This window comes from Numida meleagris, chromosome Z, assembly GCF_002078875.1.
Source record: "Numida meleagris isolate 19003 breed g44 Domestic line chromosome Z, NumMel1.0, whole genome shotgun sequence".
Taxonomy (NCBI): Eukaryota; Metazoa; Chordata; class Aves; order Galliformes; family Numididae; genus Numida; species Numida meleagris.
Genome location: NC_034438.1, coordinates 43671481 through 43743569, shown reverse-complemented (window position 1 = coordinate 43743569; position 72089 = coordinate 43671481). Strand labels below are relative to the sequence as shown.

General features: G+C 38.5%; 2 long non-coding RNA genes across 2 annotated transcripts; one reads left to right on the top strand and one right to left on the bottom strand.

The window, feature by feature from the left end:
• LOC110390300 lies at positions 26968–54605 on the bottom strand. Its single transcript, XR_002433675.1, has 3 exons — positions 54078–54605; positions 44553–44620; positions 26968–27052 (listed from the first exon to the last, which is right to left on the bottom strand). It is a non-coding gene; the product is annotated as an uncharacterized LOC110390300 (long non-coding RNA).
• Positions 42867–47153, top strand: LOC110390301. The gene is made up of 3 exons (XR_002433676.1): positions 42867–42965; positions 43133–43320; positions 46828–47153. It is a non-coding gene; the product is annotated as an uncharacterized LOC110390301 (long non-coding RNA).

The window sequence follows — 72089 nt, the reverse complement described above, 5'->3', positions numbered from 1 at the left end:
CCTGGCTTTGAATGCCTCTAGGGAGGTAGCATTCACAGCCTCACTGGGCAACATGATCCAATGTCTCACCACCCTCACAGTAAAGAATTTCTTCTTAACATATAGTCTAAATCTACCGTCTTCCAGTTTAAAACCATTTCTGCTCGTCCTGTCACTACATGCCCTGAGCTGTTCCTCCCCAGCTTTACTGTAGACCCCCTTCAGGTAATGGAAGGCTGCTAGAAGGTCTCCTTGGAGCCTTCTCTTCTCCAGGATGAAGAGCTGCAAGTGCTCTCAGCCTATCCTCATAGGGGAGGAGCACTAGCCATCTGACCATCTTTGTGGACCTCCTTTGAACCTGCTCCAACAGCTTGATGTCCTGCCTGAATGCAGTGGCAGAAACACCTCCCTCAACATGCTGGTCACGTTTTTCTTGATGTAACCCAGGATACAGGTGGCCTTCTGGGCTGCAAACACAGATTGCCAGCTCATGCTGAGTCTTTCATCAAGCGACACCCCCAAATCCTTCTCCTCAGGGCTGCTCTCAAGCCATTCCCCACCCAACCAGTATCTGTGCTTGGGACTGCCACTACCAGGTGCAGGATCTTGCACGTGCATAAACCTGTAAGGTACAGGCAAGGGCTTTTGGGAAATCTGTTGCATTTTCTAAATCAATCTTTGTCTGATCATTAGTAAAATGACTAATATCCATGTGTCCAAATGTCTTAGGTCCAAAAATGGAATAACAACATTTTTAATTCTAGAAGACATGTGAAACTTAGGGAACATATGAAATGAAAATCTCATTTATCTATTTACTTTTAATGCTCTCTTATAATATAGCTGTCATTTTTTCAAAATCTATCATCTTTTTTGCATTCACAGCACAGAGTGAAAATCTGTGGGTTTTTTGAACACTTCAGAATTCATTCCCTTGCGTCTAACACTTTCATTTCACAATACTCCAGGGTCAAACAAAACAGCTTTCTCTCTTCAGCTTCAATTGCTAAGCTCCTCTGCAGTTGATGATGACTGCTGCTCCACCATGGTAATATCACCATGGAAAAAACATAGGTAATGAAGGAGGAGTGTGGAAGTAGTGTACTCACAGGCTTCTGTGTTTGCTTGAGAAGAAAACCAGCATACCTCCTCTGTTCCTTTGAATTTGGTTGCCACGATTTCCAGGCTCCAGTAGAGACCTCTACACAAGCACAGGCAGTTTGCTGGCAGGTATGCCAGGCACTGCTGTGTGCACAGAGCTGCCATGAAAAACATTGCCACTCCAGCTAGCAGATGACTGTGGATGTTGTCTTCACTTTGTCACACACCACACTCTATTGTCCCACTGCTGTTTTGGAGACTGTGGACAACTTTCCTTTCACTGGTCTAAGGTAATGGGATTTATCACCTTTTCTCCCACTGTGTAGACACAGACCTAGAGGTCAGAAATAATAATTTTTTGTTTTGGTTTGGTTTGTGTTTTTTTTTAACAGAAGATCTAATGTAAAATATGACATAATATATGTATTCTTCACAGGATACTTTCTTTTTTAAAGCAAATCTCTCTGATGGTTGGTTTTACTTTTGAAATATAAAGAGGAAAGACCATGTTAGATGAAAACATCCTTCTGCAGAGAAAAAAGCATCCTTCTGCATTTATTTTAAGACAGCTTTACTGTGAAATAAATTTGGAATCTCCATCTGTTTCCAAAGAAACAATAATTCGGTACATAAAACCATTGACTTTTGCTTTGGTTGGCAAGACAGCTTTGCTTGCTATCTAAGACTGAAAAAACAAAAAGTATTAATCGATTTGTGGTGTGAGAAATGGAGCATCCTATTTACGAGTAAAAGTTACCTGCAGGGGAGGGTGGTGGTTCCACTGATTTTTATTTTAACCCCCATGCAGTGTGAAGAGAGACAATATTCCATTAGCATATTTGAAAGCTCAATCCTGAGATTTTTTTCTGGGAAAAAGAGAAGCAAATTAAGTTCAGTAGGCTTTGGCTTAGATTTGTTCTTTGACTTGATATGTACACTGGCTGACAAGTATCTTATCTGAACTTTGATGAAGGCTGACTATTTTTCAATAAATTTGTGGATGAATTTTGTGCCTGTAACTGGCTCTGTTTAGAAACAGAAATTGTTAAATTTACTGAGGACAGATCAACTTCTCTGATTCTTGGAATAGCCTATCTATGGTCAGCAAAAGCGGAATTTCCCAGATCTACAGTGAAAGTTTTCAGTGTTTTTTGAGATATCTTGACAGCTTTCAAGGGGAAAATGAATTAATCTGATATATATGTTTCTTTTCTTTGAGAATAACACTGGCCTTCCATGGAAGTTATATTTCAGACTTTTTCCTCCTATTTTCTACTTTTTGAGTCCTGAAATCTTTATCTATAAGCTATTTCTGTTTATAATTGATAAAATTGAAGGAGATATGGATAGCATAATACATAATACATTTTACATCGATAGAACAACAAGAAAATTTGTACTATTTATCTGTCCTGGTTTCAGCTGGGATAGAGTGAATTTTACTCATAGTAGCCACTATGGTGCTGTGTTCTGGAATGAAGATGGTAATAATGTTGATAACACACTGATGTTTTTGCTGCTGAGTAGTGTCTACACTAAAGCAAAGACATTTCAGCCTCTCATATTTCCTCTCTGTCAGCAGGAGGATGTACAAGGAGCTAGGAGGGGACAGAACCAGGACAACTGACCCAAACTGGCCAAAGCAATATTCGGTACAACATGGATGCCAAAATGGGGAGTTTCTCAGGCTGGACAGCCACATTTAGGGGACTGACGGTGCATCAACTGGAGGGTGGTGAGAAATTACCCTGTGCATCTCTTACTTTGATTACTCTTTTGGTTGTCATTTTTTGTGCTCTTTATTTTTTCTTTTATTTTTTTTCTTTCATGTCTTATTAAAATGTTCTTATTTCAGTCCACAAGTTGTTGAACATTTCTTTTATATTTTGTCCCCCATCCCACTGATGGTGGAGTGAGCAAACTGCAGTGTGGTACTTAGTGTCCTGCTGAGTTAAACCACACATTAACACAAGGCAAAATCTCACACAAATACTTGGTTAGTCGTTAGAAACCAGTAAACAATTGGAATCATAATTCAAGTCTGGTGTGTCAGTATAGTTCTTTCTCTGCAGTGGAGTCAGACATGCTTGAAGATCACGTCAATATGTAGTAAATTCCTTGTTAAAATAAATAAAAAATTGTACTTGCAAACCTGCAGGGATTGCTGATATATATTATTTGATCCTTATTTAGACTGCTCAGATTTCTAAACATCATTGTTTTTTGTCAGTGATCATTTTGTAATAATTTCTTCTTCTTCCTTTCTTCTCCATTCATCCTGACTTTGAATGTCTCCAGGGATAGGGCTTCCACCACATCTCTAGGCAACCTATTCCACTGCCTCACCACTCATCACAAAAAGCATTTCCTTATCTCCTGTTGAAATATCCCCTCTTGAAGTTTAAAACTATTTCCTCTTGTCCAGTCACCACGGATCCTGCTAAAGAGTTTGTCCCCATTTAGACACTGAAAGGTAACTCTCAGGCCTCCAAGGGAGCCTTCTCCAGGCTGAACTACCCCTGCTCTTTCAGTTTGTCCTCATAGGAGAGGTGATCCATACCTTGGATAATTTCTGTGGCCCTCCTCTGGATGCACTCCAATAGGTCCATGTCTTTCCTGTACTGAGGATTTCACATCTGGATGCAGTAGTCCAGGTGAGGCCCCACCAGCACAGTGCTAAGGGGCAGGATCACCTCCCTTGACGTGATGAAATACTAGGATATATATTTCAAATTTCAGTTCAGAATGATTGGGAACTTTTCTGGCCATTGGACATAGTTACTGTGATGTAGGACAAAAATTCCCACCTGTCAAGAGAGTTTGTGACAGCAGAGTAGGTGAAGAGATCCTTGTTTAATTGCATTTTTTATGTTTCTTTTCATTGGTTCATGGTTTTGTTTGTTTGTTTTCTTTTTTATTTCCAAGTATGTCAAAAAATAGGCTGACTTTGGTAGTATTGGTGTTTGTCACCAAAAATGAAGGGAGATTTTCTGTATGAGAAAACAACAGCATTGTTGAATAAGAATCTTAGTACTCTATACGTTACTTTAATGTTATATGGGGAATATGATTACTATAGCAGGCAACCTCAGAGTTAGATTATTCATGACAGATTCACAGGGAAAAAAAAAAAGCCAACAACAACCAACCCAGAGGAAATGCCAGAAATGGTCATTCAAGAGGATTGACTCAGAAAGGTTTATCTCATAGGTAGCTTAAATTTTTCTGAAATAAGTCTTTATTTAAAATTTTCTTCATTGCCATCTTAAAACATTCTGGGATGGGGAAGTATGTTTACAGGGAAAATCTCAATGGAATTTGAAGACATTAATACAATTTTTTTTTAAACTCTTCAGGCAAATTAAATATTTTATGCAACTGACTAGATTTGTAGTCATTTCTTTTTCTTTCATTTAAAGAAATATTCTTGGTGAACTTTGGAAGTGCAAATCTTAACAGTGTTGGGGTTAGTTCAGCACTGTCCATGTCTCCTATGTTTGTATAACACATTTAATATCATACTTTAAGATGAATGCTACCTTGCTGGAGACTACTTTAATATAGCATATAATGTTGAAAATTAAAGACCATTAATTTTATTAACAATTTTCTTCTTCTTTTTTTTTTTTTTTTGTCCTACACAGTTATAATGCTATAGTGCAAAAATTAATTACCCATTCATGTTAAAATTCATTTTCTGTGGCTTATTTAATTAGTAAGCTATTAAATACAATTATCTAGCATCTTTAAACGTAAGTTTACCATTAAAAAGTAGTATTTCTATTACAATAATGATTGTCTATGTACAGATTTAAAGGCACTGTCTAAGACTTCAGAAGAAAGCAAGAGCATCATTCCCTTGACATAAACGGAACACATGTAACTTCCTGCATATTTTATATTGGATATGATTAGTACTGAGACAGAGGAAGAAGAATATTTATGTTTAATTTAATTTCTGTATATAAAGATGAAGATTTCTGTTCAGAAGTGTTACAGTTGTTTTGTAATATACATTGTGGTAGTTTCCTGCTTATCTAAAGGATAGACAGTCAGATCATGTTTCAAATTTATATGTAACCCCAAAGCTGAAAAGATTTGCAGAACTCAAGGTGAAGAAGATGAATATACAGAATCTTTCTTAAAATTTCAAAGTCGCTGTTTTCTTACTGCTACTTGGGTGTTTGAGAGAAGAAGAATTACTTACTCGTACTTTGGTAAAACCTGATTTTGTTAAAATAGCTACTTCTTGAGATGTTACCTTCAAGTATAAATCAAACCTACCATCAAATTCAGATTTTCTGGTCAACGATTCAAACTGCAGAGTAATAAGACATCCAGAGACAACTCTTCAAGATAAAGTTGTTCTTTTTTTTTTAACATAAAATGCCTGTAACATATTTTAAAATTGAATACTTTTTCCATTAGTATTTTTATAATGCTCATTAACTAAAAAAACAAGAACAATATTGAAAACTTAGGTGTAAATATTCTGCCTAATTTTATGAATTTAATGTTTTGGCTATGACGCAGCACAGTAGTATTGCCAGAATTGCCATACTCAAGATAAGATGCTAAAAAGTCTTTCATAAATTTGGAAGAAATGAAAAACAAAAAAGAACAAAGAACAGCAAGAAAAAATATCTTACAATACTTTTTTTTGCACTAATTATTAAGGAGAGAATTATAGATGGGGCAGTTGTATTTGGCTAGAAACCCTGGAGGTATTTCTGCGGATGTAGCAATTAGGTAAATGTTTCAGTGGTGAGCTTGGTAGTGTTAGGTGACGGGTGAACACAGTGATCTTGAGGATCTTTTCCAGCCTAACCAAATGTATGATTTTGTCCCTCTCCTCTTTCGTAAAGGGCTGCAGCTCTTCAAAATAGAGCAAAACAACACCAAATCTATGAGTGAATTGCCTTCCAGATGTCCTCAGTCGGTGGTCTTGAGGACTGAGCCAAAGGAAGGTGAGGAGTTGAGGGTTATCTGTAGTAATTGCCAGGACAGTGAGTTCTTGCTAGGGCAGGGGAGAAAACATGTCTTTGCTACAGAATGTTTTATGAGATTCTCAGCTGGGACATCATGACATAGTCTGATCACCTGAGGATGATAATGTCTTCAGGAAAACAGGGAATGTAACTAAAGAGAAGTAGCTGCCTTAGAAACCAGTCTTAAGGAATTAACATTATTTGAAAGCTTAATATCTAGTTATTTTCTAAGAACCTGATTACTGACAAATGACTAAATGCACGTATAAATACTTTGGTTGAAAAATACTACCACTTCAAGTCATGTCCTATTCAATTACATGCTATCGAATCAACCAGAGACTTGATAATATCTGACATTTGCAGAAAGTTGTGGTCAGCAAAACAAGATGCTTACACTCAGGAAGAAGAGATAAATCTGTGTGGAATATATTTATTAATAATACCTTTCCTTTAATCTAAATCCATGTTTCCTATGACCTAGGCCAGAAAATGTTTTGTGCTGTTCCAAAAGACAGCAGCAGCCAGTGCTGTATAGCAAAGCAGGCAGTCAGTTTATTTTTTTTTTTCCACAAAGAGCACAGTAAATCTGGTGTAGGTGGTAGAAGATAACACAAAACATAATGATCTCTATGCAAAATGTAATTTTTACTTTTACCTTTACCTTAGTATTTTATTAAGGGTGCAATTCTTACTCTTCAGTCAATGGACTTACACATCCAGGTTTTCAGGGATATAGAGTTTTGTATACTTAGGTATACTTAATATGTATACTTATACTTACTTATCCTTATTTGTATTTATCCGGGATAATTTAAATGAATATAGGGATCCTAGAGATTAACTGCTGTAGTAAAGTCAGATGTGTCTGAGTTTAATAATCTAAAAATGAGCCAACATAATAAATATTCATGTAGGGTTAACAGTGATTCTGCTATGCTTAAAGTACCTGACTCTAAATTATCAATCCTTAAATGCAAACTATTTAAAAAAAAAAAGTTTAATTTCCTTTCTCACAATGACATTAACCAATTTATGTGTGTTTTTTTTTAATAGCATTATTGGACATGAGACGTAGGAACCTGATAGAAAAAATTAATTTCCATGCCTGTTTTGCCTGTAGGATAATCCAACATAGGTATAATCTCAGATTACAATGATTGCAAACTGCAAAGTTTTATCTGAAGTGCAGGGAGAGAAAAACAAACAGGAGAAAAAAATTTTGTTAACATTCAGTAATGCTGATGAATAGGCTAGCAAGTGATTATGACAGGCAAGTTTAGAAGATTCTAATTTTACAGTCTTTGCTTTTACCACTGTTTTGTGGTCAGCCAAATAAACCCTTCTTACACATGAAATGGGTGATTTGCTGCATTACTCCTGAGTTGCTTTTACAAAAACTTTGTAAACACCATGGTGAAAAATCACATAATAATCAACTTTGGCTAGACTTATCAAATTTCAAAATAACTTATTTCTACATGTTTAATACTGATAATAAGGCTCCATTTTTGAAACTGATTTTGAAATCCTTAATAAAAATCACTTTTTGTAGATTTCAGATTCATTTTTTCCTTTTATATGGATTTGAGACAAAAAATTGTCAGTGTATATGACAGTGCAACTTGTAGATCCTGTTGACTGTCGAGAGAGAAACTTAACAATAGAATAAAGCAGGTAAGGATTTTGACATAGAATTTGGAAGTGTGTAATAAATATTGCCAGTAGACTTTTAGTATTTAAATCACTGGGAGACCATAAGCTTTGTGCTAGTTAACAACTCAAGACAAAAGCAAGCAATCTAATAAATTTAAAAAAATAAGTGTTTTGAAATAAAGGGCTTGTCAGTTTGAAACTACTGCTTTATGGATCTGTGCTTGGTGGTGGTGGTATTGTTAAATCTTCTTCCTATATTTCTGTCCATTCTTTTCATACTATGTGTCATAATTTTAAATGTCTAGAAAAGAGATCAGAGAATTAATCTGTAGTGAATAAAAATAGACATTTGATTCCATTTTGAGAAGAGAAAATGAGGACTTTAATGGCAGAGGCTTTGCAGGAAAGGCTAAAATAGAACACAGCACAGTTGTAGAAACCACTATCTAGTAAATATCTCTTAGGAAGAAAACAATTGCATATATACCAGACGTATTATGCATGCCACTATAATATTTGTCTCATAATGCTGGACACGTTTTTCTTTACTGCCAACAAAAGAAAGAAGTGCTTTTTCTCTTTCTCACAGATAGTAATGAAGGATAGAGGACCAGATGGCACAGGAAATATATAACAGAGGAGGGGCTTAATTAATGTAACTACTGTGGTAGTGATTTGAACTTAGTGAGGAACTCTGTCCTACCATAAGGATTGTTAAAGACATTGAACTCTTTTGGTTTCTGGATCAACCCCCAAAGAGTTCCAGTAGTAACTGCCCATCACGTGTCTTCCAGCTGCTGAGTCTGACAATCAAGGCAGTTTTTAACACACTTTGTAGAACACTCATCCACCCTATATCTCCCCAACTTGGCTACAAGGATGTTACAAGAAACCACTCTGAAAGTTCAGTGAAAGTCAAGGCAAACAAGATCTGCCACTCTCCATTTGCTAGTGGAGCCAACTAACTGATCAGAGAAAGACCAGTCACCTTGGTGAGGCACAATCTGCCCTTGGTAAACCCAGGCTGGCTCTTTCCAGATTTGTTCTTTCTAAATATTGACTCTTATGCATCGCTTTGCTTATGTTTCTTGGGGGCATGCTGTGGAGAATAATTTAATGTCCAGGAAGCTCAGCATTTTCTTCTCACATTCCAACTAGGCTGTGCGCTTTTAAAGTGCCTCAATAGCTTGGTGCACCAAGCTGCCAGGAAAAACAGTGCTCTCAAAGGCTTCTGTGGGGATACAGTAACACAGCAGTGAAGGTTCTATCACTGAGCTAGGATGGACAACTGTGGTGAATGAAATTAAATCCAGTTGGAAACTGGTTGCAAGTTGTGTCCCCCAGAGCTCAGTGTTGAGACCAGTTCTCTTTAATGTATTTATCAGTGATCTGGATGAGGCAATTGAGTGCACTGTCAGTAAGTTCACAGACAACACCAAGTTAGGTGGAAGTGCTGATCTGCTTGAAGCTTGGAAGGCTCTACAGAAAGATCTCAGTGTCAGTGTGATCCATTTTAATCTGGGGTCTGAGAACTCTGTTCCTTTTTCATGACATTTGCCAACCTCCTTGGTTTCCTCAGAGAAAAAAATTTATCTCCACACACCTTGGTACTCTGTTACCCCTCCTCCCATGAGTACTTTTTGTGTGTTTTTCTTGTTTGCTTTTTTTTTTTTTCCTTTCTTTCTTTGCGTGCTGGTTCTAGTTTCTGTAACTTTTAAGATGTTTCAAGGGGAAGTGGTCTTGGTAATGGCAGACCAACAACCTGTTCCTGTTATTCAGCCTGCAATATTTTTTTCTTACTTAAGACTTTTTTCACTTAAGCCTTTTAAGTGAATTTCTAAGGATAAAATGAGGAGGGAAAACACCTAGAATGAGGCCACAAATGAGGAGAGAAATTGCTCGAAACTATTTATACTAGTAGAAATCTCTAAAATTAAAACATGGGGGATAAAACTGTGAATTACTTAAGTAGCTTATTTTGGGTGGGCTGAGGCCCAAAATCTATTTTGGTGGAACCAAGGCTGAGAGTTTAAGCAATTGTGAAATTGAAGAAACCCTGGAATAACATGGGTGTTACAAGATGTTAAATTCAATGAAGTTTGTCAAGATTGCCTTGAAACTTAAATTTGATGGCACTAGCGTCCACGTTAATTGAATAAGGTATGTTATTTATAACTTGTCACGATTGTGAAGGCAGGAAAAGGTATTGCTGTGCTATGTTTGTGCATTTCTACTTTCGAGTATCAGAAATAAGACGTAAGTATTAAAAACTGTTTCGATGTATGGTTTGGTACTTACCTGTGTGAGGTACCTCTATGTTGACAAATGCCATTTAAGTATTGTGCATGTGACATAGGATCCTCTGTGTCTTTTTTTTTTAACTACTGGTCTATGTGTGGTTTAATAATCTTAAATTATTCAGAGAAATGGGTGGCACAATGTTCATGCAATTATTCAGGGAACATCTCCAGACTGGAGTGGAGCAGACATTGGGGCTTTTTGTTAACTGGATTTACTAGTGATCAGGTGCACTGCAGCTGTACAAATGTGTTTCTTGATGCAAGACAGGAGTCAGCACATTGCCAGGGGCAGTCCAGGAAGGTGAGAGCTGTCTCCTTCAGCAGCAGGAGTGGTGTGTTCTAAACTGCACTGAAACTTACATTTTGCATAATTCCCTCAACAATATGCTCTAACTTCTGCTTAGCCCTGAAGTGGTCTGGTGGTTGGACTTGATGATCTTTGTAGGTTTCTTCCAACTGAAATTTCTGCTCTATTCTATCTGGAAAAGAGAAGGCTCCAGGAAGACCTCACTGCAGCCTTTCAGTACTTCAGAGGCACCTACAAACAGGAGGGAGACCTACTTTTCATGTGGTCTAATACTGATAGGACAAGGAGAAATTATTTTAAACTAAAAGAGGGGAGATTTAGGTTAGATGTTATGAAGAAATGTTTTATTCAGAAGGTGGCGAGGCACTGAGACAGGTTGCCCAGAGAAGCTGTGGATGTCTCATCCCTGTTGTACTCAAGGCCAGGATTCTGGCCCAGAACAGGATCCTGGGCAGCCTGTTCTGGTGAGTCGCAACCATGACCATGGCAGGTGGGTTGGAACTGGGTAGGCTTTAAGGTCCCTTCCAAGTGAAGCCATTCTATGATTCGACGATATTTTCTCTGTAAAGGGTGTCTTGCTCTAATGTTCTATAATTTTAAACCTGAACCGTCTTTGTCGTCAGTTTAATTACAAAATTGTTTACATGGGTCAATTTTGTGCAATTGGCAAATTTTGTGCAATTTTGTGCTGTTGGCATATATATTTTACAATTGGGTTAGAGTATTTTGCAGTTAATGGCTAGCACATTTAAACAGAGCATTACTTTCCCTATCTCACTAGAAAAAATAGAAGTTTAAATTTCAGCTAATAGTAGAATAGCCCATCCTTAAAAACAGTCTTCCTAAATAACAGAATTGGATTATATGTGGGGTTTCTTGTTTGCAACTGATTTATTACAGCATTTTGCAATCTCATAATTTGATACAAAAGTCTTTACATTCCTTGTCATGCATCCAACAAACACATACCCTTCCAGCACTGCAAATATGAGCGGTTTATTTAGATATATATGTTCTGAACAACGTGGGCCCCATGGACACCCATAGAGGAAAAACAATGATGAGCATGATGAGCATAGAAGAGGACCTTTGAGTTCCATGCTGGGATGACATCAAGCAACCTAAATCATACCATCCTTACCATAAGTTGCAGATGCCTCAGCAGTAGCTTAAGAACTGGCCCTGTAAGTCTTCCAGAACCTCTGGGTTCTGACTGTTTGAAATCATCTCCCAGTTTCTAACCCAAATATTATTTATCTTTCTAAGCTATTCAGTCATTCTATTGTTTTAAATTTGTCTTTCTAAAATATAGGTTATCAGAACAGTACATCAGACCATAAAGAGTCTCACTGGCAACAGTTTTAATTCCTTTTTATCTACTAAAAAACAATAATTTACACATACTAGATCTATATTTTTTCACCACTGTCTCATAATATCCTCTGATTGTAATAGCCAGAATTTTTTTTACTCTATTATTACCAACAGATAAACTTGTACCTAACAGAAATCGTTACTATTATTCTTTAATATATGGCACTTCAAGTAATTCAGTAATAAAATCCAAAACCAGATGTATCCAAATCTCACGTATTGAGGCCACCAACAGTATGAAAAGCAAAACAAGTTCTTTTTTTCCCAACCCTATGGTTTTAGTCATGTATACATCTTAGTAGATACTGGGAATGTACTCTTATGGCACCTGAGCATGCAATTTTAGAAATTCTTCAAGTGTTTTTGAAAATAATAAAATCATAAAATACTGACTCCAGAAAAAAAGTTAAACCTCGGGCTCATGAAGATATATTCTCTCGTAAATAGCAGAATCTAAAAATTTAGGCTTAGTGTTAAGTTCCTTTTAAAGAGCTCTGGAAATTATGTATAAAAATTCATGTTAACATACTGTACCATACACTTACCAATAAAGTTTTTATTGGAGACCAGAGTCCAGAAAGACAAAATTGATTTTTATTAGGCAGCAGTGTTAGGGGAAAAAAAAACAACTGAAATTCTTGTAATAAGCTTTGGCATATGCACTGTGAGTTTCACAAATAAATGGTACCAACCAATAAAATCTACAGTAGGAACAGGCTAAAAAAAAAGAGAAAAGGTGTAGACAAATATGAGGCAATCTTCTGCCAAATTTCTACTGAAGTCCTCTGCCAATAAGTAAAGAAATACTGTTTCTAAGAATTTCATTTCTTTCATGAGATTATGTAGAGAAATGGAGAGAGAGAGACAGAGACCATGAGAGAGAGGGACAGAGAGAGAGACAGAGAGACATCCATTCAGTGAGGGAAAGCAGTTTCTATAATGACGTGTGGGACTATAATTTTCCAGTTCAGTACACCAAAGAAGTAATGAATAGGTAAAAGTAAGATTGGTTGCAGGACATCGGCATGATACAATATTTGTTCTGAAAAGAAGCTTCCCCTGTCATTTTTCTAGCTCTTAGTATTTGTTTTTATAGAAATGAAAAGTTTTCAGAAGAAAAGGAAAAAAAATAAGAAATGAAGAGCACAGTATTGACTGGATTTTGACCAACACATTAGAAATAACAGAAGCTTATCTAGAAGAAGCAGAAGGGAATCGTATATTTACTTCTATTAGTCTAATCCAAATCAAGGATTAAAAAAAAAAAAAAAACAGGCTGTTGGTCATGCAAATCAACCCCTCATCTGATCTATCTTCAAACTAAGAAAACATTTTTTGCAGCCAAAATCTTACATGTTTTAAACCAATTCTGTCCCTTCAAATAAAGAAATAAATAAAAGAGACAACTTCTCAGGGCTATTACCTGTCTAGGTAATACTTCTGTTGTATTAACAACTCTAAGTTACATTTGCAGTGTGAACATCAGTTTGTAGCTGATGTGAACTTGTTACCATGCAGTGATGTTTATGCAAATACAAGACAAGAAATAGAAGAACTATTCTGACCGTAGTGTGAACATTGCCTAGGCATTCTTACCCAGATATACTTAATGAACTTAAGGGGAATTAAGATTTATGACCACAAAGTTTGTGAATAGCAGCAATACACAGAACCATTTTGACACACGTTGTGTCAGAACATTTGCTTTCTATAGCATGGCCTCAGCTGCTGAGTGCTTTCTTTTTTTGACATGATTGAGAAAATGTCCTGTTGTTTTCCTCCTGTGGTTGCTCATTCTGTCATGCTTTTCTAAAATGCCACTGGACATATTACTCCTGAGGCAGAGAGCACAAAAAAAACAACCTGTATATTTGACAACAGAGCAGAACTGTTGAGGTAATCCTACAATGAGTCATTAGGAAGGCATCCACTAAAAGCATGAAAAAGCAGCTAGCTCCAGCTAAGCTTATGTGATAACATATTTCTGCTTCAATATCTATCATCACTACTCTTATCAAGAAATAAATCCCACTTAGTGCACTTGCTGTGCTGATCCTGTGTGGAGCACTGAACATCCTGCTGCCATAAAAAGAAACAAGTCCCTAAATTGAAACATATTTAGTAAATTTCTGAGTAGAATGTTAAACATATTCTATTAATGAAGGAGTTAAATTGCATACAAATAAACCTAGCAAAATCAAATACTGTGCATTCTTTTATCCCATACGAAATACTTTAGTTTCAGGTTTCTTTCTGTTTGCTGAAGATTTAAATTCCTTTTCCAAGGCATATTTTGCCTTCAGGTTTGGTAAGAATTAGGACACATTCATGTCACGTACATTGCAAATCTGTCTGAGGGCTCCATTTTATCTGGAACAAACAGCATCCTGTTCTCATGCACTGGGTTGTACTTCCTCATCAAAAACTCATTCTGATATGGTGGACGGGAAATAATTGGTGAAACTGAACATAAGACTTTCCTTCTTTTATTAAGTACTGCTCTAGAATACTCTGTTATATGACGCTAAGGCTGGGAAATCTTTTATGTGGTAGCTACTCTGCATTTCTACAATTCTGCTTTATACTGGGTTTCCCATCAAAGGAGTTACGTTTAAAGCAGTCCAAGTGGTGAAGCAGCTGAAACCTTTAACTTGTGTGTCTGAGAGATGTTGTAACCATATTGTTATAACATCCCCAGCTAATAAACTTTGTCCTTTAATATAAACCAAATAACTATTTTTATTAATTCTTAGTTTGAATAAATAATTGTCAGAAATATCCATTTTCTTGTATTCTGGATGTCTACTGAAGTCACTGCTAGTCTGCGACGTTTACTGTTTCCACTGCTTCAATTCATTATCAGAATTAGGCTGGTGATTGCCATTTTCTGAAAGAGTCACTTCTAGATTCAGAAGTGTTGTGAGGATATATATGAAGGGAACACTGGGTTCAATGTTTTGACATAGTTTCTATTTGCAAAAATACATTTTTTCTCCTTCATTTAATCAGGTCAGGCAGCTGAGCGTTTGGGGTTTTTTGTTGTTTTTTTTTTTTTTGCAGCGTAGCAACTATTTAATAAAAATGTTTCTACATAGAGACTTCTTACAAAGAAGACTGAAAGTAGGAAAAATTTGTATTTCTGAAGGTAATGTATAGTGCTGAAATCAAAGGCAGTGCATTCTGGAGGGTACGCCTACTCATGTTGCAAGTCTCTCCCAGACTCCGAGGCACTGCCCTGGCTGGTGACACCTGTAAGTTCTCATGGCACAAGAAGAAATTTCTGGGTGGTTTCTCCTGCAAGGCTTGTTCCTAAACCCAGCTGCTGACCCCTTCTGCCTCTACTTGTCTTTCATAATCTTTCCCTTGCACTTTTATTGAGGAACAGTTACAGCAGCATGTGCCCAGACATGAAATTTAAAAAATGTCCCTGTGCTTCCTTGAACTGCTTAAGGCCTTGGTACTCTGTACTTCAGAAACAAGAAAAGGATGTTTCTCAGAGTGCTATATTTTAATTATATTCGGAAAAAAAGTATTCAGCTACTTCTTTGGTTGCAAAAATAAAAGGAAAAATGTACAAAGTGGAAGAGACACTAGAAATATGGACAAATAGCGAGGATTTCTCTGCTCATGCTTCTCTCTACTTCCAAACTCAACAGTCCTTTCTTTCAGTGTCAACCATCACAACTAATTACCTGTTACAAACATGAGTAAAATATGAATACTGGCAATTCTAGATGTTATCCTATATATGAACTATTAAAAACTGCAGCTTTGAGTTACAAGGCTAGGAAAATTCATTAAAAATAAACAACAACTCTACAGCACATTCAAAAGCTTTTAGAGTAGAATTATGAAAGCTAATCATCCAAACTAATTAACTTTAGCCTTTTGTGTATGTGTGTGTTTTTAAGGAGTTTCACAAGCAAATAGATCATATCACTGGAAGCTGTGATCACTCTTCATTTTTTATGCTACAAGCTTAAAACACTATATGAATCAATTATTTCTTTTTTCCTCTGGAAAGAACAGTGAATACAGACATACAGTATCCTCGCAGAAATGCTAACTTTGAAGTAGAGTCCTAGTACTTCTTTTCATTTCAATTTGAGTAGCATTGATGCTTTATGACTCTAAGAAAACACTATAAACATGGTTAGAACAGGATTCGGTGAATACTGTTAGGAATTTTGCCTGGTCTGGAGACAACGAGGACAAGTACAATTTTGCTATGTAACTGAATTTCTGACATTGTATTTAGTTACAAAATATTTTATAAATAGTCATGTTTGTGTCCAGAATCAATTTGTTTAGATATAGAACTACCCTAAAAAAGAAAAGAAATATTAGGAATAAAGCAATATTTACTTATGAGTCACAGATACTCTTAATTAATAATTGTATACAGTTTAATAGCATATTTTTATACTGTCATAATATTGAAAGTGCGTTTTATTTCATTTTCCTTTCATCTTTAAGAAAATGAGCTTAAAACAATTTACAGCAGCCCTGTAATACTCATTCTATTTACATTTGCAGCTGGGCTAAGCTGTAACTGTTTTGCCTCAAAGAGTAAAAAGGAATACCGAAAAAAAAACATATTGTGTAGCATATTTTCAGTTGAAGATTAAATTATTTGGTTACAAACTGCTACAGTTAAGCATACTTTCTTCAACTCCATCCATTTGACAAAGTAGAGTAAGCTCTGAAAAGACATCTGCATGTATCAAGATTTGTGGATATTTCTTAATTACCTTTATTTGAGTTGGAAATCCCATAGAAGTTGCGGTTCACATCAACACTATTTCTTGACCTATTTTGTTTACAGGCAACTGAAATAAAGACTTCAGAGTATTCTGAAGATTTTTTTTCTTAGCATACTGATTAAATGGTTCTGAATTATTCAGATGAGTGCTTGGGAAACAATTCCAAGTATTGACATGAAATACAAACTGCAGTTTTATCTGCATGTTATGTCCCTCATTATCTGGACCTCTTCCTTCTATCAAAGGAATAAGCTTATGTCTGTCTGAATGTTTAGGAAAGGGATTCTTTCCATATAAGCAGGTCTACCTGCATGAAGAATACATATATTCTCAGAGAAGTTTGTTGTACCACAAGGAACTAGAAGGTCCAGCCCAACTGGAGTAGAGAGGCTGGATCAGGGCTAAAGCCCACAGAAAACGCAGCAAGGCATAGTGAAGTATGGAAGAAGGCAAAAAATCACCTGTATGACGAAAAAATAGCCACTTTCACACAATACACCTCTGCCAGTCCATTCTAAAAACCATAATGGTTATGAGTTGTTGGACTCATAATCCACAAGCACACAATGGGATATATTTGATTACAGTTAAAATATTATCTTCAGTTTGGCCTTCTGGACATTGTAGAAAGGCGTCATGGACTCTTTGTCTTGATAATGACAGTTTCATACAGCATTCTTCTGGGGAAGCTCACAGCCTGTGGCTTGGACAGGTACACTTTTTGCTGGTAAAGAGCTGGCTGGAGGGTCAGACCCAGAGAGTGGTGGTGAATGGTATTAAATCCACTTGGCTACTGGTCACAAGTAGTGCTCTCCAGGGGTCAGTACTGGGATCGTTCCATTTAATAACTTTACTGATGATCTAAACAAGGGGACTTAGAGCACCCTCAGTAAGTTTGCAGATAACACCAAGTTGGGAGGCAGTGTTGATCTGCCTGGGGGTAGGAAGGCCCTTCAGAGGGATGTGGACAGGTTTGATTGCTGGGCTGAGGCCAATGGGATGAAGTTCATCAAGACCAAGTGCCAGGTCCTGCACTTTACATGGGGTTTGCAAAAACCACACACAATGCTACAGTCTTGGGGCAGAGTTGATGGAAACCTGTGTGCAGGAAAAGGATCTGGGGGTATTACTTCTCAGCATATTGAACATGAGCAGCAGTGTGCCCACGTGGCCAAGAAGGCCAATGGCATCCTGGCCTTTATCAGAAATAGTATTGCCAGCAGGACTATGGAGGTGATTGTCCCCCTGTACTCAGTTCTGGTGAGGCCTCACCTTGAGTACCATGTTCAGTTTTGGGTCCCTCACTATAAGAAAGACACGGAGTCCTTGGAGCGTGTCCAGAGAAGGGCAACAAAGCAGGTGAGTGGTCTGGAGCACAAGTCTTATGAGGAGCAGCTGAGGGAACAGGGATTGTTTAGTCTAGAGAAGAGGAGGCTCAGGGGAGACACTATAGGAGCTCTCTACAACTTCCTGAAAGGAGGTTGTGGTGAGGTGGGGTCAGTCTCTTCTTCCAGGTAACAGTGACAGGACAAGAAATAATGGCCTTAAGTTGCTCCATGGAGGTTCAGGTTGGATATTAGGAAAAGAGAGATCTTTTCCAACTTTAATGACTGTATGATTCTATGAAAATCACACAACAGTTGAGACTCTGGATTTCCCCTAGAAGGCACAATTACCTACTTACTTACCAGCCTGGGAGCCACTTTAAATGAAGTTCCTGTATCTCAGTTTCTGTCACAATTTCTTTGTCACTCCAAGTAGTCTTTTAGATTTGGTCATATCAGTCCCCTAGAGATCTCATGACTCCTCTTTCCTCCAAAACCTTCTGCCCTTCTTGCAACTAAACCCAATGTTGTCTGCACAAGTTACCAAACTGCTTTCTGAGGTGAAATGACACTTGGACTGCTGACAGTATCAGCCTTCTCACCTTGGTGACTTCCTCTAAAAATATGCTCATTTAAAGTCATGCTAGAAAACACTGCTGAGAAGAGTCCCCACCTAGCTACACATGCAGCATGCACGCTGGATTCCCACCTACTGTTCACTTTCCAGTTACGTATTGAAAATAGCTGCCAAAGCTGAAGGTGAATTGAAACTTGTGACTGTCAATGGTTTACAGGCACATTTGGCCCAGTTCTGTGACTAATGGGTGGGGGACTCACGGACCCACGCCCCAGGAAAGGGAAAAGGGAAAAAGGGTAGGGAGATGGGCCTGAAAACAAAACAGCGACAACAATCTGAGGAGAAACAAACTAATTTACTAAAATGAGATATCAAAATGCAAAATAACACCACTATAATACAATATAATTGGAATTGAAGCTAATAAATCAAATAAAATGAGAGTGTCCAAAAACCAAAAGAGGCCTTACCCTAATGCTGGCGGGCGAGACGCTGCCGAGATGAGCAGGAGGGAAGCAAGCAAAAAGGGACGTCTCATGATATGTGAACAGTTTTTATCTTTCCCTCTGAACGGAAGATGATAACAGAACAATGCAAAGTCCTCTAGGAAATGTAGTTCTTCTTCTCTTCTGAGAACCAGGTACCCAGAACCATCCACAATCCACGGAACTGGAGCGTTAACTCTATAACTCCCAGTGCACTACATGATGTTATGATGTGGAATACCAATAACCAAAAATCATAAAACCATGACAGTGAGTTACAATATCAACCAGAGAGAGGAAAAAAATGACTTGTTGAGAAGATTGCCTTCAGCAACTAAAAATGCTATTATACATAAAGGCAACACCAATTTAAATCATTGCCTATTGGACTAATTTCATAACTTCATTTTCAAATGATAAATAGTTTGAGGGTATGCATGAAAATGCCAGACATCTGCAAGGCAAACGCTCTGCCTGTGAATAAATGAGCTCAGTACTCACTGCACTAAATCAATCAAGTTTAAGATGCTGCCAGGTATTATCAATTTTTCTAGTTCTACTTTGTAGTTTCATTAAGGTATTTGGGTTGGTAAGATCAAATAAACATTTATTTAGTTCTTCTTCAAAAGAACACTATAGAATATAAAACATGAACATATATAAACATGTTGTGAGCAGACTTCTTTGTTTTCTTTTCCCCACAAATCCTTTGCCCTTTTTGCATGGGAAGCAGAGCATTGGAAGGAAGCTGTTACACAGGCTTTTATATTTAGTAACAGTGTGTACGCTCCTGTCACCCAACACTTCTGAAAAACATAAAGACCTTTTTTGGGTTGACATTGCTTATTAGGCTTTCTGAGTTAATCAGTGCCTGCCTGTCCCCTTGAACCATTAACATACGAAAATATGATAAGGGGTAATAGCATAAAATCTGAAAAGGCCTTGTCAGAGAAAACCGTCACATAATTTCCCGTCTCAGCCTTGAGTTCGAGCAGGATTAATGATTTGAAATAACAGCAACGATTTAACAAAGTCATTATTGGAAGATCAGTTATATTAAACTTTCTGTACAGGTCAACTTTTTCTCTACACCAACTCTGGTTAGTAAAAGAGCTTATAAAAGTCTGATCATGCAGAGGGCTTTAGGAACAAAAGAGAGATAGATTTAGTGGGTAAGACAGAGCAAAGATTTCTCTTTAACACAAGAAAGAGCACTGACTGTTCTTCCTCATACAGGATTTACTTGAAGAAATGTTGTTGAATTTATCTAGAGTCACATCTATATAGTAATAATTTAAATGATGGAGTGGAATCTCTGGACAAAGGTTTGAAAATATGGAACTGACTTAAGGATACTGTATTATCTTAGAAAAGAAGGTGAAGGAAGGCAAAGAAGAAAAAAGAAATATTAAAAGATTAGCACACCATAGCAAAATGTAGATCTCTAAAAATATCTAGGTACAGATGCATTAGAAGATAAGCAGTGTTGGATAACTTAACTCCTAATGACTCAAAAATAAATCATATTTGAGATCTGGAAAAGTGTTGGTAACTTTTACTCTGTATTAATTTTCATTTTTTGAGCTTCCTAAATTCTGAAATTTGACCAGGCCCAGTAGGGAAATGCCAAAGTATCTCAAGAGATTCCTCACAAAACACAGCCATATTAAAATAAATATCTAGATAGATAGATAAAGACACCTTTGCTTTGCAAGGTTTTGGCATGTCTTGAAAATGGAGCCAGTAATACCTTGAATAGTTAAGTCCTATCTAGGATTAGGTTGCTCTCCACAGAGCTGTTATTTGGAGTAAGCTTTGACTTTACAGCAGCATCTCCCAAACCAATATTTGATGGACATTGTTTTCTTTTGTCAGCATAAGGTGAAGTGCAGGCTTTCTAACCTGGTCCCTCAGTAAAATTATGAACAGATTCAGCCAGTAGTGATGTGGACACCTTTTAATGATTCTAAATTTCTAACACAGAAACTGAATCAATTAGCTGCTTGCAGCCAGTAAGATGAACATTGCCAGTAAGAAATGTCAATTTTCCTAAGGACATAATTAAAATTTTATTGGGTAGGAGGCTGTAGGCAGAAATGCAAACTCTTTATTTAAATACAGAGACTTAATACAATAAGTCACTACCTTGCAAAAGACACAGTCTTTCATTTGAAAGAGAAAGTCATTTTTTTCCCATTTATAACATCTAATAGTCAACATTTTGGATACAGTACCAACCTCAGTTTCATGAGGTTGCATGTTAACTTCAGTCCTTTCCAGTTTAAGCTGTTTTCATTTGCTGAATTACCTTGAGTAAGCATTAAATAGCTAGATTTTACAAGAGATTATTTATTCTATTTGTCATTAAATTAAACAGAGGAAGTAGACATATTTCTCATGCTCCTTTGAAACATAAGCAAGGATGTTACTAGTTGTGGAAAATAATGCCAAGCTAAATGTAAAGAGTCATTAAAGAAATAAGATATAGTACTGACTTAAATGCAACTCAAAAGAAGAATTAGTTTAATTTCATGAAATTTTAAATTCTGAGAATTCACATTTTTGGCATGTATATAGTGCTCAATAAAATTGCTATTGGCACTGCATCTCTAAAGATTAATAAATGAGTTCAGTGTATATTCCTTATTTCCCATATATTCCTTTACTCCTATTGCTGAGAAATTATTATGAAAGAAATGCAATATTTGGGCAAGACGATAGAAGTTTGTCCAAGATCACTCTGAAACTCAGAACAAGGAATTGAACTTGTCTTAGCTTTTTAATCTCAGCTTAATGCTCAGACTACAAAATCTTCCCAACTCTAAAAACATACAACAAACTGAAATTTATTACATAGGTAACCAAACAAACAAACAAACAAACAAACAAAAAAAAACAGAGTTAAACACATGATTTACATAAAAAAACTCCACTCAGGTAATTGTGTGAGTTTTAACTTAGCTTGAAAATCTACCACAATCCGCTTACATTCATCAGGCCACATTCCTGTTTGTCAGGGCTTTTTTCTTTTATTTTCTTTTTCTTCTTCCTTCAAAGATGTGACACTGCATTACTAGAAATATATTTTTAAATATTCTAATATCTATGCTTATAAATGGAAAAAGGAAGTGTTTAATATGTAGTTTGTGCACTGCAAACAGAAAGATTATTTTTCTATATCTAAGCAGAATTTTGAAACTGCATTAACTTCCACTCCTAATTTTTTTTTAAAGTAAGCATTTTTTTTTAAACAGGCTTTGCTAGAAAATGAACAAAAGAAGCTATTACACAAAGATTTTATACCATGAATATACTTTAAAAAAATCACACTACTGGGAACTGGTGCTAAGATAGAATCATAAAATCACAGAAGCATAGAATCATAGAACTAGAATGGACCCATAAGGATCACTGAGTCCAACTCCTGGCTTCACACAAAATCACCCAAACCCTATGTCTGACATCATTGTTCAAAAATTCCCTGAACTCTGGCAGCTTTGGGTCCACCTCCCTGGGAAGCCTGTTCCATGCCCACCACCCTGTGGTGAAGAACCTTTTCCTAACCCTCACATGACCCCCTTCTGATACAGCTCCATGCCATTCCCTCTGACCCCTCTGGTCTGGGCCGCCACAGAGCAGAGCTCAGCGCTGCCCCTCCGCTCCCTGTGTGGAGCTGCAGACCACCATGAGGCCTCCCATCAGCCTCTTCTGTTCTGGGCTGAACAAACCCAGGGACTTCCTCACACATCTTGCCCTCTTCAGCAGGTCATGTTTGAAGAAGCACTATATAATATGTGCAGTCTAACTCTCCTACCTACATTTTCTATTTATTTTCTGTTTTGTTTTGTTTTGTTTTGTTGGGGTTTTTTTTGTTTGTTTTTAATCACCACATATTTCTTGGGCTTGGAAATCTCATGGGCCTTGCTGATCAAAATTCAGCAAAAACTCTTCTCAGCTGCTTGAATACAAATGAAAGGGATATTATAAATGATGCTTAAATAACAACTGAAGCAGTTGTTATTAACCAGCACAAGAGCAACCTCGAACTTCTTGATAGAAGTGTTCACCCTAGGAGAGGGAGATAAGGATCTAGACCCCTCAGGACTACCCATAGGATTCTTGCACCCTAGTAGAGACAGGGCTATTGATTTACCCTGTCCCTGGGGATATTCAAGGTCAGGCTGGACTGGGCTCTGAGTAACTTGCTTTACCTGTGGGTGTCGCTGTTTATTTCAGGGGAGCTGGACTAGAAGACCCTTAAAAGTCCCTTCCAGTACAAATGATTATATATTTTTTTGCAGAAAAAAAAAAAAAAAGGAACCAAGGATGGAAATGCTGTGGACAGAATAGGTATTGGCATCTTTACCTATCAAGTACATTGAGGAGCTTGGTTTATGTATCCTCCTCAGGTGTCTGTTGTGGTTTAATGATTTTTGTTATCAGTATTCCAAATTATAACATCATGTAGTGCACTGGGAGTTAAAGAGTTAATGCTCCAGTTCAATGGATTGCCAGTAGTTTCTGCGTACCTTTCTCAGAAGAGAAGAACTACAAATGTCAGAAGACTTCACTGTTCCATTTCTGTTTTCTGTTCAGAGGGAAAGATAATACGGCTTCAGAGTCACAAGATGTCCCTTTTCTTTCACTGCTTGTATCTGCAGTGTATGCTCCCTAGCCATCTCATGTTCAGCATTAGAGTAAGGCCTTCAGTTCTGGGGTCTCCCTCGCTCATTTTAGTGGATTTATGAGCATCAATTCCGATTATTTTGTATTATATTGTGTTATCTTGCATTCCACTATCATATCTAGTAAATTACTTTTCTTCCTTAGCTCTTTGCTGCTGTTTTGTTATTTAGGGCAATCTCCATACCTTCTTCCTACCCTCTTCCCAATATCTCAGGGCGTGGGTCCATGGGTCCCCCTGCCTCATTTAGTCATGGAACTGGGCTGAACTGGGCTGGAACCATGACAGGTGTCATAGACTAATTCTTTTGATATTGTTTGATAAAGTTTAAAAGTAGGGGGGGGGTGGGTAGTCTTGGAGCCAGAACTTGACTGTAAATAACAGAGAATCACAGAATCATAGAATGGTTTGGGCTGGAAGGGACCCTTAAGATCATCTGGTTCCAGCCCCCCTGCTATAGGCAGGGACACCTCCCTCTAGACCAGGTTGCTCAAAGCCCCATCCAGCCTGGCCTTGAATGCTTCCAGGGAGGGGGCACTCACAACCTCACTGGGCAACCCGTTCCAGTGTCTCACCACCCTCACAGTAAAGAATTTCTTCTTAATATCTAGTCTAAATCAACACTCTTCCAGTTTAAAACCATTTCCTCTCATCCTGTCTCTACATGCCCTTATAAAAAGTCCCTCCCCAGCTTTCCCATGGGCCCCCTTCAGGTGCTGTAAGGCTGTGCAAAGCCGCTGTAAGATCTCCTTGGAGCCTTCTCTTCTCCAGGCTGAAAAGCCCCTGCTCTCCCAGCCTGTCTTTGTAGGGGAGTTGCTCTAGCCCTCTGACCATCTTTGTGGCCCTCCTCTGAACCTGCTCGAACAACTCCATGTCTTTCCTGTGTTGGGGGCTCCAAAACTGGATGCAGTACTCCAGGAGGGATCTCACAAGAGCAGAGTTGAGGGGCAGAATCACCTCCCTCAACATGATCACATTTCTCTTGATGCAACCCAGGATACTGTTGGCCTTCTGGGATGCAGGTGCACATTGCCAGCTGAATCTCTCATCAAGCGACACCCCCAAATCTTTCTCTTCAGGGCTGCTCTCAAGCCATTCCCCACCCAACCAGTAACTGTGCTTGGTACTGCCACTACCAGGTGCAGGATCTTGCACGTGCATAAACCTGTAAGGTACAGGCAAGGGCTTTTGGGAAATCTGTTGCATTTTCTAAATCAATCTTTCTGATCATTAGTAAAATGACTAATATCCACGTGTCCAAATGTCTTAAGTCCAAAAATGGAATAACAACATTTTTAATTCTAGAAGATATGGGAAACTTAGGGACTTGAGATTGCCCAGAGTCAGATGCAGGACGTTGCACTTAGCCTTGTTGAATTTCTTGAGATTGGCACCGGCCCACCTCTCAAGCCTGTCCAGGTCCCTCTGGATAGCATCTCTTCCCTCTAACATGTCAACTGCACCACTCAGCTTGGTGTCATCTGCAAACTTGCTGAGAGTGCACCTGATCCTGTTGTACATGTCACCTACAAAGATGATAAACAACTCTGAACCCAACACCAGTCTCTGAGGAATGCCACTAGTCACTGGTCTTCATTTGGACATTGAGCCATTGACTGCAACTCTCTGAGTGCGACCATCCAGCCAATTCCTTATCCAGCAAGTGGTCCATCCATCAAATCCATTCTTCTCCAGTTTGGTGACCAGCATGTCATGAGGGACAGTGTCAAACACTCTGAGACATGAGATATGTGTTTTAATTCCTAGGTTCCTGACATCCTATTTCCGACTGTGCCCAGAATGGTACCATATGGGATTCCATATTCTTTAGTGACTTTGGTGCTGTGAGGAATGGAGGATTCTTTGTCTTAAGTCTTCGTGTTCTTATGGTCTTAACTCAAGTTCCTTGTACTGTCAGTGACTTCTCAAGAGAGTGATTCAGGTTATTCAAGTTAACTGCTTAGAGCAAGACATTTTGAATATACAACCTCAAGTGAGCAGTAGGCAGGAATAAATTGTTTAATCTTATGTAATTTCGTAATCTCCAGTTACTATGGAAATAAATTGCCTACACAGCTGTATATATCTTGGCTTGACCTTTTCAGGGAGATCCCCAATACTGAGAAGTGAGGAAAGGGAAATAATTGTACTTCATTTCCATTTTAAACCTTAACATCTAACTGATGCTAGAGAAGGACCTAAAAATTTGAACTCTTGCTAAGTCTGCTTAACCTCAGATGCTTGCTGTTACAGTCTATTAGAATTAAGTTATTTCTCCTTCAACTGTTCCCAGAGAACTCATGACTGAAAAATAGAACAGATTTTTGTAAATAACTGCAACACTTATTTCATACTACTTGAAGAAAAATTGAAGCAGTTTGAACTCAAAAAAATAACTGAAGAATTTAGTGTTATGAACAATGTACTGGGCTTTCCTTGACAGTCAAGTGAAAATAATTTATCAGTACCAAGGATTTTTGCGTCATGGGCATCCAGCATCATTTCTCCGTAAAATATTCTACCTATAATAGATTAATGGACTGGAAAATATATCTAACTAAAGTAAGATCATTTTTTAATAAATTAGGGGGGGAAAATACATCAATTCATATTTTCTTTTGTTATTGATGCAAAATAGAAATCCAGAACTTTCATTTATTTTTAATTTAAATTAGCAGATGGAAATTTTATGTATAAATTATAATTATTGCTTCCTGGTAAGGTTCATGAGCCAGATAAGTACAAGGTACAAAGCTAATATGGACATCTAGTAACTTATGTCAAAGTTTAAGACCAATTAAACTAGTGTTCCGCAATGATGCTTTTTTGAATTTAAATAATTGACTTAATTTTGAAATGATCTGTGTACATCCATAATGTTTTTGTAAGTAAGCCTTCTCTAAAGAATGCTTGTTGTTCTTAAGCATGCTTAATTAACGATAAAAAGCTACATTAAGACAGCTCTGGGAGGGTGCTTGAGCCTCTATGGACTCAACTCTCTTAGTTTTTGAGTTTTTATACAGATTTCCAGAATCATATTGACAACATATGAATAGATGTAAAATCTGTTAGAACCTGTATTCGTTGAGCTGCCTTATGGCAGCTAACACTCTTTCCAGTTCTGAGGGTACTAGTTTCCCAGAGGCCTGCCATTGTTCCTAATGAAATCTTGATAAAAAGGTCCTTTCAAATTTATTCTGCATTGAATCTGGACCAGTGCTGACAATCTGCAGTGTTTCTGGAGAGTGACCAACCTGTGATATAATAGCTGAAGTCTGAGATGAAGGATACAGAAAAATTCAAGAAAAAGAAAGAGATACAGAGGACAAAATTCAAAGTACAATCAATTAATTGCACTCAGGAACAAAAAAAATAAAGATAAGGAATTGTATTTTTTACAGAAATACAGTTCTGCAGCCTTCAACCACTGGAAGAGGACTCTGCATAAATATCCTTCCAAAATGTGTCATCGTACCACGTCTACTCATGTGTTACGGGCTGCTGCTCCTTATTCTGTGGAAGAGCAGAGACACTTTTTGACATTGTTCCACTACAAGAGTGCACTTGTGCTCTGAGACAGAAGGGTTGTCCAAGCCTAGATTACAAGAGTGCACTCACATATGACCAAGTGCAAGGCTACATATAGATCTGCTCTACAGAGCAAACAAAAACAGTTTGTAGAAACAAAGTGCTCACCTGTATGACTGCTCATTTCACTCATTCCCCTACACCCAATGAGCAGACAGTGTTTTTCCAGCTAGTCATAATGAGTTTAATTTAATCTATGCATCTAGTAAATAGCTGTAATGACCTTGGGCTCTGCATGTGGGTGTTTTAAAACAGCCAAATGACAGCACCAATAACATTAATCCCTCTTGTAATTACAGTGACCAAAGTAACAGAGAAAAATCTCAGATTTCAATGTGGGTAACTGTTGGTTAATTTGTTTACTCCCCAGGATGTGCTGAGGGACTAATTAACTAAATCGTGGTGATTTTTAAAGGCTTTTGTGTTTCGCAGAAACGAATTGGTTGTTTCATTAAAAAATAATGTGGCTCTAGGTGGCTGGATGTATAACATTGAAAATGTACAGACATGGTGATTTCAGGCTCTTGGTTTACTTATTAATTTATTTTTAAATTACATGAATTCCTTCAGCTACATTCAACTGATGATCATAAACAGCAGAGTGAAGTCTGTAGCATTGCTCACTCTACACTCTACACAGTGTCTCCCACTGCAACCTATTCTACATCTCAAAGGTTGCCAAATACATCCAGAATTGCAGGATTCTGCCTACATTGTACTGCTTTTTGTCTTTTACCAGCACCATCTTTGCTTCCATGGAATTCAGCTAATACCAGTGACACTGAACTCACAATTAGATTCAAGTATTCCTAAAACCATGCATTAAATCTAAGCACATTCATACAATCTTCTTTTATATTTGTAAATCAAACCATCAGCTATTGCATACTACTAAAGCAAAATGGCCTTTTTTCATAATAGAAACTACCTTCCACTCCCAAACAGGATGTTGCCATCCAAACTGTGTGACACTTGCTCAGTGCAAATTCTTGAACAGGACTCAGCAAATATTTTGGAGAACTTCAGCATGTCACTGTCACTCCAAAAATTTGTCACCATAAACAAGCTCATTGCCAATGTTCACTGTGCAGAAATATATGCAGGACAGTTTAATTTGCTTGTGATAAAACAATTTAGGAGTTCCAGTGACTTGAGTTTTTTCTAATAGAAAATAGTCCCCTTCCATCTGTTCCTCAGCCTACTACACTGTTTTGATGCAAATTTTGTTGTTGCTGTTATCATTTTAACATTTAGAAATTATTGGTGTTTTAGAAATTAGGAAAATAAGTTTGAATGAAATACCATCAAAGATATAATCTGTAGATATTAATCTATGATCAGTGGATCTCTGCTCTCATAGACCTGTGGTTAGCCCTGATGAGGAGCATGAACAGGTGTTGTATAGCTGACAGGGACATGAGTGTGATATAAATAAAAATATCAGTATAAGGTTGTTATGGAACAGTGATAACTGTAAAAAAAGTCACTGTGGTTGACATGATTGGAATGGAAAAAAACTAGCACCCATCTTGTCAACGTAATGAAAAGGAATAGTAATGTTCATTATGGAGTGTGACTCAAATTTGGGACATAAAATACAGACATTATCACTTCTCTCACAGATAAAAGAAAAATCGTTTGTATCTCTAAAGAAGGCATGAATAGACTCATGCTAGTGCTGAGAATAATCTTTTTCCTGTACTTGTTGATTGCATTTAGACTTGTTTCTTACTGAAAATAGCTTCTGAAAAGGCAGTTGTTAAAGATAACCACGCTTATTCTGTTTGTGTGAAAGGTTTGTTAAGTATGCAAAAAACAATGTGAGAGAAAGATCCACCTTCACAAGTGGAAATTGTGGTGAGATTAATATCAAGGCTCATACTCAGAATTATAAAATATGTTCCAGAGTTTTGGTATAAAAAGGAATGTCCAAGTACTCAAATACCATACTATTTGCATCAAACATCTAAAAGACAGAGGGAAATAAAGGCCTGCTGGAAACACAATATAGTGGAGAATAAAACTAGGAGATGCACAGAATTTATGAATTACTTCCTGAAGCAGGTGAAAAGGAAACTGACTAGGGAAGGTGACCCACTTGACCTGTTGTATTTAACAGGGAACATCTTCTGGCTCTTCTGGCTTTTTTTAAAATTATTATTATTTTTGTTTGTTTGTTTTTGAGTGGTTTTTTTTGTTGTTGTTTTTTTTTGTGGCACAATGAGGAGGGAGAGGCAGTGAGCAGTGCCTATTCCACTCTTCACCCTTGCATCACCGCTGGGATCTGGCCTGGTTCTTTGCATGTGGGGAGAGAAGGGGAAAGAAGCCTCGCTGAGGGGCAGCGACCCTCTGCCCGCTTGGCAACGGCAGAGCCGTGAGCTGGGGCACGGAGCTGTGGATGCTTGTACCTTTTGGAGAACCCTGGGCAGCTCCATGGCTCAGGCTTCGTCTCTAGAAGGCTGCAGCTCGGCCATGTGCATGTGTGCTGCGTTACTGGCTGCAAACTTGAAATGCATGTGGGAGAACTTTCTTTTGTATTGTAGAATGCAATTTAATTGATGCTTATTTGGTAATTTACCTCATGAAATTATTCATTTTCACTACTGGAAAAAAGAAGAAGGTTGGATGGAGCCATGGACAACCTGGTCTACTACCAGATCTGGAGGTTGGTGGCTCTGTGTGTGGCAGGGGAGTTGGAACTTGATGATCCTTGGGGTCCCTTCCAACCCAAGTGTCACGGCGTTATCTATGGATCTGTGTCCATGACAGGAGGACAGCAGGCCCACAGGCCTGGAAAAGAGAGAAAGGAGTAAAAAAAAAAAATGTCAGTGGTTTAGGGGCCGGCCCGGACCGGTACTATGACTAATGCAGCAGGGGACCCGTGGACCCATGCCCTGGGGAAAAACAAAGGGAAAAGGGGAAGGGTAGGAAAATCGTAGGCAGGTCTAAAAACAGCAGCAACAATCTGAGGAGGAACATTAGTTTACTAAATATTATATTGAAATTGAGCCCAATACATCAAACAGAGAGAGCTCAAAGCTGAGATTCTTACTCCGTAAGCTGCAAGGGGACCACATGCTTCTCCGCCACATACAAAGAGAGAACTCCCAGTCTGCCAGGCAACTTCACCAGCCCCCTCCAGACACAAAGACCCTGGGGAATGCAGCTCTTCCCCTCCCCCTCTGAAAACCAAGCACCCAAAAAGGCAGTCCACGGAAAACAGGACATTAACTCTTTAACTGCCAGTGCTTTACATGATGTTATGATGTGGAATACCGACAACAAAAAATCACAAAACATGACACCAAGCCATTCTGTGATTCTGTGTACTGGCTGGAGGCCATCTCAGGCACAGTGGTCAGTAGGAAGATAGGAGTTCTCAATTGGGGAAACAAAGAGCATGATCAAAAGAACTGCCACTTTGTATTTTTTGTAGGGCTGATTTTGTCATATTTAGGGACGTGCTTGACAATGTCACTTGGGAAGCAGTTCTAAATGGCAAAGGAACACAGGACGGCTGGACATTATTCAAGACCGAAATCTTGGGGCACAGGAACAGGTTGCTCTTATGCACCAAAAGGCAAGCCTGTGAGGACAAATACCAGCCTGGCTGAACAGAGAGATTCTTCAGGAACCCAGGAAGAAAGAGACAATTTATAACCTTTGGAAGAAGGGTAAGGCAACTCAGGAGAATTAAAATGATGTCATGAAGTTAAGCACTGAGGAAATTAAAAACGCCAAAACCTAGCTAGAGCATAACTTGGCCATTACATTAAAAGAAAATAAAAAATGTTTTTCTAAGTACATAAACAAGAAAAGGAGGTCTAAGGAGAATCTTCATCCTTTCTTGGATGCAGGAGGAAAAACGTTGAAACATAGAGATGAGGAAAAGGCTGAGGTACCTTTAGTACTTTCTTTGTCTTTTTTGCCTCAGACTTTATTAGCAAGACTAGTTGTTCTCAGGGTATCCAGTCCCCGAGCTGGAAAGCAGAGGCAGAGAGCAGAATGAAGACATTATGTTCCAAAGAGAAATCTGTAGAGATCTATTACACCAGTTGAACACCCATAGCTCTATGGGGATGGACAGAATTAATCCAAGTGTGCTGGAGGAGAGGGTGAAAGTGCTTGCCAAGTCACTTTCAATAATTTACCAGTAGTCCTGTCTAACCAGGGAGTTTCCAGTTGATTAGACATTGGCGAATGTGATGCGCACCAACTGAAAAGACAGAAAAGAGCATTCAGGGAATGATGAGCCTGTCCGTCTGACCTCAGTGCCAGAGACAGTCATGGAGTCATCTTAAGTGCCATCACATGGCATGTACAGGACAACCAGATGACCAAACCCAGTCAGCATGGGTTTATGAATGTCAAGTCCTGTCTCACTAACCTGATCTTCTATGAAAAGATGACTCACCTAGTGGATAAGGGAAAGACTGTGCATCTTGTTTATCTGGACTATAGCATAGCATTTCATACTCCTTGTCACAGCATTCTTCTGGGGAAAATGGCTGCTTGTGGCTTGAACGGATGTATTGTTTGCTGGGTAAAAACTGGCTGGATGGTTGGGCCCAAAGGCTCATTGTGAATGGAGTTAAAGCCAGTAGCTGACTGGTCACAAGTTCCCCAAGGCTCAGTACTTGGGATCAATTTTGTTTAATATCTTTATCAATGATTTCACGAGGGGATTGAGTGCACCCTCAGTAAGTTTGCAGATGACACCAAGTTGGGTGAGGGTTTTGATCTGCCTGAGGTTAAGAAGGCTCTGCAGAGCAATCTCAATGAGCTGGATCCAATCACAAGTCATTCAAGAAGGCTAAATACTGGGTGTTTCATCTGGGTCATAACAACCCTGTGCAGCAGTACGGGCTTGGGGAAGGGTGGCTAGAAAGTTGCCTAGCAGAAAAGGACATGGAGGTGCTGGTTGACAGCAGGCTGAACATAAACCAGCAGTGTGCTGAAGTGGCCAAGAAAGCCAGCCTGGTCTGTAGTAGAAATAACGTGGCCAGAAGTACTAGGGAGGCTGAGGGGATACCTCGTTGCTCACTATAACTACCTCAAAGGAGGTTGTAGAGAGGTGGCTGTCAGTCTCTTTTCTCAGGTCACAAGTGCTAGGACATGAGGCACCAAGGTCAAGTTCCACAGGGGAGGTTTAAATTAGAAGTCAGGAAAAATTTCTTCACACAAATGACGGTTAGGCATTAGAACAGGCTGCCCAGGCTTCCTCCATCCCTGGAGGTATTAAAAAGATGAGTGAATGTGGCACTTATGGACATGCAATAGACTCACAGTAGGTAAATGGTTGGACTTAATGATATTGAAGGTTTTTTCATACCTAAATTTTTATATGACGCTATTATTTGGACACAGGTGCAGAATACATTACTATCAGAAACTACAGTAAAATAAAGGCTGGGTAGCTGTAAGGCTTAACTCAGTACTTCATAATCAGCTCTGGTAGATTAGGATACTATTGCCTAGCACTGTGAGAATGTGTGAGGAATGGTCAACTGGAAACCATAATAATATAGGCAAAGAAACGAGAAGAGAGATGATAAAAATCAAAACTAACAGGAAGTGTTCCAGACATATATACTTCACCGTGCCTCCTGATATACTCACTAAATATGTAGGAATGAGTGAGTGATAGAAAAATCAGGGCACACCAGTTCAGCATTAATATACTTGATTATTTCAGCTGATAAGAGCTATCAAGTATAGTGTCTTTAAAACATTTAAGGCTATGCAATTCAGAATATGCAATGCAGTTTCTCACAGAATAGAAACTTGTTCATACAGTCATTCATGGAATAAGGCATTTTCTAAGAAAAGTGGCCACTACTTCTCAAAATTAGAAACACCACGATCAGATAGATCAGCATGAGATATACCAATTCAATATATCTTTCCTCTGTATTTCACACACCAAACATTTGTACTCTATTTCTTAAGTCTTCTCTTCCATATTCTTTTTGTTTTTCCTTTACCTCCCCCCACCCAAGTGTGTTTTTTTTTGCTTTGTTTTTTTTCTCAGTTTATTCTCAGCTGTATGTGATTACCCGAGACAGCAGGAAATGTAGGCGTGTTTCTCCGAAGATCTGATCTAGGATCCTTACTCCATTGCAGTACTGGTTTGTATCCTACACTTACACTGTGTGCTTTATAAAAAACAAGCTATCCTATGTGACAACTGAGTTCACTCCAGCAGATCACGAACATGCTTTCATACTATCCAGGAAGAGTTCACATCTGTATGAGTTTATTTATTTCAACCCACTATTATGAGGAGTAAAGACATCAAGGAGAGTTTGCCAATTTCTTGTTGATTCTGAGTGGGTATGTGGCTAGTCTTGCTGGCTTGTTTTGAAGAGCCTCTGCCTAGGAGGGTTGTGTGTGGCTTTTTTCTTCTCCCAGAGTGCACTCAGCACACCCTAGGACCTGAACTATCTTTGAGTTACAACAGTACTGACACACTGCAGATGTAAAACTCTGATGATAAAGTTTGTTCCATTTTCCTGTTTGAGCCAAAATGAAAATCAACACTTCAAATCTGTATCCAGGCAAACACATATTCCTTTCCTATCTCAATTGTACCTATTAAGCCTGTTGCCTACTGGGAAATGAGAATGTACACAAAGCTGTTGTAGCAGGCTTCATCTACTACAAACTCCTTATGACAGAACAGTATTAACTTCAGGGAGATATTTTTAGGTAACCTACATCCTCATGTTAACATGGTAAATGGGGGCTGTGGTGGATATTGACTAAATATTTACCCTCTGTTTCTAGAAATGACCATATGACATCATTTCTGGAATCACAGAGTAAATATTATTTTTATGTCTATCTGAGGTAAAGCTCAGATTTTATTAGCGGGAAAAAGAAAACAGGACAGATGCTAGAGTGTTTTGTTGTTGTTGTTTGTTTTTATGGTGAAAAGCTAGATGAGTTTTAAAGCAATAAGAAGATTAATCTAAAAAGGAGAGCAGGCTGCTGTAGCATGTTAGGAGTACAGTGTTCAGCTGTAGTGGGGTTGCAGGCATTTTACCAAACTTTTGCATTGCATCCTTATGTGTACAGTAAGCAAGACACTGCTGCAAGGAACTTTTTCTCAGCAATTGCTCTCTAGCATGCATGTGAAATGAGAGCAGCTGGACAGACTTACGCAAATCCCCAGGATGATTCATAGCCCCAAGCAATTGCCCTAATTTTTGAAAGCTGAATCTGGCCACATAGCAGGCTGCAACTGCTAAAATAATTACTGAAGCTGAATAGAGAACATGCATTTTCAAACCAAATGATTTGGACATTTTAAGGGCTGGATGAAAGAACTCAGACATATATTTAACATTGATTTTAGAATTGCTCTATAATTCAGTTAAAATGCGTATGTTTATTAAGATATCTATGTGTTGAAGACAAAAGCTGAAGCTGTTCAAGTGTATAAGCCCTTTGTGTTCACAATGCAGGCTTTTCAGAAACTACTCAAAGATCTTTCCTCCCAAATGATTTATTTAAGCAAATGGCTGGGCTCATTCTATGCCATGACATCAGTGATGTGGAAGATGAATACAAGAGATTGCCTGTGTAGTTTAAACTACCAGATTAGAGTTTCAGCAAGTCCTAGGAAATCCATTAGAATTCAATTGCTGATAGGAGAAATCCAGGCTTCATAAAAGTACTCTTCATATCCACATTTAGAAAAACACTCTGTTTACCTATAATACATGAAACATACTGTATAAAAGACAATAGTTAGAGGAAATCTGAAAAGTCTACTACAGTGATACCACTTTTTAAAGGATGGATGTGATACAAAGATTAGCAATATTTTAGGTTCAGAGCAATCACTGTGTTTCCAGTCTTTTTCTATATTGAGTTCCATCTACATTCTTTGAATGATGTAAGCTGTTACATGTAGTTTATGCTTCTGAAAGCAAGAGATGAACTAATAAGAACTTAACTAAAACAATAAACAATATTCAGTACCTGTTATTATTATAAATTATATTTTAAGGAGTGTTGATTTGCCAGAGGGTAGAAAGGCACTACTGAGGGACCTGGATAGACTGGATTGAGGGGCCAAGGCAAACTGTTTGAGTTTCAATAGGACCAAGTGTTGGGTACTGCATTTTGGTCAGAACTACCCCAGGCAACCCTACAGGCTTGGGGAGGAGTGGCTGGAAAGCTGCCTGACAGAAAGGTGTGCTGATGGACAGTTGGCTGAATATGAGCCAGCAGTGTGCCCAGGTGGCCAAGAAGGCCAACAGCATCCTGGCTTGTATCAGAAATGGTGTTGTGAGCAGGACTAGGGAGGTAATCCTCCACCTGTATTCAGCACTGCTGAGGCCCCACCTTAAATGCTGTGTTCAGTTTTAGGCACCTCAATACAGAAAGGACATTGAGGTAGTGGAGCAGGTCCAAAGAAGGGCAACAAGGCTTGTGAAGGGCTTGGAGAATATAATATGCCCTATGAGGACCGACTGAAGGAACTGGGGCTGTTTAGTCTGAGGAAGAGGAGGTTGAGGGGAGACCTTATTGCTCCCTTCAAATACCTGAAAGGTGATTTCAGTGAGAGTGGGGTTGGTCTCTTCTCATTGGTGATAGGAGGCAGGACAAGGGGAAATGGCCTCAAGTTGTGCCAGGGAAGGTTTAGGTCAGATATCAGGAAAAACTTCTTCATGGAAAGGGTTGTTAAGCACTGGAACAGGCTCCCCAGGGAGGTGTTTGAGTCACCGTCCCTGAATGTGTTTAAAAATCACTTGGATGTGGTGCTCAGGGACATGATTTAGCGGTGGGTTGTTAGACTTAGGGTAGTATGTTACATTGTGGTTGGACTCGATCTTGAAGGTCTTTTCCAACCTGAGCAATTCTATGATTCTATAATAAAATTCCACATGACTTTTAACAGTTTTAGGCATGTTATTTGGTTCATGGGTGGTCTAGAGTTATATTGAAGAGGTAAGAGCTTTTGATGAAAGAGTGGATATAACTATTGATAACATACAGACATGCAGGAATAGAAGCACTTCCTAGATGAGAAAGAATTAGAAACATTTTTTTTCCAGGAAACAGTTCAACAGGTAATGGGCAGCAGCTGCTTGTTTCACTGGTTCATTAATTTGTCTTTGGCCAACCTGACATCTGTAGAAAAGCACCAGGAGATGAATGTAGCAACAAGCAAGCTTCACAACTGCAATGGAATTGCCAGGTCACAGCCTGAACAAGAAAATGAGCACGTAAGTGACTGGAGCGGGAGAATCCAGATCCACCCATCCTCTCTCCCCCTCAGTGGTGCTTCCGGCCATGCTTCAGGGAACACATATGCACTCAGAGCCTTCACAGTTTGCCTGCCCTCCTTTTCTGGAGCGACAGAGTTCTAACTGGAGAAGACTGCGTTCCAGACCTCACCTTTTTTTCTGCACTATTACTGGGAAAGGTGAGTTAATTCTTCTTTCTTTGATAAAGGCTGTGTCATCGCCTTTGTTTGCTTTACATTTTGGTGAGCCAGGCAGCCAAATATCTTTAAAGATATTCTCTCATAAGCCTTCTAAAATATTTACTATGGCATTTCTGAACAACATCATGGGGTGGTTTGGACAGGGAAAGACTATCCCATTGAATGATGTTTTGCCAGGGTACATCCCAGGAATCCTAGGATCCTCATATCATGGGATTGCTTCTATCATTGAAAAACGGGGCCCTTTGCAGGATGGAGGAAATGTCCATGAGTCCCCGGCCTGCCTAGCTGAGTATTTCCATTGTCTTAGCAAAGATATGCTCACTACTCGAGAACGACAGTTAGCTGCATCCACGGTGGCATGGCCACTGCTGATGGCCTTGAACTGGCTGAACATAACTGAAGAGGCTCTGGCTGATGAAAATCAACTGCTGCATGACTGTGCTGAAAAACTGGAAAGACAGGTCACAGTTTTGATGAGGAAAAGACCTAATTCAGTCATTCCCCTATGGAAGATCCGGAACATCTATTTAGAAGTTACTGGGACCCTGTACAAGGGAATCCACATAAACTGAACTCGGTTAATGGAGGCACTAAAAGGTCAGATCTTGAGGTTCCACTCAGGCTAGATCCCTCTGAGATCAGACCGGTTGTAACTCAAAAAATGAAAAAAATTCAGGATAGTCCAGTGAGGGTGCCCCCTGACCAGTGCCCCTCCTGCCCAGACCACTCTACATGTCACAGCTTGCCCATATACGGCAGCAGAACTTATGGATTTAGTACAGCGGTTTAGACAAAAACTGAGAAACAGCGTGCCAGCATGGCTGCTTCGATTATGGGACGTGGGGGCAGAAAGCATTGTGGTGAATGGACCGGAAATTTCAAAACTGTCATCCATTACCACTCACCCTGCCCTCAGGCAAAGACTATATACCACTGTCCAACATAATGAGGAAAATCATTCATTAATCAAATGTTAATGGCTGTGTACCATATAACATGGCCAAATAAGAGTGACATACCATTAAATATGGGCCTATGGTCCTCTATGTAGGACTTGCAAAATTATATTTGTGAATTAGGAGAGGCAATCTACAAGGAGGATTTTGAGAGCCTGGACCTAATAAAATTTTCAGCAGGAATGAGGGATCTCATCCTGCAGCAAGCTCTGCCACATCAGTATGGTACTTTGGTAGCCATACTGAATCCCCTAGTGGCCTCAGAGGCCATAATACAACAGGCCGCCCAATTGGTGGCAGATGTGGGGGAGACAGAACGCCTACAGGCCAGGGGCAATGTCTGAATGGTGGTGGTAAAGTCAGAAATCCATCCACCACCACAACTTAGGAGACCTGCTCCTAAGGTAATTCAATCTGGACCCATCAGGGTCTCAAGAAAACAAATGTGTAATGACCTGATTAGAGCAGGAGTTCAATTTAAAAAAGATCAGTGGACAGCCTAACCAAGTCTTATTACAACTATGGAAACAATTACCAGACAGTCAAAGATTCCAGTCCTCCTCTAAAAGGGAAGGAATTAGACTCATAGAGCAGATTCCACAAGACACATGGAATCTAGATAACGTCATAATTCCATCAAAAAAATGTAAACCTCCTCAGACGGTCTGGGCAGCCATTGGAGGAAAAAGATTTGGGGATTCCAGAGCTGATGGCATGATAGAGGAGCCAAAATTCCCCAGCACTGGGGTCTCTAGAGCGGACTGCAGACCCTATGTCGAAATAACAATTCATTGGTCCTGAAAGAATTTGCAGCGGGTTATCGTTCTAGTAGATACTGGGGCAGAAGCATCGATCATATGTGGTGACCCAAATAAATTCCTGAGCATTAAGGCAAAGATAGGTGGGTTCGGGGAGCAGATGATCCCCATAAACCAAATGTGATTGAAACTGGGAGTTGGGCATCTTCTGCCCTGGGAGTACAAGGTGTCTATCACCCCGATTCCAGAGTACATTTTAGGGATAGGCATCCTGTGGGGTCTGACTCTCCAGACCACTGTGGGAGAGTTCAGTCTAAAGGAAAGATGTATCAGCATCCAGGCGGTGCAGGCAATTTTAAGAGCCCATGCAAAAATTGAGCCTATATGCCACAACCACGCCAGATCACAAATACAAAGCAATATAGACTCCCAGGTGGGCAAGACTGTGCAGGACTTGGAGAGAGTAGGGATTATTAGACCTGCACACAGCCCATACAACTCCCCCATATGGCCAGTCAGGAAGTCAGATGGTACATGGCAAATGACACTAGACTACAGAGAACTAAATAAAGTCATGCTGCCGATCCACACAGCCATACCCAGCATCACCCCCCTCATGGATACATTAAGTAGAGAAACAGAAACATACAACTGTGTTCTGGACCTAGCAAATGCATTTTTCAGCATTCCAATCGCTAAGGAATCTCAAGACCAGACTGCATTCACATAGGAGGGTAGGCAGTGGACTTTTCAAGTCCTACCTCAGGGGAGGAATCCCAGGTACTTATACAAACTGGGGGAAGATCTCCTTGAGATTAGCCCTGTGGAGAAGGACTTGGGGGTCCTGATGGATGAGAAGCTGGACATGAGCCAGCAGTGTGCACTTGTAGCCTGAAAGGCCAGCTATGTTCTGGGCGGCATTAAAAGAGGAGTGGTCAGCAGGGAGGTGATTGTCCCCCTCTACTCAGCTCTTGTGAGACCCCATCTGCAGTACTGTGTCCAGGTCTGGGGCCCCCAGCACAAGAAAGACGCAGAGCTCTTGGAACAGGTCCAGAGGAGGGCCACTAAGATGATCAGAGGGCTGGAGCACCTCTCCTATGAAGAAAGGTTGAGTGAACTGGGCTTGTTTAGCTTGGAGAAGAGAAGGCTCCGGGGAGACCTCATTGTGGCCTTCCAATACTTGAAGGGAGCGTATAAACAGGAGGGGTATGACTGTTTACATGAGTGGACAGTGATAGGACAAGGGGGAATGGTTTTAAACTAAGACAGGAGAGGTTTAGGTTAGATATTTGGAGGAAGTTTTTCACTCAGAGGGCGGTGATGTGCTGGAACAGGTTGCCCAAGGAGGTTGTGGATGCCCCATCCCTGGAGGCATTCAAGGAAAGGCTGGATGTGGCTCTGGGCAGCCTGGTCTAGTGGTTGGCAACCCTACACACAGCAGAGGATTTGAAAGTAGACAATCATTATGGTCCTTTTCAACCCAGGCCATTCTATGATACGTGCAGTCACCTACTTTTTTTGCCATAATGTGGTAGCACATGACTTGGCAAATTGGAACAAACCATCTACTGTCAAAATGTACCACATCGATGAGCTGATGTTAACGTCTGACTCAATCGAGGCATCAGAGAAGGCAGTATCATCACTAACTACTTATTTAAAGGAAAAACGATGGGCTATAAACCCACAGAAAGTACAAGGACCAGGGCTATCAGTTAAATTCCTGGGTGTTGTCTGGTCGGGATCTAAGTGTTCCCAGTTCCCACAACACTGAAGCAGTTGCAGGAGTTCTTGGGTATATTAGGTTACTGGCGATCCTTTATACCCCACTTAGCACAACTGTTAAAACCTCTATAGCGATTAATAAAAAAAGGCCAAGTATGGCATTGGGGTAGAACAGACCAAGAGGCCTTCCCGCAGGCAAAAACAGCTGTTAAACAGGTCAAGGCACTGGGTATACTCGATCCAACCCTTCCAGCCAAACTAGATGTGCATGTAACTCAAGAAGGGTTCAGCTGAGAGCAGTGGCAGTGCCAGAGTTCCATTCGAACCCCAGCCGGGTTCCAGTCTCTGGTTTGGCATGGAGCAGAAGATACAGCATGACTGAAAAGCAGTTACTGGCTACCTCTTCTGCACTGCAGGGGGTAGAACCAATAAGACTGCTGAGGTTACTGTTAAAACAACTTTGCTGATCCAGGGGTGGGTAAAAGATCTAACCCACATTCCTAAGACAGGGGTGGCCCAATCACAAACAGTGGTGTATTGGGTCGCCTACCTTAGTCAGAGAAGCCACCTGTCATCATCTCCATTGAAGGAAGAATTGCAGAAGATAGTTGGCCCGGTAACATAACACAGTGAGACACTCAAGGAAATAATGGTTACTTGCCCAGAGAAGAGTCCCGTACAAGAGGGGGAATATCCTATTCCATAAGACATTTGGTACACAGATGGATCCAGCAGAGGGAACCCAGCTAGGTGGTGAGCCATTGCATGCCATCTCTCAACTGAAACTACATTGTCTGAAGAGAGGGATGGACAAAGTAGCCAGTGGGCTGAGCTGCAAGCTGTGTGGATGGTGATAACTCAAGAGCCGGGCAACAGTGCATGAACATCTGCACAGATAGTTGGGCGGTCTTCTGAGGGCTCACGCTCTGGGTAGCACAGTGGGCCACTCAGGATTGGACAATCAACGCCTGACCTATCTGGGGCAAACATATGTGGGTTGATATATGGAATGTGGTTAGGCACAGGAGTGTACAAGCGTACCACGTCTCTAGACATCCATGCATCAAAAATATCTGCAGCAAATCCTGGCAGGCATGAGGAAGGGGAGGCCCAAATGTACTTGTTCTATGCGGTTTGCAGCAAGGCAGCAATATAAATGAATGTTGTAGAAGAAATCCACATCTCTCACAGCTCAATAAGGTCTGAGAATTTCTGTTGCCTGAAATATAATTGTACTTCAGGGCTTTACTATACCTGTTAGACCACACAGAGACAAGATGGTGGGTTTTTCTTTCTGAAAAACTAACTTATCAGTAAATTGCATCTAAGTTTATTACTTTTTTTTCCTCCAGGATAAATCATTCAATTGTGTACTTCCTTCCAATCTTACTAGGTTACAATGAATTGAGCATGTTGTATGGATACGAAGGACTAGGTTTAGTAAACATTTATTTCTCATATGAGATCATTAGGCAACAAATTTCCATACAGAAGGAAACTGGAGCTAAGGAATCATCATTTGGAGTCTGACATATCACTTCATAGGTGGCAGGATGACAGAGCTCTCTTAAAGCATCTGCATGAGACAGGGATGAGCTGGTGCAAGCCAAGGAATGAAAGGCACTGCTGTTTGTGGCTTTGAGATTAGGGCTGAGCATCCTAGAGTTATCACTGAGAGTATCATACGTGCTGTGAGGAGATTAATTTCGCTCTCAGCATAAAGCAGAGTAATCATGTTTTTCTCTGATTTCTGCTAAAATACCTGTGTTCCTATGGGTACCTCCTGAGAGCTGAAAATCACCAGCACCACAATGCATGTTAATAAGTACAAGAGTCACTACCTACTGCTTTCATCAAGCAGAATGACACACTCAAATGTTACATTTACAAAAGCGGATTATTTTTTAACAGCCATATTAGAGACAGTCTATTTTAAAGCAAAAACAGAAAACCAGCACTACACTTACCTGAAAGGTTTTTCTAAATGAAATGTTTATTGGACTTAGATGTTACTATTGCTATTCATAATTAATGGAAAGGTAACATTTTTTCACTAATGGCAAACAACCACTGCAAAGAGCACCTTGATTGCATGATACCTATTACCCATCTTAGGAACTAAAAACGCACTTAACCTGTAATTAAGGTTGCACAATAAAAGCTTTGTAAATACTACAATCGGAAAGTGAGTTTCCTACATCACATAATTAGGCAAAAATATGTGCTCTAAGAAATGTCTCTTTGAAATGATAACATTTGTTTTTTTCTGAAGGAAAAAAAAAGATAAGAAAAACTTTAAATGCAACACTGTCTTCCTCCGTCACTTCCATAGCCTTCACACTTACATGGCAAACACTGAATGCTTAATTGATGTTGCCTATAGCAGTAAAAATGCTGAACTGGTATATAAAAAAAATTAGTAGACTGAAATTTCTCGTTAGGGATGTGAAGAATAGAATCAACTGGAAAACACATGTGATGGACCAGAACAGTTTGCAAAAGAAAAATCCAAACATTTGCCCAGGACCTGCCCCATGGCATGATATAATACTGCAAAGTGTGTGCTTGGCTCATGCTGGACACTCTTGGCTTTGCCTAATTTCTGTCCACTTTTGTTCCTTTTGACTGTATGAGTGAGAAATTGCACACATAACTACTGCCGTGATGGTACCACTAGAACAGTTTGTCATGGTTTTGTGATCTTCTTTTGTCGGTGTTCCACATCATAACATCATGTAAAGCACTGGCAGTTAAAGAGTTAATGTGCTGGTTCTGTGGGCTGCCCTTTCTGGGTACTTGGTTCTCAGAGGGGGAGGGGAGGAGCTGCATTCCCCAGGAGTCTTTGCACCTGGAGGGGGCTGGTGAAGCCCCCTTGGAGAGTTGGAGTTCCTTTCTTCCTTCGCTCCGGGGAAGCATGTGGTACCTCTGCAGGTTACAGAGTAAGACCTCGGCTTTTGACTCTCTCTCTCTCACTTTGTTTGATTTGTTGGCCTCAATTCTGTATCGTATTTAGTAAATTAACGTTCCTCCTCAGATTGTTGCCACTGTTTTGTTTTAGACCAGTCTACTATTCCTCAACCCTTCCCCCTTCTCCCTTTCTTTCCAGGGTGTGGGTCTACGGGCCCCTGCCGCATTAGTCACGGGACCAGTCCCAGCCGGCCCATAAACTGCCAGCACTTTTTTTTTCTCCTTTCTTTCTTTTCCGGGCCGGTGGGCCTGTGGGCCTGCTGTCCCCCTGTCTTGGACACAGATCCAAAGATAACTCCGTGACACCGTTGACCTCCACAGAATTTGGTAAACATTCCTGTCTTCTTATCTGCCCGTACATGTGCTATGTGTGTTTCTTGTTTTGTGGTATTTGTCAGCACAGTGTGAGCTTCTAAAAACATTATATTTCAGTTGAAAAGAGGAAAGAAGGCCAAGTGGCATAAATAAATCTCAAGTTACTTACAAGTTCTTTGCATTATTTCAAAACTACTTCTCAAACTCATGAGAAATAACACTTTTTTAAAACGTAATCAAAATCACAGCCTTAGGTTCAAATATTTAATCAGTGTATTCTAAACAGTCTTCTAGAGATTATTCATTATCTAGACATGGAATTATTTATAATTACGTATAACAGCCTGCAAAATATTATTTCTAAATTATTTTTCCCTTTTGGTTCTAGCAGTTTTTGCATTCGTCTTCCAGATATGGAATTATTTATAATTGCATATAACAGTCTAAAAATAATCTTTTAAAATTTCACTTTTGTTTCTAGGAATCTTTGTCTGAAATACTAGTGGATTGATTTATTAAACAAGCTTTCAATTCATTAACAATGCAGAATCACAGTTCAGAGGAAAACAAAACTGACTGACATGTACGGAGTGCTCCCTGGAATATATATACTCTGGAGTATAGTGTGGATGTGCTATGCACACACACAAAAAAGGGATTTAATTTATAGGAAACATCAAAGAGAGAGGAATCCCTCATGATTTTTTTTTCTTAACCCACTGTGACAACTGGCCCAATCATAACTGACTTTGGCACTAGTCTAGGTATATTCTCCTTTTACCCCATCTAAATTTCTTCTGAGAAGAGTTAGCGGCTGTTATTGTATAGTGCTGATTCTACTTGAATGTTTCTTATACTTGTTTATTGTGGAACTTCACCACCAGACATCAGTGCTAGGACAGGAGAACGACCATATTACTGCAGCTGTGAGGAAGATTTTTAATGATTTGAGATCTCTGAGAGCCTGGTAAGAATTATTACAGTCCCCAGACTGCAGATCTCCTACTTGACTAGTACTAAAGGGAAATGGAGATCACAGAGTCATAGAATGGCATGGGTTAGAAGGGACTTTAAAGATCACTCAATTCCAATCCCCCTGCCATGGGCAGCGTTACCACCCATTAGGTCAGGTTGCCCAGGACCCCACCCGTCTTGGCCTTGAACATCTCTAGATGAAGTGACTTGATCCAAAGTTTTATAGCATGTGAGAAAATGGATGTCAGGATAACATATATTTCACTCACCATTCTCAGATGAATCTGCAGACAAGGTCGTATCTCTGGATTTTATGTTATGGTCAATACAGAATTCTCTGCAGGAAGATATAAGGAAAATATAGAAATAGATTAGCCCACAAATATTTTAAAAAGTTAGAATTCCAGCTGATCTTTCTTGCAAGCATCATATTTTGTTTTTCATCAACATCTTAAAAAATTACCTGAATAATATTCATTTTAAAAGCATACTGCTAATGATAATCATTAAATGTTTTCTGAGAAGAACAAAAATCTGGATGATGTAAAAGATGTAACTGCACTTCATACTAATTAACTGAAAATTTTAGTCAAAATTAATTACCATTCTATAGGGCACATAAGGTTAGATAAATCATAGCTATAAAAATAGATTTTAATGGTAATGAAAAGAGAGGAATTTTAATGCTCTGTGCTGTCATTGGTGGTCTATCCCTGGAAACAACAGTTTTGTTAGATTATCCTGGATTCACATAATGTGTTCTTTTTTTCCTTCTTGCAAAAACTAAATGATGAAGAAAAGAGATGTAAAAAAATAATATTTATACATATTTCTAATCTGCAGTTAAATTACTGAGACCTAATACTTTGCGTTTTGAGAAAAGACTGCTTTAGGGGGTGAGCAGTCAGTCCACTATGGTAGGTCCAGTAAGCGGTTAGAAAGCAGAAGTCATTGGATAACAGATAAAATATACTAAAGACTTTTGATTTTGACTAGATCTTCATCTGTTCTCACCCTTTGATCTAGTTTCTCACCCATCTAGTTTTTCCTAGCTACTGCAAGACACTGTCATAAAGGTGAATTTCATAGAAGCCATCATTTGAGACCATCAGCTTGTCATCTTGAGCAGCACAAAAGTCTCCATTTGAAATGGCCCCAAGGTTCATTTTGCATACATTATTTAAAAAATTCAAAGTGACAGGATGTAACAATGACATTGTGACAAAGTCACATACTAAGAATCCTGTTTAGGTGGGTGAGTTGAGATTGACTTTTCTTTGTCAGCAGCAGAAAGTTGTATATTGTTTTTTACTCAGATCCCTAATGAACCACAGTGACAGATACCTGATGCCCAGGACAGAATATTCCCAATGAGGCCACAAACCTCATCTGTTCCAGCCTGGGTCACCTCTTACTTTCCTTACTATTTTTTTTTTTTTTTGCAGTCTTCAGTCTTTCCACTCTAGAAATATTAATTAAATAGAATGAATCATGAGAACAGCTCTTCTATATTGTGAGATCAGCCTTTCACATAACTTGAGTAGACATAAGCTGAAGGACAGGAGGCTTGCGTAAATGCAAGCTCAAGAACAAAATGTGGAGGAGGCCACAGAACTAGTAGTCAAGTGAAGATAAGTAGACTAGATGTCCTGTTGTTGAAGATAAGACGGCAAAACAGATGCCTCAGCTCACCATAAAGTCAGTGGGAACTGGTTCAGGCGACCCCCCCCTTAAAAGATAGGAAATTTACAGCGAGAATGACTATTAGCCTTCATCCTACGACCACCAGAGATGTTAATTACTTCTTGGAATTTCTGCCCATGTCCTTGGAATGTAATGAATATGTATACACTACACCTTTAAATATGTAGTCTCTACTTCTCTCGGTGTGCATGTTGGTGGAGCGATCCCCCATGCACCCAGTGCTGTAATAAACGGAACACCTGCTTGACATAACTCATTGGCATGTCAAGTTACTTTATCAGTTTTCTCAGCTTCAAGACTGACTACAGATGAAGAAATTTCAAAAATGCAAAGAAAGAAAATGGTGAGCCATGAACCAAACTGATCTATTCATCTGCGCTGTGTTTTCTTTTATGTTCTCCAGCTGATTATTCCTAAATTGTCCTAAATTGAAGTTCTTTGGAATTAAGCATTTTGTTGTATTTTCTCAAAAGTTTTGGCCAATCCTCTTGCAGCATTCAAACAAGTGGGGAGGCTGATCATTTGAACATGCATTTGTGTATTTGCTGGTATGCTGATGTGTGCACTACATCTTTCAAAAAGATCATGAGCAGATTGAATCTATTGATTACCATTGCTTTTGTATTTTTATAAAGAAAAATGTGACCTGAATTATTGAGAATTTATTTAGACACGATCACACAGAATAATATACAAAAAATACAAGACAATATACAAAAAAAATGAAGTTGTGTTGCAGTGGAATTGCCAGGTCACAGCCTGAACCAGTGCATAGGCACCTGGCGCCCAGAGCAGGCTGGGAGAGCCTAAATCCGCCCTTTCTTCTTCCCCCTGTCTCAGTGGTGCACTCAGAGCACAAGCGCAGCCTCCCCTGCCCCTTTGGTTCCCTGCCTCTCTCACCGCCGCGGCAGGATTCAAACCAGAGAAGGCTCCATGCCTCAACCCACCCATTCCTGAGGGGTGAGTTAATTCCTTTTACTTTACTATCTTGTTCTGTGGTGCCTGGATCTTAAATAAAGGCTCACTCATAGCCTTTGTTTGCTTTACATGTGTTTATACCTGTAGGCTTTATTATGGATGGTAAGTTACAGTTGGAGTTGTCTGCAATACATTAGTGGCAAATGTATTTTCTTCGGATGAAATTCTTGCATCTCCTTGAATAGACAGAGATATCATATTGTAGTCAACTAATGCATCTGTGGATGTGTTGATGCATTCTACATAGCTGCATACTATAAACTCTGGAGAGCTCTCATCTTAGAGGAAATACAAAGGAAAATTTCGGGGGAAAAGGGAAAAAACAATTTATGTAGATTTTATTTCCAGTCCCTTATACAATAAACAATAGCCAGCACTCAGAAGATGAGCCAGCAGTGTGCTCTCACAGCTCAGAAAGCCAACTGTATCCTGGGCTGCATAAAAGAAGTGTGGCCACCAGGTCGAGGGTGGTAATCCTGTCCATCTACTCTGTGCTGGTGAGACCAGATGTGGAGTTCTCAGTACAGGAGAGACATGTAATGTTATGTAAATCTGTTCTATTCAAACTACACAGGTGTTAATAATCTTCAGCCTTTTTTTACATTGTATTTGTTATCTTTATGAGTCTTATAGTTAAACCCCCAAATGCATATAATGCCATATCAGCTAAAAATAAAAGGCAGAAAGTGCCTGCAGGGCTCAGAAAGTCTGCTGTGGTGCGCTTTCCAAGATAATTAAGATTATTCTGCTTGCAAAGAAAAACAGAATCACATCCCTGGATGTGACTTATTGGACATATATTAACATGTCTTCCTACTAATTCAGTGGGAAGTATGGCAAAATGGAAATTTAAAACAAAAAATCTGCAGCAGTTTTAGATTCAGATCACGCTGTTCCAAAAGAGTGATGTTACGTAGTATATGTTCCACTATTTTTCATTTCTCTAGGACTAAGCAGTATTCTAAGATTACCTGTGCAAAACCACAAACACAAAATACCCAACGCAATACAAGGCTGCCCCATCTTCATGCGCCCAGTTGCATAAAGCTATAGCTATAACAAAAGATTGAAATCCTACCTATATTTAGTCCCTCTCTGTCCCACAAAGCCTAGGTATGCCTGTTTTCAAGGAAACAGTAACGCTCTCATTCAGAGTTTAGTCCTCTAAATCTGACTTGTACAAAGACATTTCCAGCTGCTTCAGATCAGTCACTGAGGATTAACAAAATGGGAGACGGGGGAGGTTTCGTGATGCATTTTTTGGGGTTTTTTTTTTTTGGCGATTTCTTTATTTTCTTAAATAGAAATCTTTTAAAAGGCATTTTCTTTATGCTTTAGAAAACCCAATATCTGGTGGTAGTATGTTCTTCTTCCTCAAAAAAGTAATTGCAAAAGCAATCAGCTAAAAAACAGAATTTGTTCTTAGCCTTGTTAGCTTGAGGGGATTTAAATCTATGTTTTCTCCTCCCCACAACAATATGATTGCCAAAGTATGGAATAGTAAAAAAAAAAAATAGGGATGTCCATTTCTTCTTATTGAACATGTAGCATAGCATAATATAGAAATAAAAATTCATGAAACAAAACTAAAAATAAGCAAGAATGACCAATTCTGAAACCTATCTTTTGGGGCTTCTAGGTGAGAATGAAGAGTCCTGCATTTTGAATCCTGTTTTCAAGTCTATGTACTTTTTATTATAAATAATGAAATATAGTTGCACTATATTTAATTAGTTAAATGTGGGAGGAAAAAAAAATCCAGCTTTCTTTGTTAACATATCTCTTCCTTCAGCAACCACACTTCTGAAAGTAGATAAAAGTATTCACCAAAACAGAGTTGCTGCCATGACAGATCAGTTTGAAATTTGATAGATTTGATCACCAAGATCACTTCCTTGGCATATGCCAAATGCAGACACACAGAAAATAGAAAAACAAAGCACAGACAGTACTCCTCTCCCACTCCCCTAGCCTTCAACCATTCATAGTCAGTGACGGCACAGTTTGCATGTATTTGTTTATCCTGAAAATAGCTACTAAAATTGACCCATTACTTTAAGATACTTAAACCTTCACTGGTTTTGGTCCTAGATATTCAGCAGGGTACAACCATACCACCAACTCAATGCATCAGAGTCTCTGTTTTTGGTGTAGATTTGTTTCTTGTCTGTGCTTGGATACATAGCACACCAGAGCACCTCAGGACTGTGCCCTGAGAAGTTTTGCTCTGTATGAGAGGTTTTGTGCAGGGTAGGAACAGGTGGGAAACCTCTGAGAACATGGAACATGTAACATAGATGCATGTTCCTGATGCATTTAGTGCTCTGGACATCCATAGCAAGCACCTACAACTGGAAAATGACATGAACATCATTGCTGGTAAAGACACAGCATGGATGTGTCCTCCCATTTGTACACCACTGTAAATGCAAATGCACCCATGGAGAGTCTGAGTGGCCTAGCTACACATGCCTCTTCAAGAGCCCTACCTATAAAATTTGTTCTGCCTCTGTAATCCCCACAGACAGTGAACTTCTAATGGAGACATTGCAGAAGGCTGGAAAATGAGAGAAATGTAGACAATCATGAAATTTATGTAATTGCAGAAAAGCCTAAGCCAGTATAAAAAAACAAAGAGCCTAATTAATTACAAGGTTAGTTTCAGTTTAATGTTTAAACAGCTGAGAAAAAGTATTCTGGGAAACAAATTTTTGTTAGAGATATCTAAAAACTAAATCATCAGCAGATTCAAACAATCCATGAATGATTTTAGTTATTTCACTTTAAAAAACTAACCCTATGCTTAAAAAAGAGAGAAGCATCAGGAAGTATAAAGGTACTTGATTCTCACATTACATGAGTCACCTCAGTAATGTGAAAACGTCATTAACTAAATTGCTATTCAACACTGTGTGTGAATAGATCACTGGTAAACATAGATGACTTTAAACGGGTACTGTAGCTAACCAGAGTGAAAATAAATGTGCAGTATGTAAACATTTAACTTTTATTTCAGCTGAGTTATGAATACTTCCCCTTTCGAGGGAAATTTAAACTAGATAGAAGGAAAAATTTCTTTAGCATGAGGATTATCAAACCCTGGGAGAGTCTTCCTAGAGAGGTGGTTGATGCCCTATGCCTGTCAGTGTTCAGTGTTTGAACAATGCACTTACCAATATATTTTAACTTTTGCTTAGCACAGGAGTTTTCAGGCAGTTGTATGAGTGATAATATTTGAAGGTCTCTTCCAATTGAATATTCCATTCTACAAGTTAAACCTAGTTATCTCAAAGTGCCTTCAGGGTAAAAAGCTAGAATATTCGTAAAACAGCACATTGCAGCCTTTGTCTTCTGAAGTGCTTTCAAAAGAGTCTGGTATGACTCAATCCCCAGTGTCTTTGCAGAAGAGCTGCAAAGCATAGAGCAAATGTCTTCAAGACTTTCTTCCTTTCTCACCTCTCTCTGCCACAAAGATGAACAACAGCTCTTCTATTTACAAGAGAGTTGAACATCTACAGAAATAAGCTAGTCAAAGGGGTTGGCCTCTAATATTTTATGACTGAGGAAAGGTGTAGGCATGAGCTCTCAGCAGCAGCATGGCTTGCATGCCTGTATACGAATAAAAGCTATGAAATGGCCCTTGCCAGTGTCAGTGGGTGTTGAAAAATACTAACTGTAAGAGGGCGACATTCTGCATGCACACTTGGTGCATGCATGATGGACAAGTCCATCACTGTCAGAGTAAAAATATCAATTTCTACATTAACAGGGATGTAGGAGTAAATATACAACCTTTATACCTCTATGGAACCTTTATAGCTAGGCAGAATAATTTGCTTTCATTTCTTTATCTGAACGTCACGGATGTCACAGTACCTCTTGAGCAATACTTCATGTAAAGATAAAGACAGCTGAGAATATACAGGTCCCATACAAACTAAGCAAAGCCTATTTGCTAATGGTAGACCTTATATGCCTATATAAAATTCAGGATCTCTATCTTCAAGTAACAGTGTTAGTCCAGCTTCTCCAGCATGTTTATTCCAGTCAGCACTTGTTCAATAAATGTAGTCTGTAGCTCATGACAGAGTACACTGAAAAGTGTAGTCCAGGAATCTGATCTTCACAGATTAATCTTCAGAATCAGTATTTCCAAGTTTGAACAGGAACATATCAATCTCGGGGATTCATTGTACCTTGATAATAATTTCTATTTTTACCCATCTTTTGGAAGGTTGGGTTGAAAAGGAACTGTTAAAACATCAGCAGTAGATTTTGAAATTTAAAATACATGTGATGAAGTTACATAAATCTAGCAGTTTCCCCAAATTCATCAGCCTGAAGTCAGAGTCTGTCAGATGCTTTACACTGGGGCTTTCAGACAGAGTCTTTTTTTCAAGTTAGCTACGCTTATATAACACAATTTCCATTTGTGATTGAAAAGAAATGTTCAAGGGCAATACTTGTTTAGAATGCCATACTGCATTAATGCCCACATCTTGTAGGTATTTATTGCTTCCTCTTTTACCTTTTCATGATGGAAATCCACAAAACCACCATGCAAGTTAGTAGTCTAACCGACATCCAGTTTCTTTCGGCCACATATCAAGCCTGTGGTTCTGACCCATTTCCACCATGCTGATGCCAGGTTTTGTAAGCAAGCTATTTGACCACTAACTCAACATCTCTTATGATAACCAGTCTTTTAACTTGAGGCAATAATTCTGTGTACTTGCCTTTACCTTTATGTATTTAACTTGCACAACAACCACATTTTTTCTAACAATCATTGCATTTGTAAACCCCTGTAGAGGACACATTTGCTTTTTCAGCAAAATCAGCCAAGCCTTTCAGTCTGTCACCTTATCTTCTAAAACAGGCCATAGCTGCTCAGACTAGATTTTATCTGGAATACATATATCCAATTACTTACTGACAAACTATTTATTTCTCTTCTGGGTCTTCAATTTATTACTGATCTTCCACAGCTGCCTTCCTGCAAGTTGTTATCACAAGAGAAATTTTAGCTCAGAATTCAGTGCTCTTGTCCATGTTGTTCACGTTTACAGAAATGACTCACAATAAGTCTGACTCTGTGTTAGCTGTGCTGCAGCTCAGTGGAAAAAGGAGAAAAACAATCTATAAACCACAGAGTCCTCCCTGTGCATTCCCTGCTCCATACTACGTTTTGTTTGTTCTGTTATCCCTTTTTTTCAGACACTCATAGAGGCATTCATTTCAAGCATTCATTTTCATGATTTTTGTTTCCTAAGAGACTGAAAAGGCCATCTACACACAGTGCATCTCATTTGCCTTTCTAAGACACATCAGACTCCATTTAGGACAGAAAAACATACAAATTCAAAATTGCTATTAAAAGCTATAATGAATGAATAATTTGCATGAATAAGATTCTTAATCAAAATAAGCTTCCTACCAACTGATATGGATTGTAGAAAGGGTTGTCCATGAATATTTTCAAGCTCATAAAAGATTCTTGGGAGCTGCTGAATATTTTGCTTAGGAAAACTATTGCAGAAGCACAAACTGGACTGTGGGTTCTATGCACCTCACAATTCTGCCTGGAGAAGTGTCTCTTCATGTGTGGCTTCAACCAGAGTCTAAAAGCATACTTTATTAAAAAGAGGACCTATTAAAAATACACTTGAATTTAGAAGCAATGGAGATAGGAAACAAAAAGGATCTAAAATTTTACATTTTAATTTAAAACATTAAACATTAAACATTTAAACATTACATTTTAATTTAATTTAAATTTTTTCCTAATTTCATACCAGATTTACGTTCATAAAATTTACCTTCTTTTTCAGTTGTTTAAACTATTTCATTTCCCATACAAAGGGATTTAGTGACATGACATTTTCTTATCTGCTATAATATTATTATTGCAGATTTGTTCATATACAGCATAAACATATATAAAGTTTTGTTTTAAGTTAAAAATAAAAGCTAAGGTGAAACATGCTTAAAAGCCTTATCTCATTGTGAATACTGTAGATATTCTTTTTTAAAACTTATTCCAAGCTAAACAAGTTCCCACAGAACTTTTAAATATGGGTAAAAAACAGTCACTCTGGAAGCATACATTTTTCAGTCATTGCTAAACATAGTGACTTTTTTTCACATATTTGCATCATAATGTGACTGCCTCCATCCCACTGTCTCCTCAGACCACATTAGCTGGCAATGAAGGAGCAGCAGGCTGACACGGTGCTCTGGTTAGCCTCCTGCTGATTGTAGATAACTACAGAGGTGTAACTATCACCTCTCCAATGCTTTGTCCCATTGCTTGCCTACAGTAGTCTCACCTATCTGGAATCACAGAGCTCTCATTTTTTTATTCCAAAAGATTTTTGTTACAACCCTTTAATATGCATAATGTTGTCCATCTAGGAGAGCCATGCATTACAAATCACCTTCTCTTCACGCCTCCCCAGTTACTTTTACTAGAAACTAGACTAATTTCCTTCTACTCTGCCCACTTTTCTTACTGCCTTCCTGCAATTAGGCTCCTCTCTGAAGCTTCCTGAGCAGTTTCCTTGCTGCTCTGGCTTTCTCATTCTGAATATGAAAATGTCCTATTTCTAGCTTTAAAAACATTTTCAGTATAACTAAACAGAAGTGACTGTCAGCTATACCAGAGTTCTTTATTTAAAAATGCTTACTGCTTTTTAAAATGTTGAAATTCTTTGGTCTCCAGACTCTCAAATAATTTTTTAAAATATTCTATTGAAAATGGATCTATGACAGCAAAATTGAAAGATCAGCACAACACATAAAAATCAATATAAGCAGAAAAGCAGTTTAGCTCACTTATTTCAGATTACTGGTGTTTCCACTGAAAACAAATGATTAGGCTTGATAACTTTCTCCTCAACCCTTCTGAACCATTTTAGCCATCACCTCACTGCCTGCCCTCCACACTGCCCTGCCCTAATATGGTGAGGAGCCAGCCGCCAGGTGTGGGGGGCTGTTGAGGCCTTTCCTATCCCTTGGTGCTGCCTTGCAGTGAGAGGAGGAGGCACCTCTGTTGCCCTCCATTCCTCCTTGGCCTTCTGTGCCTAGTGCTGAGCAAAGGCAGTGCCACCCACCTGCCGTGGGCTGCCACGTTCCCTGGGTCTTTCCCTGCCATGAGGTCCAGGCCAGACTTCACGCCACAGGACAAAGATGTTCCACACTGCAAAGAGTGGGAGGGTACACAGGAGTCCCAGAGCAGGCCTAGGGGAGGCCTCATGGCAGCCTACAGCTCCTCACAGGGAGTAAAGGGGCAGCACTGAGCTCTGCTTTCTGGTGACAGCAACAGGACACAAGGAAGCAGCAGGGAACTGTGTCAGGGAATGGTCAGGGGTGTGTTAGGAAAAGGTTCGTCACCACAGGGCAGTGGACATGGAGCAGGCTGCCCAGGGTAGTGGGCACAGCCCTAAGCTGCCAGAGCTCAAATTGTGTTTGGACAACATTCTCAGACTCAGGGTTTGGGTTTGGGGGGTCCTTTGTGGAGCTGAGGTTTGTACTCAGTTATCCTTGTGGGTTCCTTCCAACTTGGGATGTTTTATGAATTTTGCTTCTAAAATTAGATAATGAGTTCATTGGTGAAATGAGAAAGGGAATTAGGTCTTCAAACTGGGAGGTAGAATAAGCATGGTCTTTCTAAAAATTGTAAGTACTAGGGTTTATTTTATTTCATTTTATTTCACTTCATTTTTGTTTTAGAAAAGAATAGAAAAGTTCAGTTAGAAAAAATCTTCAGAGATCGTCAGGTCCAAATCCCTGACCTCTTCAGAGATAAACAAAAGTTAAAGCATATTTCTTTCATGCTTGACAGGCATGGAACATCACCTGCCTTTAAAGGAAGTCTATTCCAGACTCTGACTACCCTCACAGTAAAGAAATTCTTACTAATGTCCAGTCTGAACCTCAGTTGGCACAGTTTTGTGCCATTGCTGTATGTCCTGTCATAGGTTCCCAAGGAGAAGATACACGTACCTTGCTCTCCACTTCCACTCAGGAAATTGTAGAGAGCAATGAGGCTGCCTCTTGACCTCCTCTTCTCCAGAGTAGACAAACCAAGCATCCTCAGCCTCTACCCATATAACATGCCCCCCACCCTTTTAACAGCTTTGTTGCTCTCCTCCAGGCACATTCAGGTTCCTGAACATTGTCATATTTTGAAGCCTAGAACTGCACACAATATTCAAGTTGAAGCCATACCAACAGTACCGTGGGAGAATCACCTCTTCTGACCAGCTGGCTGTGCTGTATTTAGAGCACCCTAAAATGTAGTTTGCTGGCTTCCAGGACAGAGTGCTGGATCATGTTGAACCTATCTTTGATCCACGCTCCCAGGTCCCTTTCTGCTGAGCTGCTCTCTTGCCACTTATCTCCCAGTCTGTAGAACTCCCAGGTGTAGAGTCTGGCAACTTCCTTTGGTGAAATCCATACCACTGCCAATCACGCAGTGCTCCAATCTATTTACATCACAGTGCAAGGCATCTTGTCTCTCCAGAGGGACAACAGAACCTCCCAGTTTAGATGCACTGCACTCCAGTGCAGTATCCAACTCCCTGATAAAAATGTTGAACTTGAATGGCCCTGAAATTGAGCCCTGGGGAACAGTATTGGTGCCCATTAGCCAGACAGATGTAGTTCTGTTTACTACAACCACTTGAGATCTACCATCAAAGCAGTGAAGTGTGAAATTGTTCATCTTACTCTAGGATAATTTGTTCAGAAGAATGCTATAATGTAGGGTATCAAAAGCTTTACTGAAATCTGGAGAGATTATGGCTACTGCCTTTGCTTCAACCACCAAGTGGGTGACCTTATCATAGAAGGATAAAATTTCTAAGGCAGGACTTTCCCTTGATGAACATATGTTGCTGTGCCTGATGATAGCTTTGTTCTTGAACTGACTCGCAATAACCCCCCAGCAGAATCTTCTCTGTAACTTTTCCAGAGGCTGAGATTCATCAAACACTTCTGCAGATTCATGGGTCTTCTCTCGTGCCCTTTTTGTAGATGCATATAATGTTGGCTAGTTTCTAGTCAGCAAAGATATCCTGACTTGCACAACCTCTGATAAATTGTTGAAAGGGATCCAGCTATAACACCCACTAATTTCTTCAGCAATTCCTTTTATTTTATTTTAGTGACTATCTCTGTTGGATTATATTCTTACAGGACTTCGAATCCTTGGCACACTATTGATTTCTCCATGTTTGCAAACATACATGTACTAATATTAACCCAGAAATCCTGGCATGCTGTCATGGTTTTGTGATTTTTTTGTTGTCAGTATTCCACATCATTACATCATGTAAAGCACTGGCAGTTAAAGAGTTAATGTTCTGGTTCTGTGGGCTGCCCTTCCTGGGTGCTAGGTTCTCAGAAGGGGGAGGGGAGGAGCTGCATTCCCCAGGGGTCTTTGCACCTGGAGGGGGTAGGAGGAGCTGCCTTGAAGGCCTGGACTGGCTTGCTTTGTTAGCTGCAGAGAAGGATGTGGTGCCCTTGCAGTTTACAGAGTAAGGCCTCGGTTTCAGACACTCTTTCTCTCTCATTTTGTTTGATTTGTTGGCCTCAATTCTGATATCATATTTAGTAAATTAATGTTCCTCCTCAGATAGTTGCTGCTGTTTTTAGACCTACTATTCCCCTACCCTTCCACCTTTTCCCCTTTTTTTTTTTTCCAGGGCATGGGTCCGTGGGTCCCCTACCTCATTAGTCACAGGACCAGTCTGGGCCAGCCCGTAAACCACCCACACTTTTTTTGTTCTCAGGCTAGTTCACAAACTGCTATTTCTCTTGTGTCATGATTTTTTTCTGTTAGCATGTATTGAGATTTGCATCTCGTAGTCCAAGATGGGGTGAAAAGTAAACTTTAAAGATGTTTTTGAGGCAGAATTTTTTTCATCTCTCACACTGCCTAACAACTAATATCCTGTCCTATTACTTAGAAAATAACATATCACATATTAGTTTGTTTATAGCCAGTATAGTCCGCTGGAACCAAGAGAAAGGAGTTATTTATAATCTTCAGGAAAAGTATTTCAGAGTGAGAGAAAATTACTAATGGTTAGACTGCTACTAGAAAATCTTATGGAGAAAACTTATATCTGTTTCATCGGAAACTTAAGCAAGCCTTTTAAACCACCCACATCTTTATAAAAAAGATTGTTTTTGTAGCATTTTCTTGTGAATCATGATTAAAATTCCCTTCCATTGTCTACATCAAACATACAGTTTTGTTGCATGCACCCACATACAACACTTATTAGAAAGAAGAGCTTATGGAGAAAATGTAGTTCCCATAGAAACAGATTTGTATTCTGAAAGGCTATCATACTACACTTTTTTCATCTTAGGCTTTTGTAGATTGCAGAAGCCATTCTTCCTCATTCAAGATGTCATTTAATCTCTCCAGATATGTTCAAGATTACTTTCATTTTTTGATGGAAGCCCTTAGCTATAAATTATGGGCTGCTCTACTGATATGGCAACTCCAACAATGGTTACAAGTGCCAATTGTTCAGAAGTTGGTTTTAGCTTCATTATAACATCATTTGCCTTCAAATATTGGTATTTTCCACTGCTACTGATAAGAGGTTCAGAAAGCTCTTTCCCGATTCTGAAATATATTTTAAATAATCTTGGGTAGATCTCTGACCTTCTGTGTTCATGTAGTTCTAAAACGTATGAAAGAGGGATGAGTATTTTAAGAGGTTTCTATTTTGGTCTTCATTTTCTAAAGTGATTTACCAATATTACAAATTTAGGAACATGTATAAGTCACTGAGTTATTAAATTGATCAATGAAAATGTTTTCAGCATCAGTAACAAGCCTTGATTCTGTGTTGAATGATCTTCCTGCTTCATCTACAGCAATGGTAGAGAAGCCTTTGGATAGTTCCACAGACTGCAGCAACACTCACCACAATAAAATCATCAAACAGTAAGAGAGCAGAAATGAGGAGAAAGAATAATAATAGTTGGGTAAAATAATATATTAGCAAAATTATTAAACAGTAATGTGGATTAGGTTTCTGCTGTGCACAGATTTTCTTTCATGACTGTTCTGTCTGAAGTCCAATAACTGCACAAAACCTTGTGTTCCATAACCTTTTCTGCTGGGACTTCATGTTCCCCCAGCTTTGGCTTCTCCAGCCATTAGGAATGCAGCTGATAATTATCAGAGGAAGATAAATAGCGATCTTGGGCTCACTATGTTTGTGTGTGAGTAAATGACATGCCAGCTGGGACTGTATGCCTGGCATTCTCTTTCTCAAGTCGCTGAATACAGTAGCTGGAAGCTCCTGTTTTCTTCCAGTCTTTTGCAGAATAACCTTATGATCCTAAAGAGAATGAGCTGAGACTGATATCCCAGGATCAGACTGTTCAGTCATTGGAACCAGAGGAACAACACAGCTTATTTCCGTTTGTCTAGTGGCAAGAATGTACAGGGCAGATACTTGGAAATCATGCTCCAATCTACCTTCTTCTTGCCTGAGACCGAATGGGAAACTTCAGACAGTGGTATACACAGTGTGTTGCGGCCAGCTCAGAGTCAATTCTGAGCTGAAGCTTTCAGGTTTAAAGATCATCGCTTTATGAAATTGTGGATGTTCCACTCAAATTACTGTCTAGTTCTGGTCATACTAATTTTTCACTATACTACCTGACATAACTTGCAGGCCTGAGCAGTGTTTCCTCAGGAGTAAGAAACGAGTCATCCTTAAGCTTGGCTTGGAATTTTTTAGCTCAGTTGTATCTTGGTTAAGTTACTTGGCTAGTTAGTCAGTACAATAGTTCTTTCTTTATCTAGTCAAGCTCCACAGAAAAACTCTCATCTACAGCCCATAAAGAGTTTGCACTTACCCAGAAAAAGAACGCAATAAGTCATAGAGTCCACTGCTTGCATAACCACAAGCAAGTGATTAGGTTGTTCCTGACCCTTAGAGAGACATTCAACTACTCCATTTCGCACCAGACATTCTCACAATCAGCAGATGTATTTTTTCTGTGTACATAAAGGATGCAATGTTCCTTCCTCACAAAACTGAATATAATTACACTTTTAACAACAGTTTATTATCACCAACACACTGTAATGTGTATTTTATGGTGATTGTCTCTATTTTTTTCAGAGAATAAAGGCAAGTAAGCCTGTACTGTTTTTACTGCATGAGACCGGCATTATTTTTGACTATATTTCAGAACCTTTATCTTGTACACTAAAAAAATAAAGAAGGAATATCTTACAGATACTGCAGTTAAAACTAGAAGTATTAAAAATCAGTGAACTTCTAAATCAGCTTAGTGCTATACAGTTCAGTCAGTACTTATATAAACATAAAGAGCTCCCACAAAGGCATTGAATTTTCACAAGCTCGTGGCTTGCTGAAAGCTTAGCAGTTCTCCTGAACAGCTGTTGAGATCTTTAAATTTCTTACCACAGAACATACATAAGGGCTGTTCCAAAAGTAAAACCTCCTGTTTCATTATGTTGGCCCGTGATGTCAAATGTGGATGCTGGTGGTATGGCAGTAGAGGATGAACCTTCCCACCAATATTCCTTTACATTTTGTTGCTGTGTGACAGATGGCAGCAGAGGGGCAGTCTGACAAAACAGCGCCTGACATGGAAGTGCATATGAAGCAAAGGTGTGTCATTGAATTCCTCCATCGGGAAAAAATGGTACCCACTGACATTCATTGACACCTGCTGAATGTTTATAGAGACCAAGCAGTGGATGTAAGCACACCAAGGAGGGGGGTGGTGTGTTTCGGCAATGGTGACAGTGACAGTGTGGTATCTCTGCTTGTGCAGATTTTTATGAGCGTGGCACGCAGGCTCTTGTTCATCGCTGGTGACAGTGCATAACTAATAGTGGTGATTATATTGAAAAGCACTGTTTTGTAGCTGAGAATTTGCTCTATCAAATAGTGTTATTCTGCTCTTTGTAGCCTCTGTAATTTCCATGGAAATAATTAGGAGGCATTACTTTCAGAGCAACCTACATATATACTATTAATGTGGAGGACATTTGTTATTTCCCTAAATGTTGTGACACACAGATTTTTAATATGATTCTTTCCAGTATTAAAACTGCTCTGAAATTGTAAGCCAAAATACCTAAAATAACCAAAACGACATATTACATTCTTTATAAATTACACCAAGATCTAAATGTAGATATTAGTCTTCAAAAATCATTAAGTAGGCAATGGCATATAAATTATACATGCAATATTAGGCATTCAAATTTTAACAAGTTCTAGAAACAGCATGCCCTCTAACTGTCTCTTCCACAAATTTTGAGATAGTTCCCATGAAAAAAAAACCAAAACCTTGATCCACCAGAAGTCATAATTTCCAAAGTCTGGTTCCTGGATGCATTGGTATGCCAAAGCACCAGTAATGTCCAGAAATTAACATCTCAAATTCCTGTCTTCGCAGGGGTGAGTGGGGTTAAGAAAAAAAGAGTGAAATCTTCAGTATCCTCAAATCAGCTTTCTCTTAAACATTATTTTACATTTTACATGCAAAGATGAAAAGCTGTGAAAGTTATTTCACAGTAATGACATCAGTAATGCAGGTGGAAGGGCTTGCAAGAACATGGTCGCATTTTGTTGCTCATGCTGCTGTCTCATGACAGCAGAATTTAACCGTGGGACTGCTACTGTAATCTGGAGCAGTGACAAAATTCTGAAAAAAAAGGCTTTTACAAGGAATTTGATGTTGAAAAAAATCTCAGTTTAAACCTCTTTAAATAGCAGTGCTGAGAACATGACATGCTCCCTATTAGTGTGAAGTCTTAACATTCTTTTCATGGTCTTCTTTTGTAAGCTCCTACTAACTTTAGAGAATCAACACTGAAGACTGCAGTTTGGTTTATGGATACAAACCAATTCTAAACAACTGTGGTAAATAGAAGTGTATATATATGCAGAGACAAGCAATGAAAACCCTTCATATTTGTCCACTTATTTAAAATATTCTCCTTGAAAAAACTTAAAACTATTTTCCTTACATCAAATAGAACAGAACTTGAAAGTATTTATAACTGGAAGATGAGAAATAGTCAAAAATACTATTTGTTGTACACCTAAGAGATCACACAGATTTTTTCAAACATCAGATAGGAGTTCACTGAGAAATTACAGATTAATAAAAGTGTAGTAAAAATATAGTGTCTCATCATCTTCTTTAAGGAAGTAAATAGGCTTTTTTTCCCCATTATTTTACTACCCAAATGTGCATATTCTGAAGACATTAATGTAAAATTATTTTCAGTAAGATGTTATGATTAAATACATTTCACTTCCCTCGGGCAGAAAAAAAGTAGGCATCTCTATGTAGTGAAAGATATTAAGACAAAAATGGAATGACTTCCAATTATAAGTCTTTAACTAATTCCATGTTTTTCATATATGATGGAAGGAAGGAAGGACCATGACAGTCTTTCTCCACTATGGTGAAGGAAACAAAGGAAAAAGAAATGAAAAAAAAACCATATAATGCAGTGCTAGTTGCTTAAATAGATAAAATGTGTATATCATTCTAGTGAATCCTGCTCAGAAATACATATCAATGATAGTAAAAGCAATGTGGAAAACAGTTGAGATAATACTCGTACAGAGTATTTTAGTTTTATGTTCTAGCTGAGGAACAATTCCAGTAATATATATTATACTTTCAAGAGACTATGACATTAACTACAATATAACTGTGATTTACAGAGCAGAAGGACCTGACTTGCAGTAAAACAGTAAACTGAAAAAGACAGTGAGTAATGGCATATCTTAATTGCTATCCAGAGAGAGAATCTGTGGCTAAGTGAAAAATAGGGAAATCTTTGTTAGCAAAGCACAGAGAAGTTATGGTTTGTACAGTATTTGCAGTAGATGGAGCAAAGAGATATGCACACAAATGCTACACTGTATCATCATAAAATCATTAAGGTTGGAAAAGACCTATAAAGATTATCTAGTCCAACTGTCCAACAACAACCAATATTGCCCACTAAACCATGTCCATAAGTATTACATTTACCCTTTCCTTAAACATCTCCAGGGACAGTGACTCCACCACCTCCCTGGGCAGCCTGTTCCAATACCTCACCACTCTTCCTGAGAAGAAATTTTTCCTAATATCCAGCCTAAACCTCCCCTGGTGCAACTTGAGGCTGTTCCCTCTAGTCCTGTCACTTCTACCTGAGAAAAGAGACCAGCCCCCACCTCACCACAACCTCAAGCAGTTGTAGAGAGCAATAAGGTTTCCCCTGAGCCTTCTCTTCTCCAGACTAAACAATCCCAGTTCCCTCAGCCGCTTGTCATAAGACTTGTACTCCAGACCCTGTTCTAAATAGATTGTGATATATACATAGAATATATATATATAGAATTGTGATATATACATACTCCTCTGGGCAAACTCATCAGTACAGAGTCCTTGGACATATCATTTAAATAAGCAACACAAAAACAGGGTAGAAGAGAAAAGAATAAAGTGATTTATTTTGCATTCAGAGGAGATTATGTGTATTTTCATTATGGCTTATTTTTAATTACAAGATTTAAGCTTTTATAATTTGCCCTCTGGTTAGTAAACTTAGTTCACATTTCCAACTTTTCAACCATTACTGCACAGAAATTAAATTTTTAAATGACAGCAGATAGTCTAGCTATTTCAAAATAAAGCTTCCACATTAAAAAGCCTTTCTCATGATTTTGTGGAAGATCTGATGAGATATAATTGGTAATCCGTTATTTTTACTACTGTGACTTCACAGTTCAAGTAATAGAAGTTGTGTGCAGGAGTGCTCCTGGAAACTTGCAGTAAGAGGTAAGTTAAGTAGGGTTAAATTAATACACTTTTCAAGTAAACTCTTGATATTCTCAGCACTAACATTTTTACTATTTTCAAACAAAAATTATGTTTTTCATACAAAAATTATGTTTTTCATACTCCATAAATACATGTCACATGAATCAACATGATAGATAATGGTCTTCTGACAGGAGATAAGAGACGTTCCTCCGGACATATCAATGACCAGTAATTGTCATCTAGGCTTTCCAAAGGCAGAAAGTTCTAACAAGCAGCTGAGGGAAGAACTTAACTTTTTCTCCTCACAAGGAGAAAAGATCAGACCCTCTGGCACACTGCATACTGCGTTAAATATCAAGCAGAGATCTTGACAATTTCCTATTAGTTCATAATGTTTCACTCCATCATTTCAGACTGCGGTCTTCATTTAAATAAAATTTAGGTTAATTTTAAATATGCTCTCCACGTGGCTTGCTTGGTTGTTTCTTTCTACTATATTTTACCTCTAGGATGGTTTGAAATTTATCAGCCTGCAAGATCCCAGACTCTCAACAACAAGTATGTTGTGGTTGCATGTCTCTCTGTGCACATACTATATTTTTCTAAGTTTATTCCTGTATGCAGGAGGTAATATCTATAACCGCACCAAACAAGTTGCCACTACCCCAAATAGAAATCTTACTCTTATCAGCATTTAAGGATTTGGTAAAGGTGACTACTGAATAATAAAATCTCATTACTAGAAAGACAGATTTCTCCTGAAAATTCTCTCCAAAATCCTCAAAATCGTCCTTTTCTGATGATATCCAGTAAGACTTAAAAACATTTTAAATGATTTTGCATAATGCTTTTTTATAATGCCTTTTTATTGAAAGCATGAAAGTTAGCTTAGACTATAGAAAAGGGGATTGAATAGGTGAAAATTAGCTTAGTGAGTAGCTTAGGTTTGCAAAATGAAATTTTTGTGCTGAAAAGACAGACAAGGAGAAAGTCTGGGGCATGTAGTTCTTGTAAAAGACAGTGGTATACAGTACTAGGTGAAACAGTTAGGGGGATGGCTCCCCCTGAGAGGTTACCAATTGCAGATGCTTTTTTTTGTATGTAAGCAGTTATTCTACAGGCAGCAGGTCTCCTATTTCTCCAAATAAAACTGATAGCTACCCTATCTCTGGAATGCAAGGCAGTCAGCTTGAACAGTACACCACAAGAGTTAACAGAGAAGCAGCGGATTGGTGGACAGAGTTGCAGCCAGTGAGACGGCTGGCTAGAGCAAGTCAGCATCTTCCAACTCAAACCAGGTCGGGAGTACACAGCAAGGGACACTGTGACCTTTCATCATAAAAAGACCACCAAACAACCACCAAGGAAATACCACACATGAGTAACAGGACTGGGACCCAGGGTGGGGAAGTCGTAATAACCCAGCCTTTTCTTGATCTCATGCATAAGTAAGCCGCTTGTTCTTTAAATATCTGCCTTTCTTGTCATCTGGTGTGCAAGTTAGGAGGAGCGATCCCCCTTGCACCCGGCGTGTGCGCAGCACTGAGTAAACATACCTGCTTTGTAACTTTCTGTGGGTTAGAGAGTCTGATTGCTCACATCATTATCCTACTGAAAGTGCAGTGCTGCTAGCCAGTTTTTACTTACTCTATTTCTATTTAAAAATGGAGCACATCAATATGTACCTCTGTTGATAGACTGGAACTGATTCCCACAGATCAACAGGTAGGATCATGCTGGCGTTAGCTTTCCACAGTCAAAAGTCATATCCCTAGCCATGTAGCACAAAATTTAGTTAACTATTACTATTTTATATATAGAGTTTCTAATACAGCAAAGTAAGCAAGCAAACCCACATCCTACATTTGCCTGAGGAAAAAATAGACTGCAATTCTACCAAGTAAGGAAAATTCAGTCATAATCAATATGTATAAACTTAACAGAAAATGGTTGACTCTGTTATATGTAGCTTTTGAACAGTCTGGTGAAAGCACAGTTCTGTGATTTTTTTAATTGAAAGATTATCTCTCTATTTCAGAATTTATTTTGTACTTTTTTTCACGTTGCATGCAAGGTTTCTCTGAACGCTGAAAAGAAAAACAAACGTACTCAAGAGGAGTACTTCAGAATGGGAGCACAGAAAAACTGCTAAACAACACAAAAAAGCTATGAAAAACAAAGACTCAATACTACATATACCATATGTCAGTAAAATATAAAAGTGGAAACCATAAGCATGATATATATAGTATAACCTAAGAACTGCATACTGAATAATTTTTTTTTTTTGCCATATGGCATACTTGCAGTCACCAGTTGAAATCCTAGTTGATGACTCTGAAGGCTTATTGCGTAACAGGAACTGATTTGCTGATGAAAGCCAAGAAAAGATTAAACGGAGATTTCCAGGGTCAACCCATTTCTCATCCATTCCAATTTGTTGTAATTTCAAATGCTTTTTTTGCAGATCCACAGCAGATAGCTATGGCTAAGCTTTAATTAGGGTAAGAGATTGTGCAACACAGTACCTTGTTGCTGTTGCTGTGTTGAGGACTTTTTCTGAAATACTCTCGGACTTTCTCTGAAGTTGCACCATCAATAATTGATATTTTTGTATACTTGTATGAATACATTAATCAATTTGAAAGGAGATTTTTTTGTCAGCCAGAGCTAATTCATGAACATTTAACTTCTAAGTTAGCAATTTGTATGAAGTATGGTTTGCTCTGAGGATGATTGCCGCACAGAAAATATTGCAATAGCATGAATACAAATGTTTTCCTGATTCTGGCACTAACATGTATAAAACAACATTTAAATACTTCAAAGGTAAAAAATCTTGTGTACACAAAGAAACCATGGACCTGCCACAACTGACATAACCTGTGTGCAAAGCTGGTGCCTGTTCTTTTGCATAAAACTGAGCAAAACTACCGCTTCCTGAGTCATGCAGCCTAAAAAAAAATTGATGTTCAAAGCAGCTAAAAAACCTGTAGGTTTTGTTAAATAGTTTCAGCTATAAAAAAGGTACAAAAGTTTTTGGTAAATGCGGAAGCTGTCCATATCAGCATCTTGGTTCTTGTGTGGTGATTCAAGTAAAGAGGTCATAGCACTGGTTTTTCAATAGCCTGAAATATATAATTTATATAAAATATATATAGACAGATATGAGTATAAATGTAAGTTTGCATGCATAAGTGTATACGTAACAACAGATTTTCAAGATTAGAGTTCTGACTATATATGCATATGCATAGATACATGCGTATACGTGCATCGGATATATGTATATATGCATGAAGCATCACAAAGTTGTTGAATAATATAAATGCTATATATATACGTTCAAAACTCTTTAACTTTGCAAACTTTTTATTTCATCCTTTAAAATCTATTTATTGGCTTAATATCCCAATTCTGTATTTACTTATAAGGTGGTAGTAAGATATCTATACCCTCACATGCACTAAGCACTTCAGTTACAAGGTAAGAGAAGTAAGAAATTTCTATCTTGCAATGAGTGCATATTCTTTACTCCACTTCTTCATCTGTCAGGTGGTGCAACGTGCTCCTGTGGGAATTTTAAATTTGAAGTTACTCACAAGCATTTTGCTGGAAGGCAAAAAAAAATTAAATGTTCTTGGGCTGGAATATGTTTAGGCAAGTGCCCCAAAGGTGAAAGAACCAATTACTAGCTCCATCATAGCTTTTTCTCTTAGGGAATACATAAGATTTATATTTGGCTTTCTGGAGAGAGGATTTGTATTTGACATTCTGCACAGAGGATGAGATTTCCATTTTCTGGGACCTCCACCCAGTCAACATGCTCTTAAAAGCTTACTTCCAAATATTAGGAGAAGAAGCCATTTTCCATGAGAATTTCAACTAAGTCTTCACTGTAATTTAACTAGAGCAGTTAGCAGGCACACACTGATGAGAACTGAAATGGGATGTTATAACAGCATGGTTGCATATGCAGGCACTTCCTGTAAAAACTTTATATATGTATATATATATTTTAAATTGAGAAAGTTGAAATATAAATACAAATTGAGAGTGTTGAAATATATCATCCATAAGAGATATCAGCATATTTCTTTACTGAAAATTGGAAATGTTCATTAAAAAGAAATATTCTATTTTCAATCCACAAACACTCATTTTCTTTAAAGATTACTTACTTTCTTGAATGATTTTTAATCCCCCTAAATATTATATAGGGAGAACAATCCACTACTATGTGGAAACATTAAAGCTGTATAGCCTTAATACTGAAACAGATTCCCATAACACGTCTTTCATTTTGTGGCTTTCATTTGCTACACAAGCATTTATTTATCAAGGTTCTCTTGAATTGAGAGGTGTGCTGTCCACCACAAAGTGAAAAAAGTCTGATAATTGAGTTCAAACATTTCTTCTCCTTGTTTTCTGCAGTAGTTATTTGCTATAAATATGTAGACACAGAATTTAAGTTTCATAATATTATTGTATTTCTGTACATGTTTACTGCCAGACAAAGACAATGAATTTATCTTCGAACTCGAGAATAATTTTGGAACACAGTTATTGTGAATCACCTGTCACTTCAAATAATTTAGAACAGTTTTAGTTCTACATGTGCTGAAGTATGTATTTTTAAATGGCCTCAGTAGATTTTTAATCTACAAACACCAAGAAATACTGTATTATTGCAAAGCAGAATAAAATTGGGGCCCACTGCAGCCAGGGAGCCAAAAAGAAGCAAAAAGAAGGGACAGAGCTGAAATCTCTGTGGGAACAGTAGTTGCTGAAAAGAGTAATCTGCTGTGAAAGCTTTGAATATCAGTCTTCAAAATAACCCAAATAACTTACAAGACACAACTTGTGATAGCTGAAAGACCTCAGCTATTCAGAAATACCTGTGAAGAAAAAAATTCATGAGTAAAGTCTTTTACTGATATCTCCACTGTAAAAAGGTACTCTTAACTGTCACTCTTAATTTTCCCCACCTACATACCAAAGTAGGAGTTAACATTAGAAAAACTAAAGGAATTTTAACCATATGGTGTTACAGTTTTGGGTTAAAAATGTTTTATGTGAGCAGAGACTGTTGCTTCATCTCATATTTGTTACTGGAGATTAGTTCTGCAGTACAGAGGATAGGGAGTACCTAGAGAAACTGACTGCATATCATTTTCTGAACCACGTTTAAATCTCCCTGTAAAGCACCATCTGCTTAGAGTTAGTTTTTTATTCTTTCTTGTAAAACATATGGTAAAATTAGGAAAAAAAAAAGTGTTCTTTTATGCAGAAATTGTTATAGTGCACCAGAGATACTTTCTCATGGTTACCCTACCAGCTTACAACTACTGGCAGGTTCAGGTTTCCCTGAGCTAGGTGAACTCACATCTTTGTGCTGCCTAATGTCTGCTAGATTTCCATTAATTTGACTAATCTATTTTTGTCATCCACAATACCCTATAGTAATGAGTTTAACATTTTAATTATGCCTTATATGTCATCTTCCTCATTTACACCTCCTACTATGGATAAGTATTCTTTGTAACTTCTATATTCTGAGTTGCAAAAAAGCCACATTAATTATTTCTTGATCTCTTTCTATATGTTACTAATAACTTTGTTCCTCTGTATGTCATAATCGTCCCCAAATATCTCTTTTTCTTGAAATGAGGTACATCTTGAGAGTCTTGCTCAACAGAAGTCATTCCACTCTCTTCATCAATGCTGTTACATTGTATTGAATTTGGTGAAATATTAGATTGTCAGATAGTGGCACGGTATGCTGTATTCAGGGTGGGATGAGGGCCATGGTCATATCCCAGGCCCAGATATGTTCCTTTTTGACCATAAGCTGCAATGTGATTCATAAAGACAAAAACAACAACAACAACAACAACAACGTGAAAATAGAATGCAAGATTTTCATGAGTCAAAAATAGTAACTTAGTGTGTGGACTCTGTAGTTTTGGATTACATTTGAGGTCTAAGCACAAATAAAGTTTTAGGGCTTTTTCTAGTACGTAAGACAAGACTTTCTGGAAGCTGAATATTATACAGATATGAGTTATTTGGGTTCTGCTCGTTTTGTTATAATACAGTATGTGTCAGAAAGCCCAGCAGTACACAGTCCACTCCAGCTAAATGAGCTGCCTCTCCACACATTGTTACTTCTGATGCCATTTTGTTGAAGGCACGTGTACATACTATCACTAATGAGATGAATGAGTGGAGATAGGAATAAATGAGAGTTTAGCAAAGAGCTGGCAAATTCCCTGAATAGAAGTTTCCTTTATACAGCAAGGCTTTATGATTCACAAGACTGTATAAAATCAATAAAATTAGCAGGTGCAGCTAGGGGTAAAAGAAGTTGACTTAAAAGCATAGTTTAGTATGACTTACTTATATTATATATGTTCCAGTTGGATCTGTTTATCTATTTATATTGCCTTGCTGGCAAAGTAGAGTGAGATCAAGCTAGGCAAGAAAGTGGCAAGTGAACTTACACAAGTCTGAGTCAATTCAGTACAGCACTGAAAAGAAAATTCTCATTGAGATCCAAGCTAGCTTAAACATTCTGCAGAAGTATCTTCTCATGCAACACAACTGTAGAAAGCTGGACACTGGGGGATTACTGAGATTTATTCAGTTTTACTTTTGAGAAATGGACATGCTTAGAAAGAAGAGGTGATTTCTCAAAGATGCTTTGACAAGTTCTTTAAAAAATATTGTTTCTCTGAGATAATTTAGTTTTATTCTTTAGAGATTGCTTCTAGCTGTAGTAATGTAGAATGTAATACAAAGAATTTATTTCTTGCCTTTCATGAGATGGCTGCTTTATCTAGGCAATTACAGCCCAGGAAACACCTTCTGGCTTAAATTAAGTTTTATCTTAGCAGTAAAGGAATGAAGCATTCTTTTCTTAAAAAAAATAATAATAATTACTTTCTTAAAAATAAGAATCTTTTTGCTCATTGTTGACCCACTGGAGTCAAGCTGCTAACTCGTTCCACTGAGATAAGAAAAAGACTGCCAAAATGAGGATGTTTAAGTTAGATGTGAGGCATGATTAAAACAGGAAAAGGTATCCTGGAAGTCAAATACAAAATCTTTAGCCACTGTTCTCATCATGCAAGGATTCGTATAGGCTTGACAAGCTGTTGGTATAGTCTGTAAACAGTTTTTGTGACCTGTTATGACACTTTCCTTTGTTTCTGCATAAATTGTGAATACTTTCTGCATAAATTCTATATACAGTGGGCAAAATAAATTGTTGCCTGAAAAGAAGTGGAAAAATTGACTGGTACCAAACCACTAGCACCTTTAATACAATGAAGAAATTAAATGAAATTTAACAGAAAGGTTGCAATCTATAGTCTGACCTTGTATCTACAACATCAGTGTCCCTTAATATGAATTTTTTAAAACCCCTTTTCTTCTCTTTTACTCATACAATGTTTTTCATTGACCTGTTTTTTATTGTTGACATTTAGATTGCAGTCAGAAGGTTTCTTACATTTATCCCTCACCCAAAATGCAAAGAAACTATTCTTATGGAAAATATCTCACATCCTGATAAGCAACAGAAGTACAAATAATACTGTTTCAGAAGTGTTTTATATGAAATACACTGCACATAATTCAGTCATCATTGGCTTTCAAGGGAGCTAGAATAGTTTTTGGCATCAACAAACAAAAACAACAAAATCTAGGCCCAGTTGTTAGAGGAAGCTTCACTACTCCTTTGCATGTGTATTGCATTAGCGAATCCGTTGTTGACCTGCTCACATGGCTTGTGTGTATGTCAATGTACACCTGTGAACAATAGCTGAAAAAAAGGTTGTCACTGTTTTATAATTTTTGTTATTGGTATTCCACATCATAACATCATGTAGAGCTCTGGGAGTTAAAGAGTTAAAGCTCCAGTTCTGTGGACTGCCGATTTTCCAGGTACCTCGTTCTCAGAAGAGAAGAAGAACTACGTATCTCAGAGGACTTTTCATTTCCATTTTCCATTCAGAGGGAAAGATAAAACTGTTCATAGATCACGAGACATCTATTTTTTCTCTTACTGCTCGTCTCTGCAGCGTGTGTGCTCCCTAGCTGTCTTACCTTCAGCATTAGAGTAAGGCCATTGGTTTTTGGACACTCTCTCATTTTATTTGATTTACTACCTTCAATTCCAATTATATTGTGTTATCTTGCATTCTGTTCTCATATTTATTAAATTAAGTTTCCTCCTGAGATTGTTGCCGCTGTTTTGTTTTTAGGCCCATCTCCCTACCTTTTTTCCCTTTTCCCCCTTCTCCAGGTCATGGGTCTGTGGGTCCCCCTGCCCCATTAGTCATGGAACTGGGCCCAAGCAGCCCATAAACCGTTGACAACAGTGTTTTTACAGTAAACCTAAAAGTTTATTGGAAATAAAATAATCTTCATGTTATTATTACTCTAATGCTAGGAAATTCAGATACCAATCAGGCACAAGAACTCAGATAGACCTGCAATTTCTGTAGGAACATTAGTACTGTATTTCCATTACTATACAGAGTATTATAATACATGATGAAAAATGCATAAAAATATGTGTATTCACTATACAAACCAACAAGATTTTCAGTTTTTGTTTGACTCAAGACTGACTGGAGCATTCTTGATTTTATATAAAAATGAGGAGTTTATAGTGTTATCTCTAGCAAAGCTATATAAATCACATGTAATTTTCAGCATTTTTCACTACAAGGTATTCACCCTTCATTTAAATGGGCTTTTTAGATCATTTTATTTTTTAGAAACTATGTACTGCAGCTACTTAAATTGATTTCTGTGAGACAGGAAACAAGTAACAACAAATCTTTTTTTCTCTAGTGCAGTTCATAGATAACTACCAATTTACAGTGGCAGTTCGTGTGTTGTGATCTATCATTGCTGTTGCACTGCTGTTTTGTGTAATGCCCATCTGCAGTGTCACTGTAGCAGTGGACAGTAATATGGCCTAAGGCAGAAACTGCTGACTGAGGCATTTTATGCTAAGGAACATCCCTAGGAAATCTGTCTTACCCACAATGTATAACCAGTGCTGCCACTGTTATCCTCCAAGGCTTTATATACTTTCTTATATTTCATATACATACACCTGTAGGTGTGTGTACACACTGCCAGCAAGGCAGAGTAGAGCACACTGCTGAGTGGGGTGATGATCTGGATAAAAGTTTAACTATTTGTCTAGACATCACAGAATTGTCTATGATTTATTACGGTACAGCTTCCAAAAGAGTATATCACTG